This window comes from Pleuronectes platessa, chromosome 12, assembly GCF_947347685.1.
Source record: "Pleuronectes platessa chromosome 12, fPlePla1.1, whole genome shotgun sequence".
In the NCBI taxonomy this organism is placed as follows: domain Eukaryota; kingdom Metazoa; phylum Chordata; class Actinopteri; order Pleuronectiformes; family Pleuronectidae; genus Pleuronectes; species Pleuronectes platessa.
In genome coordinates, this window is record NC_070637.1 from 6554045 (window position 1) to 6625664 (window position 71620).

The 71620-nt window shown below is 40.9% G+C and overlaps 5 protein-coding genes across 5 annotated transcripts in view; 2 read left to right on the top strand and 3 right to left on the bottom strand.

Annotated features, from left to right (window-relative positions):
• Positions 1-235: 235 nt before the first annotated feature.
• Positions 236-16668, bottom strand: socs5b (suppressor of cytokine signaling 5b). The gene is made up of 2 exons (XM_053436338.1): positions 16313-16668; positions 236-9612 (listed from the first exon to the last, which is right to left on the bottom strand). Exon 2 carries the CDS (start codon positions 9591-9593, stop codon positions 7908-7910), a length of 1686 nt encoding a protein of 561 aa, XP_053292313.1. The 5' UTR covers positions 9594-9612; positions 16313-16668; the 3' UTR covers positions 236-7907.
• Positions 16669-25839: 9171 nt separating this feature from the next.
• Positions 25840-27664, top strand: LOC128453696 (GTP cyclohydrolase 1-like). Its single transcript, XM_053436731.1, has 6 exons — positions 25840-26116; positions 26375-26484; positions 26575-26630; positions 26783-26814; positions 26910-26994; positions 27535-27664. The coding sequence occupies exons 1-6, from the start codon at positions 25840-25842 to the stop codon at positions 27662-27664; spliced, it is 690 nt and encodes a 229-aa protein (XP_053292706.1).
• Positions 27665-29471: 1807 nt separating this feature from the next.
• On the bottom strand, positions 29472-45967 carry LOC128453595 (rho-related GTP-binding protein RhoQ). The gene is made up of 5 exons (XM_053436576.1): positions 45720-45967; positions 45237-45295; positions 36343-36507; positions 33882-33977; positions 29472-32155 (listed from the first exon to the last, which is right to left on the bottom strand). Exons 1-5 carry the CDS (start codon positions 45859-45861, stop codon positions 31994-31996), a joined length of 624 nt encoding a protein of 207 aa, XP_053292551.1. The 5' UTR covers positions 45862-45967; the 3' UTR covers positions 29472-31993.
• An 11597-nt stretch (positions 45968-57564) lies between these two features.
• Positions 57565-62642, top strand: tmem254 (transmembrane protein 254). The gene is made up of 4 exons (XM_053436195.1): positions 57565-57725; positions 60475-60578; positions 61155-61214; positions 61847-62642. Exons 1-4 carry the CDS (start codon positions 57639-57641, stop codon positions 61965-61967), a joined length of 372 nt encoding a protein of 123 aa, XP_053292170.1. The 5' UTR covers positions 57565-57638; the 3' UTR covers positions 61968-62642.
• A 1780-nt stretch (positions 62643-64422) lies between these two features.
• The window catches only part of LOC128453851 (L-threo-3-hydroxyaspartate ammonia-lyase), a 10899-nt gene continuing 3701 nt past the window's right edge, over positions 64423-71620 (bottom strand). The window contains exons 2-11 of the mRNA XM_053436946.1: positions 71452-71620; positions 69323-69439; positions 68237-68478; positions 67481-67646; positions 66847-66946; positions 66666-66741; positions 66307-66432; positions 65908-66075; positions 65759-65816; positions 64423-64562 (exon numbers count right to left, since the gene is read on the bottom strand). The exon at positions 71452-71620 is cut by the window's right edge and continues 159 nt beyond it. Of these exons, the coding sequence (XP_053292921.1) occupies positions 64464-64562; positions 65759-65816; positions 65908-66075; positions 66307-66432; positions 66666-66741; positions 66847-66946; positions 67481-67646; positions 68237-68478; positions 69323-69439; positions 71452-71620 (1321 nt within the window). The 3' untranslated portion in view covers positions 64423-64463. The remainder of the gene's footprint in view (positions 64563-65758; positions 65817-65907; positions 66076-66306; positions 66433-66665; positions 66742-66846; positions 66947-67480; positions 67647-68236; positions 68479-69322; positions 69440-71451) is intronic.

The following is a 71620-nucleotide window of genomic DNA, read 5'->3' on the forward strand; positions in this document are numbered from 1 at the left end:
ATGCACCAACCTGTTGAAAAAATACATACGTATAAAGATTGATTGATTGGCATATCAATTGAATAACTTTAAGTGAAACATTGGCCCTGGCATCTCTACTCAATGAAATTTGTATATTAGGGTGATCTTATCAACACATGAGGTCAGCAGCTTCAGTGTATTGGTTGAAGAGTAACACTTGTAGAAAGTGAACAGCAGCCCGATGAAGGAAAACAAAAACATCTGTGATACTATATCATGGGCCAGTGTGGATTACACTTAACAGTTTTATTTGGAATATTAAGACAATGAAGCATAAGCCAAGCACCAAGAGTGACAGCTACAAGTGTCGCACCATACGGCTCTTAAAAATGAACAGGTTATACTGGAAAACAACTGTTTTTTTTTCATTGAATGGTGAAGCAGATACACAGAACAGACAGTGAGATGTGAACATGATTATGCCATTTACACGCTCCAAATCTTAACTGACAGCAGAAGAATAGAAAAAGAAAGAAAAGGTTTTAAAAATAAAAGAAGAAAAAAAGCAAGGGAAAAGCAGAAGAAAATGGAACAGCGATATTCATCTGACTGCGGCTTGGTCAGCCCGTGGTAGTGGCTGCACCCCCTCGGTTTTCAAACAGGGCTCTTGTGAATGGTCAGAACGAATAAGGCAGTCTGGGAACACGCCGGCGCTGCAGACTGACAACCATTAGTTCCCATCATTGTCAAGTCCTGTTGCCTCGGCACCCACATCCACAAAGCAACCAATGTGCACATACAGCATTAAAGTGACAGAGGATTGCAACCATTGTTACACTACACTCCATTGCATATTAGGGAGAAGTAATAATGAAAAATAATTCTTTCATACATCTTTTCTGTTTGCATATAGCACTTGATCCAGCTTTCTAAAATATATATGGGAAGATGAAAAGAAATCTTTAAAATATCTTTTTTTGTCCTCAAAGAGCTGAAACCGTGAGTCGTACCAAGGTGGGTGGGTGGAGGTCCTACATCCAGGGGTGTTGCTGTTGCTCGCGACATTAACCAGCCTGTCCCTCATCCGGACCAGACCCAGTGGTTTCTTGCAACAAACGAGGACCTCTTAGTGCAGCTAAATAGTGTCATGCTAATGACAATGTAAGGTCAAAATAGTTCAATTCATGGCATTTAGTTTTTTTTTATAACAACACAGAATATACACAAACACCCATCTTTGTTGTCCCTTTATTGAGGGGGGGGGGTCACACAGAAAGGTGGTGCTGGCTAAATGTGGTCCATACACATCCCTGACTTAGGGTGGGGTAATGGGGTGTGTGTGTGTTTAGTGCAGGTGTTAGAAGAAGTGTCATGGTGTGTGACAGACAGCTGATGCACCACAGAAGAATAAAACGTCTTTTTCTTCAGGCTCCAATTACACAATTCTATCATTCATCATACATACAATGTTTTTTCTTCTTCTTCTACTAAAATCTATGGGTTATATGGCAAACATGTGCTACGCTTAACATCAGATTATTTCCCATGGGGAAAACTAGGTAGAGAGGGTCCTGGGACTCTCCTTTGTGACGCGCCTGCCTGAGAATAAGAGGGGTGAGGGTTGGGGGGTGAAGGGGACGGGTCAGAGAGGCGTTCATTGGAGTCACTGTCGTCACCCCTCACAGCCAACTCTACATTTCCCTCCATAAGAACCCTCTGCGTGGCTCAGTCCATTCACTTATATACTACCACGTAACACACACACAGTCTGCAGCGTGGTAGAGAACACACCTCCATCGATGCGGCTTTCAACAACTGACCATCCGTGAAAGATTTCAAGACCGCCGGCTATTTCCTAACACAAGTCTCGCCATCTTGAGCTAAATACTATCAGTGCCGGCTACAAGTATTTGGACAGTGGGACGCTTTGAGTCGTTTTGAAGTGCAGCGTACTGGTCATGAAACAATGACTATGAGGTTAAAGTGCTAACTCCCAGATTCTTCCCCTCATATTTCAGACGGTTCAAATCCATTTTGGGTGAGCAGAGTGGGAACACATGATTTTATGCAATTTCAAGATAAAGCAGGCTAGCAAGGTTCATTATCTTATAAACAAGACAGCCCAGGAAATGTATTGTCCATGACTGGCCAAGTCTTAACCTCAGTGCAACGGAGGAGGTTCCACTTGTTGACAACCTGACTGAAGTCAACAAGCCAGAATGAAAATGGCTTCAGTTACATGTCTCCCTGAACATCACCATTGTATAGCTATTTCAGACATGAATGAGCTGTATTTTTATGCACTTTTCTAGTCCTGATGACCTCTCAAAGCGCTTTAGAGTACAGGTTTTTGCCATTCACATTGAGACAGTGCATTCATGGGCAGCACTTTTTCTATGAGAAGGGCAGAGGTCAATTTGGGGTTGAGTATCTTGGGGCACAAATGAACAAAGCTACAGGAGTTTCTCCACTCAGACATCAGAGGGTGTTCAGAGGGTGGTTGGTGCAGCAGGCAGCCAAAAACTCTCTTTACATCTTCATCTTCTACGTGTATGGCACCTCTTTTTCAAACCGAGATATTGTATTATTTTTGTTTAGTTTTGTGTCTGTCGTGTAATAAAATTGTCAACACATTTACTCGCTCGCATCGAAATCTCCTGCTGTGTTCTCACATGGGCTTATCTGGACATTCTCCAAAGGGGCTGGCCAGAAAAACTCAAGAGTGAATCCGGAATCTCTCGACTTTGCATTTACACATTCAGACTCTCCGCAAAAATGTCCAGATTATCCGGAGTTCAGTGCATGTCTGAAAGCAGCTATAGCCTTTGGCCGTATTCATTTAAAGACCACACACAAAAACTGGCAAAATTTCTACCATGTTCACCCAATAGGATTACAGTTCAAGCTGCAAGTCATTAAGCCCAACTCATGTAGTAAAGAGCCAAAATAACAAAAAACGTGTCACTGTCCCAACACCTGCAGATTGCACTGCAGAACACAAATACACAATTAAAGTGCTATTTACTTCAACAGATCCCTCGTTGTCTCTGTGAGCATGTTGCCAAAACAGTCACCCAGCCCCATCTCTCCTCTTGCTCCTGAAGTTTAACTTGAGCCTAACATAGTCCCAAGCAGGGTTGGAGAAAGAGTAGAGGACAGGACAAACAGGCCTTCAGTTCTCTCTAAACCAAAGTCATCTCTATCCAGTGATGTTAGGGATATGGCCAGATGGAGAGTAGTAGGACAAAATAAAAAAATGGCATTAATCATACAACAGCCGTGAGGCAACAGAGTGGCGCTTATGGCACCCAATTTATATCCCAACTTGATAAAAGTTAGCATGTGATTAGTGTCTTCAGGTCAGGTGGGGTACAGTCAGAAGTTAAATGCTACTGCTTAGCCGCAGCATAAGAAAGTGGCAGAGAGCAAAATGGAAGATAGTGTGATGTATGGGTGTTTAAAACCGATGCAGAGGTCTTAAAGATAATTCAGATATCTTAACATTTTGCACTTTGTTGTGTTCAATATTGTATTTTAAAATGAGCGTTTTTACATCAACCTAGAATCAAAAACCAAAAATTACACAGTCAGTCCTTAATTAATTTTTGCAAGTGAAATCAAACTATTAATTGATTTTAATTTATTCAAATACTGAGATATAGCACTACAAGCTGTGGTCAGGTACATCCTGTTTTAGAGTTCTCTAGAACCTGACTGGAGTCCATCTGTGACAAAATTAAATGATTCCACATTGTTTAAAATGGCATTCGCTTCTGCACATAAGATACAATTGTGGCGACGCATAGATCGTAACAAGGAATTAAAACCAATTCTCTGCTTTGTGTGTTCACAGGAGCCCAGCAGCATTGGTAATTGTAAATTGGAAGAAGTGTGAGATTAGTCACTCAAACAGAGCACCAGGAGCACTCCGAGGTGGTAGAACCTGGTGGAAGGATGACCATCTCAGCAGTACCCCAGTAATATCAAAGACATATGACAGTCTGCACCGAGTTTGTCAAAGAGCATTTGGGTAGAACGATGATGGTTCAGCTTTGAATGATAAGGTTTCTGAAGCTTTCTGAACATTTGAGAGACGTGAAGCTGCAGCTCACCGTTTCTAATCTGATCTGACAGATAATGAGATTTTGGGATGAACTGCCCAGATCCAGGGGTGTAGAAATCTCATTTTAAATTTAATTCAGAGGCTGTGAGGATGCTCCAACAAAACCTAATGTAAAGTGGCCAATATTTGTAAAAACATTTTCATTTGTCATTATGGTTACTGAGTATATTGATGGGCAATTTTGTCCGTTTATAAACAAATTAACCATAAAAACACATTTGACTAATTTTGGGGCAGTGAAAAGGTTCCAGGCTTTATGGGAGGTAATGTTGATCAATTCACAAAGCAGTGTGGAAGGTAAAACTTCAGGTCAGTTATATGAGAAATATGAACTCCTTTAACTTCATATTCTATTGTATTGTATTTTATTGTATTCAAATGTACCGCCTGCTATGACGACTTAATTTCCCTTCGGGGATGAATAAAGTAATCTATCTTTCTATCATCTATCCATCTCATTAACCACCTGCAGCGAATATGTCTAGTCACTTATAAATATGTGAAAATGGATTTTTGAGTTTCAGGGTGTAGATGAGGTGGACATGGCTAGCTATTTGCAGAAATATGTTGATGCAAAGAGCAGTCTAAATCCTAATGCAAGCTTCTGTATCAAAGCTAAGCCGTAGCATATGCTTGGCTGTGTACCCAACACAGCGCCGACGCTGTACGCTGATGTAAACCTCCCCGGAAATTTACCGCAAGAGCTGTTATTGCTCCGCTGGGTAGCATCGTATTTCCAACGACTCAGCACCACTTTTGAATGGAGTTGAAGAAACGAATGTGGACAACCTTTCTTTTTCTTCATTCATTGCAACACGACTCACATTCACCAACGCACAACTATCAGTGCTCGGCCACGTATGTAGACTACGTGTGCACCTACGGCCTGAATTCGACGCAGAGGCATGAAATCCTCAATGAGAATGAAAATAACCTTTAATGTACAGTAAGTGTGTAATGATAAGCCATGACACATACAGACTGAAAAAAATCACTTGTTTGAGAACATTTACAGATGAACCTGTCCAGTGATCATCAGCTCGTCTGTTTCAAAAACAATGTTCTTGTTTTATGCATTACTTGCAGGGTTTCATTTACATGCTTTGTAGTTAAGTTTGATGTATTGTAGGGAATCTGCTGTCTTCTCTGCACCTGTCTCAATCTCCAACATGTCATGTGCATGTGATTTGTTAATATTAACCAGTGTTTCTCATTGAATAGATTGCAGCGGCCCCCCCATATTTAGTTTGACCCCCCTTATAGTAAAAGAGATCTCCTACTTGGTATGTGAAGCACTATTTGCAGTCTGCTCACTCACGCTGTGGCACTTCCATGTGGTTGTACTACCGCGTGTTCGCACTACGGTCCATAATGTTTTAACTGTTTATGCAGACACAGACCTCATAGTTTTAGCTACAGTTAAGGCATCAATGCAATTTTGTCACTCCCGCGAGAATTTCCGTTTCTCTTCGTTTCATGTATCTTTCACTTGGAATCTGTTAGTGGCCTTTATGCATGTTAACCCCCTGTAACAGCAAATATGAAATACATCTGTGGGAAACACTGAGGTGACTAATGTCAAACAAACACTACTGCTTATGGCTAGCGAGGTTGAGCACCGTCATTAGAAGCTGAATTATTCTTATTAACATGCTCACAGTATAGATTTTACCTTCTCGCCCTCTCATCGAGATTTGTTGCGCAAGTTGTAGCTAAGACCCTACACTTGTGAGGACAAGACAAACATGGATATCTATCACAGATAATTGCTACCGTAGGGCTGGCATTGGACCCTCTAACGACCTAATACTACTTACCACACAACCCATAATGTGGCGACTAATGCATGCATCTGTGGGTGAGATGTAACTAATGTAAAACTTATTTTTATAACCTGTCATGTCTAAACCAACATAGCACCACTGATCTTTTGTCTGATGCACAGATTTTAAAGAATATCAGAAGTGAGTGAGCCATGAGCTCCTGCACCTTGCGTGGTTCTTCTTTTCAGTGTCATTTGAGAGCATCCATCTCTCCAGGTTTGGACTGATTATGGAACGAGACAAATGGTTTTCTAAAAAAAAAAAGGCACGTAGGTTACACTTGTTTTCTACCAGCAGTGTTTTTTTCCCCCGAGAAGCACAAACTAAAATCATTGTGATTACATAACTAAAGCTCTCAAGTATATGCCGACCTCTCAAGAAGGATTTGTTGGGGTTGAGTCTTCTTAGTAATAAGTTGTGGAGGGGTCAACTCCCAAGAAATGCCCCCATGACCACTTTCCTGTTGGAGACACGTTGCGCTTCATAAAAACAGCTCCACATAATTAAAATAAATATTAATTCAGAAGGGAAGTGAAATAAGAAGCAATCTGATCATGGTAGTTTTGCTCTACTATCTCCATTAGCAGATTCTCAGAAGAAACTATAATTTTACATCATCTGTCCTCCACATTTATGATATTATATTATAAGGGGTTTCACATGGAGGAGCCCCTTCCGAGTCAAAGTCAAGTAGTTTGAGCAGATTAAAGTCAGTCATGTTTAAAGGGACACTGGCATTTTGAATTTGATTTGATTGTCCTCAGCTGCAACTTGTCTCATGCACCCCTAACTTCAACACCTGTTAGTATTCCTCACAATAGTGCATAGCTAGCTGCACCAAGGTTACAAGAGTATGCTGAAAATAAAAGAAAAATGACCAAATTGGACACAGGGTCAAACCCTGTGAAGCCAGATGCCACTAAAAAAGAGTTGATTGAACTAAAGAGGTGTAAAACTAAACCCTATAAAGCCATAGTGCAATTCCATAAAGACACCAGACTGCTCAAATGTTACACTAGGAGATAACTTTTATACAGGTTGAATCGATATAGGTGATGATGAATTGGGACTGGATGAACATGTGCAAAGAGTTGAAGAGCCTGCGGCCAGGGAAGAACTGATCGGCCACTATTGACGTCTGTAACAAGATTTGAGTATTTCCTCAATCTGCCATCTAGTTCCAAAGCAATTCTGCACAAGTATGGAAAAATGTTGATTTCACTAAATAGGACACAGACTGATTTGTTGTTTAAGAAGGAACTTGAGTTTCTAAGGACTTATCTATTATCCTTAGAAAGCACTTAATTTCCCTGATTTGCTGTCCTGAACTCTGTGGACCCCCTCAGAATCTGTTCCTTTCTCTGGCTTAGCTGATCCTAATGCGTGCAAAGAGATGGCAAAGAATGTGCCTTATTTAGCTTTATCCATGGGACAAGCTCTGACTGCAATTTACCAATAGCACCTCCAGATGCCCTCTGAACCCTAACACATCGTAAAACCATTCTGGGAAGGTGCTCCACTAGGTGCTTTAACAAGCTAAGGAAATAAAATAGGGGGGAAAAAATTGAAAAAGCACAAAGTGAACTGTACAACGTAGCCATGTAGGCCCAGATAGTAACTTGGGATGAACATGGGAGGCATGCAGGCAGGTCTACAGGGTGATGTTGTGGGATCAGGCAGACATTTAGCACAAGCGGAGAGAAAAGACAAAAAGCACTGATATTTGTGCTTTCCCTTCCTGTCAAAATAACCTGTTCAACGCAAAAACATGTGCTTGCCAGAGAGCATTATACTGAATATAATCATATGTATTTTCTGTGATGTAAGTAATAACTAAAACAAAGACTAGAATGAATCTGGTATAGCTTGTTACACTTAAAGTCGATCGCTCACCAGAAAGAGAACAGACATCAGTATAGCCTCTAATTGACTAATGAGGAATTTCTCAAGTTCTGTGATCCGGCTGCAGTGTGTGTGTGCAGGCGAAGGAGAAGCCCGACCTATTTGACCTTGAGTGGCGGTTCCCTCTCCAGCCAGCGTACTCGTACTTTTTGTTTATAGTGATACTCCTTGAGGAAGTCCTGTAGGGCAGGGGGCAGCGGCAAAGAGCCTATTCCATCGTATGTGGTCCAGCGGCAGATGGCAGCTCGTGCCAGGTGCTGCAGCCCAAAGGGGAAGGTTCGATGGAGAGGTGCTGTGAGCAGCGGTTCAAAAAACATGCAGGCGCTGGGGTCCTTGTAGTGCTCGAGCAGTCCTGTGACGGTGGAAGAGTGGAATACACAAGGATCATGAGCGTCAAAGCTGAAGTTGTGGTTCCATTGCTCGATGCGGGCATGCAGTGAGCGGTTGTAACGGCGGAAGCTAACGGAGAAGAGGTAGTCCTCTTGGGCGGAGTCACGCAGCAGGAAGGTGCCCTCTGGCCGTCCATCCAGCAGAGCCTCAGCCTCATAGCGGTCCATCACACCCCAGTAACAGGGCAGAGCTGTGATCTGCATTAGGTCAGGCACCAGACAGTGGATGTAGTCTATCTGGGTGTGAACCTTCCAGGGGCCAGGTTGCTGCCGGCTCAGGTGACCATCCCCAGAGGCATGCCTCTGCTTGGGCCTCCTGGCCTGTAGACAGAGGGTGGTTGAATCCTCCTCAGAGTCACAGTCCTGAGTTGACGCTGAAGCCCCCGGCACTGGCCCACATGCCCCTGATGATCCAGCACCCAAGGAGCTGCCAGTCCCTGAGGCCCGGCCATCCCCAGAGGCTTCTCCAATGCCAGGAGCCATCTTTGGTCCCAGTTTGTAGAGAGAGGAGCCCGGCACTGAGGCCTCCAGGGTGTGGATCTGTGCATTAGGTGGTGGGTCCACACCTTCCTCAATGCTAAGTCGGCGGCGCTCACGTAGGCGTTCCTCTTCATCCTCAGGAGAGGTCTGGGCCGGGTCAAAGGCATCAAGCAGGGCAGTGGAGGAATGCGGGCTGACCGGTGCTGTGTGTTGCTTGATCAAGTGCCACTTGTGAGCAAGGTCTGAGCCTGGTGGGAAGGGGCACGTTTCTAGCATGAGCTCTGTAAGGTGAATCTTACGTTTAGAGGTGACAGGGTTCTTTGATGAACGAGAGCGTCTACGAGCAGGTAGGGGTAAGCACAGTCCCACTGTATCGCTTAGCCGTTGACGCAAAGACCGGGAATTTAGACTGCGTCCTCCAGAGTCACTCATCTCCTGGAGGGAGCTGACTCCATAACGCCTTTCCCTACGGTTCCCACTCCCCCGTAAACGCCCAGAACGCCTATCTGCTTCCAGAGAGCTCTGGGTTTTGGTGGAACATGAGTGTTTTTTCTTGCCCCCCCATGGAGCATGACGGGAATAGGAGTCTCTCCTGGCATGGGGAACAGCCCCCGACCCACCTCGCACATCCTCTGCGTCCTTGTCGATACTAATCTCTACTATCTGAGGGATGTCCGACACACAGTTGTGATGGCGCCGCCCTGATGTTACCATTGGCACTGGTAGGAGGCTCCGTGTTGGGCTGGAGGCTCCTGATGCATGTGCATCACCTGAGCTGCCTCCTTGGCAAAGATCCACCACACAGTGGACAGCATCTGCCTCAACCCTGGTCTCACTGAGTCCTGAACTGTTGTTTTGGAACAGCGTCTGGCATTTGTTCTTCAGGTTGCTCCACATGTTGCCCACTTGCTTCATCAACAGGAGCCCCTGGGACCTGCAGGTGACAGGAGAAAAAAAACTGAATAAGTCACAGGTGGAGAAACCTTGCAACAACTTCTACATTAAACACTGAGGTTCAAGTTATATAAAGAATGTCCTATATTTAAATTCCCCAGACTACTGTGTATCTAGTAATTAGACATGGTGTGAGTATAACGGGGCCAAAGTGTCTGAGAGGTGGGTGAGCTTGAGTAGTTGGAACAGCAGAGTTAGGAGTTGCCAGGCAGACGTGCAGGGACACAAGGCCACAGCTATAAATGAACCCAGGATCTGCTCACAGCTGATCTGCTGGTATGTACTGTATTACAGAGCCAGTCTAGACCTGACCAAAAACTTTCCCTGGAAGAGCAGCAGACAGGGCACATGCACACACTCCCATATCCCATTCATTTATTAATCTACTAGAATTTGACATGGATTTGGAGGTAGTAGTACCAAACCTTGTTTGCATTTAACAGTGAGCAAAGTCACCACAGGTGTGTGACCTGTCAAATTGAAAATCTCGAAGGGTTCAGTAACGCAGCATTTACCTCCCTGTTTCAGGAAACCCAAATCCCTGCAGCTAACAGCCTGATGCATGAAAAACACAACAAAATGGAAAATATCCAAAACCAAACTCCTCAAACTGAGGTTCTAGTTTGTTCCTATAATCACTCGTGTGCATGGATTTTCACTGTTAGAATATAATTTACTCCTTTCTTCATAAATTTAGGAAATACTGAAATAAACTGTGACTGACAACATTATCTAACAATAACTTCATCCAGAAAAAAGCTGCAAGCAGTGATATGCACTTCTAATTTAGAAAGTTCTCGTTAAACATTTGAATTTGTAACTCTTTCAGTATTAGTTTTGTGTGCTATTCGCTCTGGGACTTGTCTCTCACTACTTCCCACTTCTAGTCTTCATTGATAATTTAAGTCAATATGCCTCTGGGCTAAAAGCAGCTGTCCAGCTAGCTAGCATCATGTTGACATGCATGCAGACTTTGTCTCTTGATATTGATAAAGACATTATAGATTGTCTCTGTTGTCTGTGACAGAAAAGGGTTCTGTGTTACACAGGAAACCAGACTTCAGCACATGATTGATTAAAGTCGATTTGCTGAGGGCAGCTCTAAAGGCATCACTAACAAACTCATGACGTCTCTCCAGATGTGGCCATGGTTATCAAACCACATACAGACTTTCTTTGTACTCAGAGAAGACAATGACTCTCCACTTGACAATCATTAGATAATTGTGATAAGTCAGCGATCAATTGCCTGCTATGAAAAAAAAAGTCAAAAAAACGACTACATACCATCATCAAATGTGAAATAACTGAATATGCAGTGATTCAACTCTTTCTGTATGAAATGTGCATGCACAAAATAATCCTGGCAACATGCATTATCTGGTCCACTACTTTTTTACTGTTAACTCAAAACTCCATAATTATTGGTTTAAACAGAGAATGGATACCAGGGCCTCATCAAGCAGGTTGGACTCGATTTAAAAATTATGTTCAGATTTGGGTCATGTGACATTGGCTAATCAGTTGGAAGTGAACACTTGACTCCTGTGTGTTAAAATAATCTACCTATATAGTTCGTATTAAACAATGCATTTTTGTGCAGCAAGTTAACTACCATCTGGTTCTGGCATAAAACACAGAATGTCCAGTCCGGGTGAGACTCAGTTACTTTGAATCATGTTGGGTTTATATAGAAAAATGCAGCCTGAGCTGGACTCTGACCCATCTCAATGCCACTGACTTGAGATTTGCAGATTCAGCAAAGCATGTTTGTAAAAGTTCTTGCCCTTATGGATTTCATTGAACCAACATCTGTTTGTGTCATAATAACAATTTTCTGAATTGGGAACATGGATTTGTACCCATTTTGACAAAGTTTTGTTTAACTGGTCGCAAGTCTGACATTGGTCCCCAAAGTTACATGGGCACATACACACACAGTGACTGAACTGTGATGCGGTTTGTGTGCTGCTGCAGATCAGAAGTCTTAATTCAGGTGTCATTGTTGTTTCTTGCCAAACAACATTTAGATTACACAACAATCGAATGTGGTTCTAACTAACTAATGTACTAACCCTTTTGAGAAAGACAAATTTAAATGGGGTTTTCTAACTCTATACTTAAGGAATATGTTTACGCAGTGAAATGTGAATCATTGTTAACAGTGGTAACTACCTCATCAAATTCTTTTCACTGATTCATCATTTCCCAGGGGATATTGAGCAACATTGACAACACCAGTCACAAACCTTATATTCATGTTTTTTCCACATCGGATTGAAATCCTTCTGATTGAAGATTTACTGTTAACTTTTTACAAGGGTTGTGATTTCATAAGCTGTAATATATAAACTAAGCTAAGCCAGCTAGTACTACTGTGAAATCATATATTTCCTTTATGGTACAATTTTTCTGTGAAAAGGGTCAGCAAAGAATTTCTAATGAGTTTGAGGGCATTTATTCTGATTGAGGTGTTAATATGGAGCTTTTAATTCTGCTTGATTTCCAAGTAAAAATACCTCCTGTGAACTGGTAAGACAAAGTGCTGCAGGTAAGAACAGCTGGCTCCAGTTGAGGTGCGATCAAATCTGCAACATGTCACCACAGCAAGAATCACCTTTAATGGCATTCCTGGTGTATGGAAAACCACTGGCACTTTGCACCGGTACTGATTATGATTCCTCACAATATGGCAAGTCTTCACACAGTGCGTAACTTCAGCTGTCCAACAGATGCACAAATAATGATGTGCCGGCTAATTAAATCTCGACTACGCTTACAATTACCTTAATACAGAACAATTAGTAAGTTATCTGAGCAATCAAAAGAAAATTTTCTGCCAGATATTTAAATAATGGATTCTTATCCTTGAGATTTCTTTTCAAACATTGCAAATCATTGCTTTTGTGGTGTATGATGCTGTGATGAACATGTTTTTTACCGTTTTCTCGGCTAAATGATTAATTGAGAAAATAACTGAAAGTCTAATAAATAATAAATGATCATTGGTTGTAGCCCCATTCTTAACAGTGATCATCGTTTCATAATAACATTGCATAATCACTTCAATCTATTAATTAGTCTGTCTAAAACTTTAAACTAACAATTTAATGATTTAGATTTATTTAGCAAAAAAATAACATCACTCGGTAGAGCGCATACATCTGCTAGGGCCAAATAATCACCTTATATTCTATGAAACTGCATCAAATTTCACACACTCAGAAATCCAACCCCTAAATATGTCAGATTTTTTATAAAAAAGGTCAAAAAATGTATCTCTAGGAAATCAGCTACATTAAAAAAAAAAAAAAACATTGCCAATGTTAAAGACAGTGATAGACAAAATGTATGGATCCGCACCAAAATGTAATGGGTTCTTCTCTGACCCATATCACATCCACCACAAAATGTTGTGGTAATCTTGCTTACAAACCGACAGTGGTGAAAACATGACCTGCTCTGCGAAGTTAAATATTCCTAAAATTTGATTATACCCCAACCCACTACACCTGATATTGATTAACAATAATTCTGACTTTCGGCAAGATATGAATGAGATTCAATAAATAATGTTTCTTTCTTTTTTTGTTACTGACAAATTTTATGTTAGTGTGACTTCAACATGTTGGCTCGATAGTCAGTAGCATTCTAAGAAATCATGACAATTCCTTATATAACTATCTAGGTGGAAAATAACTTAAGATTAGGTTTCATCCAAAAGAAAATGCCTCAAAACGTACTTGAACATTTGTCCAGCCAATCCCAGTTGCTTTAGAAATCAAAGCATGCCAACAATTACATATGGTTCATTCAAATTTTTGTTGGGACACAAATTCTTACTAACCACAGCCTTAATTCGACAGCATATATCTTAATTATGTAATTGTACCGACAGCATGAATGCACTGATCTTTGAGTACAACTACGTGTTCCCACGCTGCTGAACCGGATTTGTGAGGCTTGTATTATATCAGTACCATCTTGAGAGGCTGGATTTTCCATCCGGGTTGGTGGCTTCTCATAACTCAGCTTGCTATTCATTTGAAAAAATACAAACAATGAGAAGTTCCAGTGACCATTGGACAATCCTATAAATTAACTCTGTGACTCTCTGCACGATCATCAGCGTGACAAGCTAAAGGACAGAATGCTGGGAGTTTAACCATGAAAATGCTTTGAATCTGCAAGTATGTGTTCAACAATATTAGTTCACCAATCTATTCTGAATTCTCATTGACAAGACTCCATTATGTAAGACATTGAAGAAAAAATGTAGCTTCATCCTAAGCAGACGCGTATCAAGAGAGTTGCTACAACGGCGCTGTATGTAGTTTTATATGTTCAGTATGTGCTAAAACCTTGAAATCTTAGATATCAAACTTTAGATTTTCATGCAAAGATGAATTTTATTGAGTGACAAAATTATGAAATCTTTATAATTTGACCCAAATGAAATTAGTGAGCAGCAATTGAGGAAAAATAACATCACTTCTTTATCTTAAAGATAGGGTCGGTTTAAAGACTATGTGAGATGAGTCACACACTTAGTTCATCATGCAATTGTTTGTATTGTGCATTTCATTTATTGTGCTAGTTCCACCATTTGTCCCCACTTCATCAGATGTGGAGGAAACCATGTGAATCTTCAGGAGATAGCAGAAGATGTCATCAGTGATTTTAATCAGGGTTCCTCAAAGGTCTCTCGAGTTATGACAAAGATGTGATAAGCCATGCTCGCTTGAACCAGTCAATACGGCACTTCAGATGTTAATTAAGACTTGCCTTTAAAACAAGGACACGTATTTTTGTGTAATGTTGACCTCTGGGTTTTGAGGTACTTGTAATTGGTATTTATGGATCAAGGTGAAATGCTGTGGGAGGCCTATTCGCAAAAAAAAAAAAAAGTTTATCTACAGAGATTTCTCAATGATTGAGCAACTTCTCAAAGAGATAAGCTGGTTTTGGTTATGGTTTATGTTTTTTGACCATTCTTGCTAATTTACAATGGAAGTGGCTGTACAACAACAATTGACTCTACCCTTAACCAACTTTCCAATATTAATCCAAACTGGATTAAAACTGCCTGTTGTCGCTGTGACAGACAGACTCACACCCCCTAATACATCTGCCTTTCACCGCATATTACAGTTGTAATAACGATACTGCACATGTCTGGTCAGACAAAATCTAAATAACATCAAAAATCATAATTCAGGTCAGTGCATTATACTAGTGCAAAGATGATTAGATCCAATGTATGACCTACAACTTAAATATCAGACATTTTGCATCAATTCATTAATATATTCCAACAATCTATGAAGCTACTTTACAACCAAGAAATTGAATAGTATTTCTGCAGCATGATGCTAATGCTAAGGCATCTCGTGAAGCTGATTTCTGTCCAGTGTCAACTCTGCACGGGTGAATTACTTAAACCATTGTTGTCCCATATAATTCTCTAGGAAAATCACCACTGGTAACAATGGCCACACCAACAGTGCAATTCAGTCCACAACCATTTTAAGTCGCCCTGACACAGAACTAGGCTACTTCTACTCTCTGGCAGCCCAACACACCCATTCTCCAGGGATCACACACTGATCTAAGAGAGGGCTGGAGAGAAGACAAGATTATGGGAGGGCGCCTTCTCTGCTAAGATCAGACCAGAGTTAATAAGATGTACTTTGAAAACTCACATTTTTTAAGATATCTGGGGGGGGGGGGGGGGGGGGGGGGGTCTGCAAATGACAGATAACCCACCTTGATTGTTCCTAATAGATCTCAATTAATAGAACTAAATGTTGATGTGATATTCCACAAAAACAGAGGCAGAATGTAAATGCATATATTAAATTAAGTTCTGCAGCTCACTATTGCATTGTTATTAACATGGTACAAGTTTAGGAGTATCCTGCTCATATGTTGATCTGTTAGTTGTTTGAAAACAAAAGTTAACTAAGAAAACATTTAAAGCAGATACAAAAATAACTTGTGAATAAACAAAAAAAGCCACCACTTTTAGGTAAATGTCAACCCTACATCATCTAAATTGCCTTCGTTTCAATATGATAAAAATTGTATACAGATTAAAATAGACAGTCATATGTAATATTGGCATGTATGTCAAAACAATAATCGATATATAACGGTTCTATAGCTGGTCTATTGAAATGATTGGGAGGCATTTAGGTTCTGGAGGCCCCACTTTTCCCAGGTCCCAGCCAAGTTAGCTGACATGCTAACACGTTAACCATCCAAAGCCAGACCGAGTGCACCGCTAAATGTAGCCTCAGCCACGGACATAACATTAGCCAGGCTGATATTTCCCAATGTAGCTGACTAGCCTAACTCAGGTTTACAACATTTGTTCTTAAGAAAATTAGAAACAGCTTTCAAAACAGCTTCCTAAAAGACGGCTAATTCACAGCTCGGCGGTTTAAGAGCTGTCAAATGATGCTAACGGTTAGCATTCACTAGAATAGGAGTTTCTGGTGTTTTCGCTAGCTCCGGCTAACCAGCCAGCTAGCGGGGGTTAGCGTGTTAGCATGTGGAAAAAAAATCGACACAAAAAATGATAGAGATAAACCAAGTGCCTCTGTGCTGGTGAAACATGCAGCGTGGACCCATGTGCCGCGTCGGGCCGGTCGGGTCAGTTTCCAGAAGTCATATCTTACCCGGATGCCTTGTGGAAGCCTATTCAACAGCTCTCTTTGTCTGCAGAAAATGGCTATTAAGAGAAGTCAGGCACATATCCCCTCTGCGGACCACGGTGTCGGATGAAAGCACGAGAGGTTCGCGGATACTTGGAGGTACCATCCCGAATATTCCCACATTAACCAGTTGAACACCAGTCCAATGATAACTGAGCTCAGTTGTTCTTTGAGTGCCGCAGAAGCCCGTTCCTCGCCATGGTAGGGGTCTCCGCTCCTGCCGTGGTCGCAGCTGCCTCTAGCAGCCAATATGACGGAGGTCTCGGCAGACAGGGAGCCGGAGAGGAGGACGGTGTATAGCGTGCTTGAGCCCGACTGACAGCGGCTCGGTCCAATGGAGGAGCGGGAGAGGGCGGCCACTTCCGACGCAGCACGCGGATGGGGAATAGCCCGGCGCTGGCTCCTCCTGACGGGCGTCCTGCGTCTCCAATGAGCGGCCAGAGGAGGCAGGGGCTCTCCGCTGGCAGCGACTTGGAAACGTGGAGAGGCGAAGTGATGCTGATGGTGTCCCGGCCCGGGCCAAGTCAGGCAAGGCCGGGACGGACCAGACTACTGGATCACCGATGTCATCCAGGTAAGAGGCTGAGGCTCTGCCTGAGCACTGAGCGTCACCATATCCACCATGCAAGGAGGAATAGCTTCATTTAACAACTAAGATTGAAAGGTGTCACAGGTAAAGAATGTGTAATAATTACTACATTAATCACATTAGTCCCCCTTATATGCCTTCTTCTGTCATCATCATCATTATCATCTTCATCATCATCATCATCTTCCAATACTGGGTACCAACTGCTCTGATGACTTAAAAAGCTCAATCCAGGTTTGTATTCATTTTTATTTCCAAATGTGTTTGGGAATATCCACCACTAAAGTACAATATTCACTGATTTGACATTGGCAAAGGTGTTTTGTTTGTAAAGCACATTTCATACACATATTCCAGGGGCTGTACAGAAACATGAAAAACAACACTGGGACAAAATGTTAAAAATACAGATACAAATCTGGAAACACAGTTTAAAACTAATTTCAAGCAAAATAAAAGAGATAAAAAAAGATTAGAATAAAAGACATTAAACGAGGTAAAAGGAAAAAAAGGTTAAATGAATGCTGAATAAATAAGTCTGCATGAGAATAAGTTGAAGGAGAAAAATAATACAAATAACGTACATTGAAATTTGTAAAATAATAAAAATAAGAATTTAAATGTTTTTCATTTTTTAAATCCTGCTTTCAAACAAACCAACCAACAAACAAACAAATGGACACGTTGCAGAACCTGGGTTCAGCTCTTCACCACATTGCAGGCTAACCTGGACATACATACTCTCTCTGCCACATCAGCTGATCTTTAAATATAAAGGAATTTATTCATGAAAATGACAGGATGGTGAAAAACCCACAGTCCCCCTGAGTGACATAAAGTCAAACACTTGTTAAAGCCACCATCTCAAACCTCAAGTGCCGTGGAATTAGATGTGGCACTGTACGTCCCTCGCCAGCGAAAATGTGTCATAGCTTGTACCAAAGTCAATATTAGAACAATTAGAGCCTCTGAATAGCAGCATTCATAGTCACTCGCACCCACACATGAGGTCACCTCCTGGAGTCGGATCATTCATGTGCACATGACACGAGGTGTAATGGGAAGGGGAAGTGGTGTGAGTATTGCAGTAGTGAGCTGGGGCTGAGTTCAGGGGAAATCACCGGCAGCCTGAACACATTAGCGTTTACATCTCCGAGACGCTGATCTAATTTGTGCTCATGAAAGGAAATGAAAGGGGATTGCATTAGCGCCGATTCCTCTGCTAGCATGATTCACACGGTTTTAGTCAGCGACGACCTCTCCTTCCATGTCTATGCTGTGTCATCTGCAAGCAATCCACAGAACGATGACTCCCTGCCGTGTCCACGCTGAATGAGTGATATAGATGGATCACAAAGAGAAATGTCTGATGACAGTACCACATTCTCAATGAGAAACTGCAGAAAATACAGAGAGAAAAGAGCCCCAGCCTCGTCTTCACCCTAATGTTTTTTATTCTCCTTAGATTATTTCAAAAGGATAATTTTCTTTTACAAATACAACCATACTGTTCTTGAAGTGTACAGTAAACCTTAATTCCCTCCAGCAAGCTACAGGTCTGACATAAACTCACATAAATCTTCAGTGCTGACAGATAATGTTACAACATGGGCAGTCAATACAGAAATACATTTAGCTACAGATCAGCAGTGATATTGAATAGATGGAAGGATACAGAGGTTTGGACCGATGTTTATTGGTTAATGGTTTGTTTTTAATAGGAAGGTGTCTCAGAAAGTACATTTTGTACCATTCGCAGATTATATTTCATGTTGAAAGGATGATTTAACACTCTTTTAAAGTACTTGAGTGGTCTGGTGGTGTATTCTATGTCTAAAGAGGTGATGGAACATCAACCCTTTAGTAAGTTAATTTAGCTGACTTAGATAGTTAGCCATTCGAAAAATGAATTAATCCAACATCTCCCTTTAAAGTCCCTGAAAGTGAAGCTATAAAATAATTAAATAATCAAGTCACACATTGTGATTTGTGAAAAGGCAGGAAATCAATTGCCATCTGTATTTTTGTCATGGTATTTAAATGAAAAGGGAAGGTTAATATAAGATTTCTCTTCCTGCTCCCTTTTTCATTCATGGAATCTGCATAAGTGTGTTGTTTTGTTTTGTTAAATCATTTAGGATAACACAGAAATTACGAAATTAACTAAACTAAATCTAACTGGAAACTGCTGTTTATATTGAGTTTGCCACATTTTCATTGTTGCGACATGACATGTATATACAATATACACTCTTTTCATCATCATGTGGAGAAGCTTTTGTATTATAATTGCAACTGATTGTATTGCACTGCTTTGAGATTAGTATTACACAAACATAAATTCAATAAATTCAGGACAGAACTGATATGACTGATAATAACTCCTGTACATTATGTTCAGAGACGAGAGAAAGACATTGTTCAAAGTAAAAGCAATGTGGACGGGGTGACATGGAGTGAAATGAAAACCCACATGAACTACACAAAGCCATTTTGAATTAACTGCATGAATCTTAATGATGAGTTTCTCAGCGTTGTTCATTTGCAAACGGAGCATGGTTGCCATCTTGTGGTAACAGTTTGGAAACCCTAAAACCCTCAAATTCAGATTTAATAGATCCTTGGTGTATGACTTGAACATCAAAAATCGAAAGGATGATGAGATTTGGTATTCTCTCTTTTTATCTCTTATTATCTTCATAATTTTAGAATGGTGTCTGTCAGTTGAGACTCCGAGTTCAAAATGTAGGCTACTTATTTTGCTACAGCACTTCAAACACTGCTAAACTTTAAGGTTATTGTTAAGGATTCCACTTTTGTCTATTCTATGACCATATTATAAACTCATTGAAATTGAAACCTTATAGTATCCATAAGAGTTATAATAATTCAAATATTTGCAATAGTCTGTACTGCTGTATTTTATTGAATGCTAAAAACACAAAATCATAAATACATCTCTGAAATCATTTAATTTTAAACATTAAACATTTCTACAGAGAGTGATGTCAAAAAAATTAAGATGTTTTGATGTTTTAGAATCTACACTTTGAGTGATTGTCATCAGCGATGTGCAGTGACATTTTAAAAAGTTGGTCTTTGTTTATCCAGTACACCTGTGCTTTTTTAAAGTTTCTTAAAATTAACACATATTGTGAAAAATAATGAACTCCAAGGAAGTGTCTTTTGAAACATTTTAATATGATGGCACGTACAGGGAGAGAACATTTAGGACAGCTGGTGTTGAGAATTCAAACCGGAGCTGAAGAGGGGAGGGTTGTGTTAAGTCGAACAACAAGGAGCTTGATAAGTGGATACTTTTAGAAAAAGCAGGTCTTTTCTGGTGTCCTCCAGAAAACGAAGTGTCTCTAACTCAGCTTTGCTGTGCCTTGTGATCTCTTGTCTTTCCTGGACTTAAGTTTCTTCAGATGAGAAAACAAAGAAGTCATCTTCCTCATCTTCTTGGAAGTTGGAGGAAGCCGTTTCACTCTCTGCCTCCAGGCCAAGATCTTCAGCTGAAGAATAAGCTGGTGGATTTGCTTCCTTTCTCCCGACAATCGTGGTGGTAGCCAGCGCATTTTGAAGAATGGGTGAACATGTGAACTGATTCGTGGAGAAAGTATTTTAAATACAAAATTACTCCACACTAAAGTATTTTGTTACAAATTATATTCGATTTTTTTATCGACCCTATCAAATACAACCGAAAAAAATACTCAAAATCAATTGAAATAGGTGTGTCAAATACAAGTAATAGAAATACTGCCCATCGCTGAATATATGCAACAACAAAAAATTGAAATCAACTTCTATCACCAGCTTCCATCCAAATGAAGCAGCCAGACAGGAGGCTGAAGAACCACACAGCTACAGGCCTATGGAAGATCACGTTTGCCGGAGAGTAAAGCACAGACACTAAAAACAGGTCTGTATAGTATAGTATGGGAAATATGGGATTTCTGCAACAGCTTCTGACCAGTGAGCAACTTAAGATTTCCGCTGGGATCTAATGAAGATCTTGTGCCTTGTCAGATTCCTATGTTTATCTTTACATCCCTTAAGGGTATACAGTGTATTTGTATATTGTATATGTGAATAATAAAACACAACAATATATTTCATCAAGTTAATTTTTAAGCACCGCTAAATAAGCAATTGCATGCTTGACGTATTTAATGAGTTTGCTGCACCATTAGTCATAGCAGCATTGTGACAGTCAGCCCTTCAGCCCTATCGATGCTGCCTCCACACTCATGTCTAACAAAAAAGATTAAGGATCTCAAATAAAACAATTCAAAGCTCATCAATGATTTCCTTTGTGTAAGAGGGTAATTGATTATCACTTTCTTTTTCGCAGAAGAGTAACAACTCGGTATCAGCAGGGCGGTGTCACTGAAGAATTATAAAACTTCAGCGACTGCGCAAACTTGCATCTTATCTTACAAAGAGAAGATTTGAATGTACAACACAGCAGAAAGATAATGAAATGTTATGATACAGCCAATGTAATGTGGGGCATCAAACCCTTCACCAGATGTAGAGAACCCAGCATGTATATATATCACTGGTTAATGTAGCTATTATAGACATTATGTATATACCAGATTTGTTTGAATGAATGTCCTTTAAGTGAACCCAGATGTAGATCCCATTGCCTTTGAGGAACAAGAATGTCATCTGGGTGAAGTTTGATCTCGTGCTGAAGAGGATGTATAATCTAAATTTGATGCTCTGCTTTTCACTACTCAACACTGGAAACCCCAAGTAGCACCCAGTAACTTCAAACCTCAGCAGGTTAAGGCAGACACACAAGGCCATATATCTGAAGGACGAGGCAATTACATGTTCACAACTTTCATTCACTAAATATTTCATAATTTAGAAAGAGTTTAAGAGTCAACCAAGGTGATGTCCCAAACTGACATGCTTTTGTTGTTTTGGTTAATCAGTTAAGCACGGCTAAAAGGTTATTTGAGGCCTCATTAAAGTGTCTTTTTGTTTACTCACTTCAGTCTTTTATTCTCTCCGAAAAGTTAAGGAATCAAAATGCACAAGGGAAAAATTGGGGGGGTGGGATGGGATGTGAAATTTCTTCCTTACGTAAAAGAACGGTCATGACCCAAACCATGTAAGTTGTGGAAAATGGGTAAATGAAATCTTTCTAGTGCACAACACATGAGTAAAGTGTAACAAAGAGTTATCTGACGTGATGCTTGAATTGACTTCACGTGGATGACAGGGATTACTCTGATTTACTGGAAGCTCTTCGTTCAGCTGGCTTATCCACACCAAAGTACGTGTTTCACACCACATGTTTCAGTGTGATTCGTGTTCATGCTAAATGCTTGTTTGTGAAATTGTCCTGCATATTGTGCATCCTGAGCTGATGCTACAATTACATTATTCTCAGCTCCTAGAAAACTCTCCGGTATTGTTGAAACTTTTGAGGTCCTCCAAGATTAAGTCTAAATTTCATCTACAAGTGCAGTGCCCATTCTAAACCTGCGTGTTTGGAATGGACAAGATCTGTGCGAATGCTCCAGAGCTATTTAAGAAATATTCCTTTTGGTTAGTGAGTTCTCTTTATACTGACCTGCAATACACTGTCACTTTTTTGAGTGTGTGCTGGAGGTTGTGTGCAGAGCTTTTTATAAACAGTCTTTGTGCAGAGTGAAATTAGAAAACTTTGTGTTCATCCTACCTGGTGTATCTACGATGAGGATTTAATCAAAGTCAATGTTTTACCTTAAAATTAAACTGAATTTACGTACTAGTATTCACATGTGTGGTATATATACACATAATTTTAAAGAAATAACTTAACTAGTGTTATTTTTTCAAACATCGGGATCAACACAATCTCTAGAACCAGGTTTGACAACTTTTCAAAATTAAAGCTCTGTGATTCAGATCGATGTAAAGCATTACAAATATAAAATGAACGTTGTGCTTTTACTTTGATGACAACTTGCTGAAGAGGACGTGTTTTATCAATGTTGCCATGATAAGCACCAGAGAAACCTGTGAATGTCTGTATCTGTGTAAGTCCGATATGTTGAAATAAAAATTATTAGATCGTCAAAATGATCTGGCGGGTCAGATGTTATTGGCCACAGGCCGTCAGGGGTCAGACTCTGCTCTGGTTCATCCAAGGACATAAAAGAAGACATGTTTATCTTGGTCCACACGCTGAAGGCACAATCAATGGCCTGGTCATACTGGATGTGGACAGATAAATATTGTGTCACCTGTTATTATTTTTCAAGCATGACGCACAACATACAGACAAAATTTGCATTGGAATGGTGTTGACGTAGTTAACAATACTGTATTTCATTTGTCTGTAAATGAAAACAAAAGTCAGTTATGGTCCAGTATACTGTGAAATACCTTTAATAAGATGTGTTTATCAGTCAAATAGAAGTCTATAGCTGTGTCTCAATTCAAAGGCTGCATCCTTGGGAGACGTGGCCTTCTCTGCCCACAAAGATGGGCTTGCCTAGACCACCTGGCCGAACCAAAGTGAAACGGTCTCATCTACAGATGATTTTTGGGTTTGACATCGCCAGTTCATCCCACCCTAATTGCTGTTGCCTAGCAACATAGCTAAAGTTGGACAGAACAAGAACGTTTTCATGCCCCTTGGTTTTTTAACATGTGTAGTGATAGCTGTTCTGTCGATTGAAGCATGATATTGGACATCTTGTCACTCGCCAGTCTTTAGAAAGCGTTTTGTCACTGAAGCGCAATGAATCTTGGGATATGTTGGGAATGATCCAATTGAGATACAGCTAATGTTTTATTGGGAGCCTTGAACTCTAACTCTCCAACTCAGTTAGACTGAAAAAAAACTTGGTTTGTCTATATTGCTTAATGTTAATCTTACAAAACGTCCACATAAATGCACGGTGATTGGAAAATCCAGTCATTGTGTCAATGATTGTTCAGCTGTTTTTTGGTTATATCTAACAAACGCTCACCTCTTTGCGGACACACTGTTATTTAAGCCATGGTACATCTTTATGAGCAATATGCAAAGTAGTTCTTTATGACTGCTTTTAACTTATTGCAGATTGTCTTAACTCTAATTAACACTACTTAAGAGAGAGCTACCTCATACATATAGCTTAGCATCTTTTGAAGAAGTTAAACTTCAGTGTCAACATCTATAGCCTCAGAAAACCTGTGAGTCCTGTACATTTGATGTCAGTCTGGTATGTATCTCCAAATCTTGTCTGCATGGTCCATGATGACCTTAGCTCAGATCATGAGACCCTCGATTATCTCCACTGAGGTCACAGGATCAGCTGGCGCTTGGGATCAGCTGTGAGACAATTTGGAATTGATTTGCATGTTGATCAGATGCTCTGTTGGACACTTTAGGATTTTTCAAATAATTCCAGATCTCTGTCTGCCAGGATAGTTAGACGGAGTCACATGGAGAGGAGGTTAACCACAATACAAGAAACAAAGAAAGCTTTAGTGGAGAATTCATCCAACTGTCAAAGATGGGATAGTTATGAATCAGAGATAAACTTGAAGACACTTAGAAATACTCAATGAGGTTGTACTACTACAGGTGATAACGTTTTCTATGACCACCTGCGTCCACAGCATGGCCATCCGACCTGCCATCAGACATATTGCACCACATTTTGGGTATTTGTAATACGCAAAACCACTTTCTCCACTGACGCAGCTCAACTGGTGCTGATGCATCTATAAAAAAAGTGCCAATATACTTAAGTCTAGTCCAAGGGTCAGCAACCCGCGGCTCTGGAGCTGCATGCAGCTCTTCAGCCCCTCCGCAGTGGCTCCGTGTACAGTATTGTGCATTATATTTTTCATGAACGATGAACTGAACGAATCAGTTTTCATATCAGCGTTTTTAAATCATCAGCATCATACCAGACCGTCATGTGAAATACCAGGAACGAGGGAAAATCAATGTGTGAGTTCAGAGCTCGTTACCGGGAAAGCAGCCATCAGTGAAACAGATCCTGATCAGTACATGAAGTCACTTGGTTTATTAGCCTGCATTAAAACATCATGAAAAATGAAAGTCGCTCACAGTCAGGACTCAGTGTTAAAATGAGTGGAGCGACACAAACTCATGATCAGACACCATCAAATATAACTAGACACATGATCGTTAGTTTGTCACCTAAATCATCCCAATAAAAACGTGTACGGGAAATAGTTTATCATTTGGAACCGTGAACTTAGTTCAAACTTTTAAAGATTTAACCACGAACGTGAACTGCTTAATTTTAAGTGTGAACTGGCACAACACTGAGTTTAACTATATGTCAAACTTTATAAGCTGTGCTATCAAATATGTTTTAGTCATGAGTCAATCATAATTTTCCATCAGCTCAATTTCATATAGGCCCCATATGAATATGTGACTCTGCATATATTTGGTTTCAATTGTACATATTTCTATTTTTTAATGTTCCTTTTCTTTTATTGTATTTTTTACTTATTTGTTGTCTTCACTGAATGTGTACACTATTCCCTCTTTGCTGCTGTATCGAAGTAAATATCTCCAAAGTGGGACTGATAAAGATATGTTATATTCTCTTCTCTTCTAGTATGTAAACATACTATTTAACCTCTGACACACTATTCAGAATTTTCTTTACAAGATTAAGATTTATGTCACATCCCATGATGGGCACTGGCCACCCCTACGAAAAAGGTCTGACGCTGCTACTGTCAAGAGGAAACACGTGCCTGATAGTTTGACTGTAAAGGTTACGACTTTGCCTGAGGAGGTCTTCTCATCGGCTTTAAAAACCAGCGAGATCCCCCTCCCCTGTCCACTGATCCTACAACTCACAGCAGAGGCTAAACTAACCGCGTCCTTCAGCATCTTTCCTTTCAGCAACCAAGAGTCAGAATGGAGTTTCACTACGCCACGGAGATGAACGGAAATGTGCCCATGGTCCCTAGATTGACCAAGTGCGTTCAGTCTAAACAGGTTAATTTGTTCAAAGAGGAGAAGGACACGAAGGAATCTGAGGTTTTGACCAAGACGTCTTGCATAGAGAAAGCTTACTGTACGATACTGAGCGAGCTTGGAGAGAACACTGAGCGGGAGGGGCTTTTACGCACACCGTTACGCGCAGCCAAAGCCATGCAGTTCTTCACGAAAGGCTACAAGGAGACGATCCAAGGTGAGTACCCAAATGAAAACATTCATACATTTTGCATCTCAATGGAACAAATCATTTCAATTATATCTTATAGAAGCGAGTTTAAGATTGGGTATGCACAACTTTTCGCAAAGGCTCCACATTATTTATGCCCGTGACTAAAAGTAAGAAAGATTCAATAGCGAAAGATGATAGCCTGTTGTCTCAATGTTCAATACTGCAATATATTTTAAATTATTTCAAGACATTTTAGATATAACGAGTACTTCCATCAAACAGATATCTTGAACGACGCAATCTTTAATGAAGACCATGACGAGGTGGTCGTTGTCAGGGACATCGATTTCTTCTCTCTGTGTGAACATCACCTGGTGCCCTTCTTTGGAAAGGTAACAGAGCTTTTCAGGCTCCTGGGGGGAGGGAAATGTTTGGTTCTTTCTCTTATTGTTCTCATAGTGCGCTTTGTTTCATTTTGTCAGTGTCACATAGCATATCTCCCAAACAAGAAGGTGGTTGGTCTGAGCAAGCTCGCTAGGTGAGTGGTGATTAAACTCTCTATCTGTCTCTCTGTCACTCTCTCTCACACACACACACACACACACACACACACACACACACACACACACACACACACACACACATACACACAAACATAACCATTATTCACTTTGTTTTCTTCGTTTCCAGAGTTGTAGAGATCTTCAGCAGGAGGCTTCAAGGTAAAACACATCATGTCTGAATTTACTTTGGTTTTCATGATCCTTCCAGTCTCTTATTTCTGTGTTGCGTGAGCTGTGTTGTTTCCTCTCCACAGTTCAGGAGCGTCTAACCAAGCAGATTGCATCAGCTATACAGGAGGCCCTGGAGCCTGCAGGAGTGGCAGTTGTGATGGAAGCTGCGTGAGTTTGAACTCTTTCAGCCCTCTACACCCACTTGTCTTATTCTCGTCTATACGTTTTGCGAATGTGAAAATTGCAGTTCATCTAGATTTGTTCAAATAAACCCCTGTTTTGATCCTAACACACTCCACACTTGCATTCATTTGGAAAAAAAATCCTCCAAAACGTTCATCAGACATGTGAGGGGGTTTTACTGTATTATTCCAATTCATACTATATCATTCTATCTGATTGTGGAAGGTCAATTTGCAAAAAACTGTTATTCTGAGTAAATAGTCTACAGTTTATGTACCAAATGAGGATATATTATTTTTGGGATGACCCTTGACAGTAAAGAGCTAAAACTACCACATAATTGTGTGTCTTAGAACAATCCGTTTGATAATATATACAATACAAATTGTCATGTAGCCACTAAGAATATTCAATTAGAATCGTGACTTAAGCCTCTGTAAAAATGTTGAAACACAAAGACCTTCAGTATGCATCATTGGCTTTGGAATTTAACGCTAAGTTAAACTGTCTCTTTCATTTTTTCAGTCACATGTGCATGGTGATGAGAGGTGTGCAGAAGATGAACGCCAAGACTATTACAAGTGTCATGCTGGGAAGGTTCCAAACAGATTCAAGGAGCCGGGAGGAGTTTCTGTCCCTGACTCTGGGGAAATGAGGGATTCTGATCTCAGAGGGCAGGTCTTCAGGGGGATGAGTCCACTTTTATTTTGTTTTGCCATGCAACACCCTCGGATCTCCCTGTCTGCCAAATGATTCAGTGAAATGTTAGTTCATCCATCTTCATTTGGGGAGGGCTGTCTTACTTCAGCTCTGGTCTACAGTTGAAATATCAGATACAAGCAATTATATAAGTAATTATATAAGTAATTGAAATATGAATTCTATTAATTTGAATAGAAATCTTACATACAATTAAAAAATACAAAGATTGAAAATATGAATAAAGCTGCCAACAATAATTGTTTGTGATAAGATTTAGTGGAATATTTTATAAACAAATCTCCCTCGTACCCTACACGGGGTCTTTATGTATATATATATATATATATATATATATATATATATATATATATATACAGTATATACACAAACCCACACACACAAAGCCACACACACACCTGTCATCTGCCCACTTCAGTGCTAGAAAACGAGAAACTCTGTGGCTACACCTAGTGTTTGCACAGGGGGGCTACACCATAAATTGTGTGATCACTGACACGTCTCCACTTCCTCCCACAATCAAGACATTAATCCAAAATATCCAAACACTATGCAAAAGAAAACTACCATCTTGTGCTTTTGGAGCCAGAGCTTGTGCAGTGGCGATCAGGGGAAACCAGAAAAAATAGCACTTTGATAATTGACAGTTGATAGTAAGCAATCCTTGGTTGTGCTCACTGTTGCAGCCTTGAGCACATCATAGTTTCAGTTAGTTTTAAAAACCTACATTTACTGACCTCAGCTCAGTGACTGACAGGTACACAACCTGTTGTACCTTTCTGCACGGCAGCTAGCTGATTTTAGTTTTTTTTCTTTGGCTCCTCACTACAGAGTAACATGATCCAGTTGTGGTGGTCATGTGTTTACCTTTACTGGTCTTTGCAACACCCATAGACTGAATAGGCAACACCGTGAAGATGGAGGGAGGGGGAGGTGTCTGTAGGTGAAACATTTGTTTGGGTCTGAGATGCTGGTGCTAGTGCGACATCTAGTTGCAGTGAATATCATATTTATATATACAACTTTTAAAGTATTGTGTAGTTGGTGTTTCAGTCATATTTCCCAATGTTAGAATTATGATTTCATTGTAATGATTTAAGTCTGTTATTTCCCTTGATTCTTATTTATTATTTGAAAACATTTGTTTTATGCTGGAATCTGAAATAATTGACTTATTATTTGCTGATGTTACACTATGAACCGATGCTAGTGTGCTATATGGTGCTATGTTTGATCACAATGGATTGTATTTTCAAAACATTTTGAGATATTTATATATCTGTACAGTCAAAATTAATAAATCTGATAACTATTTCTGCCTATTATATTCTATATTGTCTTTTTCATTGAGCGTTTATGATTCAGAATGTATGGTTTTAAACCCATGGGCCTAAACATGCATACTTAAAATAGTAGTGTGGCATTAAAGTTCTCTCTAATATCCAAGTAAAAAGCAAAGGTTAGGTATATTTAAGAACAACAAATCAGCCAGCAAGTGGCGCTAATGCTCCACAACTCCCCTATACATTCTCAGCAGCAGTGATAAGAGTCATTTGAAAAAATGCCACCAACTTGAAAAGACTGAAAGTAAAAAAGAAACTTTCCAAGAGCCACTTGAAGGATGAAAAGCCTAAACAAACACAGAGGACGAGTGCACGCAGTCAAAAATACCTGTTGACCTGCTTATCAAGTCAAACCTGTGATGTCCGACCCATTCTCCAAGTTAAACCCTCCGAGCCGACTTATTAACACAGTAAACACATTTATTGAGGAAAGAGGAGCATCAACGGGAGAATGCATCGGTGGCACTTCGGTCCTGGATCCTGAGGGTGGACCTTCACACAACGTAAGCAAGCCAAACTGTCTGAGCGGGAGAGAGGGCCGTTCACCCCGCAATCCACTGTTCTGCTCAGAAAGACGGTTCCACATCGCAGGCTGGGACAGAGAAGAGGAGCACCATGTACATTAAATCTTTAATCAATCATCATGTCTGACTTTGAAAAGAGAATGAACAGAAGTCATTTAGCAAGAGTTGGCACCTTCAGTATATATGTTTTTAATGTAGAAAAAAAAAAGGCTTATAGCAAATGCACATACACAAGCAGAACTGATAGTTTGGAAGTGTGGCTTGCATGAAAAGTTACATCCTGACCTCAAGTGTGATAAACATGTAGGCCACAAACCTTTGTTGCATAAAACGGATTTTTTTAGCCTCCTCTCTAAATCTTGTAAAATTCCATAGATCGCCTCCATTTCTGTTTGAAAAGTTGTAGAGTGTGGCTTTAATACAAAGATCAATGAATTCTTATGGAATCTATATGTTGCTAAAACTGAATTGGGACCTTATAGTGTACAACAGACTGGGTTGCATCAGCTGTTCATGAATATATCTTTTTTCCATTGTTCGATAATTTTTGCAAAGTTCTTTGCAATTACTAGATAGTTTCAGTTGAAAGGCTAAATTATAAACTCTATAATATAATATGAAGGTTAAAGTGACCAATTTTTTTATTTAAATTAAGTGCTAATTCCCTATAAATGTAGTTGTTTAAAAGGCACATCAGATTAACACTCATATAGTGAGTTTTGATTTATATACATTCATCATATTCTCAAGCTAGGATAATTGAGCTATTCTGTGGTATATTGTGTTGTTTTTGTGCAGTTTAGTATATAATCTTCTCAATTTATGTCACTATTTCACATAAATCATTAATTAAGTACAGCAATATTTACACCTTGTACTCCAGAGTAAACATAGTGTAACTATTCAGGGACAACTATTCTGTCGCGGTGTTACTTGTTCCGATTTGGTGATGTGTAAATGCCCACAGGTAAATTGCATTCACAAACAGCTGATGCAAACGACTGAAACTTCCTCTTTTTCCCTTTCAAAACTAATTAGATCAGTGTGTTTTCTGAAAAGCTGACATGTGGCAGGTACACGGTTTTAACCCAGCGCCTTATCAGGATTTGATGGTGAGGTCGTGAGCTATACTGTACTTGTGCCTGTTGGACCAGTGTGCGATCGTCTGTGCTTCAATTAGTCTGGGGTTTTTTCTCGGAGAGGGACTTTGTGCATAAGCGGAGGAAGGTGCTTTGTTGTGCTGGGAGATTGAGAAGTGGCGTAGCTGTGCTTCATGTTGTGCATTTCATATACAGTACTGGGTCACTTAGCCACTTGGTTTTGATCAAAGTGTGTGCATTTGATTCTTTGGATGTTGGATATGAATAAGTTTCATTTCTAAAACAAGATCTCTCTTCTACTCCCTTCTGAAATTTCTTAAAGGCGAATAAGGGATAACATATTATTGCAAAATAACAAAAGATGAACAGAAGAGTGTGAGCTATCAGTTGACAACATAATATTTGCACATACTGGATGAACTCTACTTTAGAGATACAGAATCATAAACTTTGGATAATATATATTTTTTAAATGGATAATAAACCTTTTTCATTTTCTGATGAAGCACTCAGCCCCAGTCTTATGTTACAGTATGATTTGGCATGCCACACTATAAATTGATGGGCTTTCTTAAGGCAAAAAAACACAAGACTCTTAAACTTAAAAATTCAAGTTCTAGGTCCAAAATCTGTTGTTTGAATAAAACTCCACTATTGTCCCCTACACACTGCAAAATTTTGTGTGGTCTAAATTGCAGGTCTTTGAATGAAAAATAATTTGAAGCCCGACCTCGCAGGGCAGCGTGAAGGAAGATAAACATGTAAAGAATCAAGGCCCTTCTGTCCTGAAACTTTTCCTGGGCACCATCACAGTGTCAACTAGTTTTTTATAAGCTGCAGTTTTTCCTCTCTGATTTTATCTAATCAAATTCACAAATCAACAATCAAACTTTCAAAAACGAGAGCAATCATATGAACTCCATAAATGTAGCATTTTCACTAGAAACTGAAGAGCCATTTTGTAGCTTTTTTTGTATGACAGCATACAACAATTTTGTACACAAAAAAATGATTAAAAATGGTTATAAAAGAGGCATAAAGTCTTATAGAAGAGACTGACAAGGGCTTTGTGCTCCTTTGGTTGTTAAACTGCATCCCCAACCCGAGTGGTGGAAAGCAGGAGAGAGAATTAGGGCCCGTCCAGAGCACTGCAGCTTAAATGTAGCTATTGCTTTGTCCGTTTCAGTCGTCTCTTATGTCTCACTGTGCTCTCGGTGCATTTGACTCCATTCTGTCTTTTGCCTTCCGTCCAGGTTTGGTTTATGGTTAGCTGCTGTACGATCTCTGTGTTTAGGGATCACGTGATCAGACAACAGTTGATGCAGCGGGGTCCCAGTCTTCTCTTCAGAGTTCCCTTCTTTCTCTTGGGAGCCAGGATAGCGATGATAGCCTCATCAAACACCGTCTTCAGGCCCTTCTGGGTCAGGGCTGAACATTCCACATAGCAACATGCACCAATCTGATGACAAAGGACAGACCATCAGTAAGAAAACTATTTATCATTCAGTGGTCAACTAAAAACTATTTTAAGTTATTTAAGTCAGTTATGTGTCGGACAAAGACCTGGGAGCAGTTGTCAGGCAACTGTAGTCACTAGTCCCTACCAGGAAATAGTCTGACATATCAAGAAAAAAACTCCAGTACACTGCGATACACTTTTTGTTATATAGCTCTAATAAATATATGTTATTTGGGTTTCAATCATAGACTGTATATATAGATGCACTCACTTCCTCCCACTGTCAGGAAATAAAGCCAAAATACCCCTGATACCAAGAAGTTTGCACAGTAGAGATCACGTGATGTAGCCGCGGTAGTGAGGTCAGGTTGACACATGCGCTCGACCAATTAGGAGTCTGTCTCAACTGTCAATCATAATGTTTCTCCTGAACTCTATAATTAAGTCAAGCTTATTTATAGAGGGCATTTAAAAACAAAAGCAGTTGACCAAAGGGCTGTACAATAAAAGAAGACAAGGCAAAAAGATTAAAAGAACAAAGACTAGCACAAAAAATAAAAAAATATGTTGTGTCGAAAGAAAGGGAGCTCTTAATTTTAAACAGTAGACTGCGGCAGCTACAGAAAAAATACATCACTGTGATAGGTACTTTTTAGTTCGGTCCATGTCCCATCCACTAACATGGAGGAGGCAGGGTTTGTGACCTACTGCCGCCAGCCACCATTGGCGATCGATTTTAGGTTTGCCCCACCTGACAAGTGCAGATAATTAAATATGAAAAGTAGACACAGCTTAGATGGAAAGTGTAGTTAAATGACTAGATACAAATTTTGGGGAATATGCAGATTTACTTTCTTGCCAAATTTTAAGTAAATTTAAACTGCCCCCGACAACATGTCATCTTAGCTCAGCATAAATAGGGGGACTATATTCCGAGGCAAGACATATTCTGGCAGTGGTTTTCACATTTTTGGCACAAGTTACACAGATATAAATTTAGATGTAATGTGTTAGAGCTTTAGAAGTGCTTGTAGGTGGATTTTCTGTCCTTGGACAAAGCCAGACAAGATGTTTCCATGTTTCTGTTCTTTATGCAAAGCCAAGCTAACTGGCTGCTGGCTCCAGCTACAGATCTAACACACAGCAATCAAGAATAAGCATAATTTGATTACAAAAATGACAATACATGAGAGGCACAAACTTGGGCTTGTAGCACTTTCAGGACTTCTTATCTTGATATTTATTTTCATAGAAGTCAGTATCATCAGTGACGACAAAATAAGACGAAATAATACTTAAATTAATTTTAGGAATTTTCTGCTCATGTGGCCTTAGAAAACTCAAGACCCTCATGAGACACAAATTCCATCCAAATCCTATTATGTGATTCCAACACTTCATAGATATTTGCCTTTCAATTAATCTAGACTGTAATTTCTGAAGGGTTGACTCATATTCATGGTTTCTGTCTGACAGGAACCATTAATCACACACTGGACTCTGCTGGACATCCATGTTGACCCAGCATGTTTTCCTGGAAAATTCCAGGTAAAATAACCTACACCTACAATCCTACATTCCTGCAAAGACAATCCCTGCATCAAATCAACAACATATAACTGGACCTGACGCCTCAATTCTGCAACACTCACAGTGCAAACAGAAACTTCTCCTCTTTCTCCAGCGATGCATTACTTCACCTCCTCACTCAGACAAACATACAAACCTCCTTTGCCAGTTTCTGTCCCTGCTCAGTAGCTATGGGCTTCTCCTTCATGTTGTTCAGTTTGGCAATAGTCTTGGGGTCATCACGAAGGTCAATCTGAAAGAGATCAATCAATCAATCAAAACGTTATTCATAAAATGCCTTTCAAACAAATCAAGTGAAGTGCAAAGTCATGTAAAGCGATTGAAAAAATGTTAAAAAAAAAAAAGGATTAATAATTTCAGAGAGCAATGCAGTCATTTTACAAGTTTACAAAGTAAATGATGGTAAACAATTATAGAAATATTAATAAAACAAGAAAGAAAGAAATAAGAAGAAATAAGAGATTAAAAAAAATTATAAAATGAGATCAGGGATTAAAGTCAACATTGCTACAGTTTTGATATGAATTGTAATGATATACTGGTCGTTGAGATGTCTAGTTTGTCAACATAAAATCAGTTATTGCAAAACTTAAAAATAACCTTGAGTTGATATTTCACTGCATAACAGTGCTTCTCATTTTGATACAAAGCCACTTTGTTGGCCCACACTTCCTGCTCTTATGCAAAGCCATTTCCCCACACACAAGGTTCCTCACTCTTCTTTTTATTCCCTGCAACGCTGAGCAACAACCTTTCAGTAATAACCGGTTGTGATGAATGCATCCATCTGCACTGTGCTACCGGGAGGCGACCTGCAGCAAACAGTATCCTAATTGGTGTGATCTGTGTTAGCGAGGCTCACTCTTATGAAGTAAAGCAACATCCGCCCCGAACAGCGGCGGGTGAGTTATGATCAGAGCTGATAAAAGAGCAGTAAGCATCAGCTGACACAAGATAAATCAGACACCCACTACATCCTCCTCATCACCACTGGGCCTTGGCTGCACTGGCATTTGGTTGCCAGGGAACACAGACAAAAATCGCACACAAGGCAGCTCTGGTTTTTAAGAGGACGTGTTGCTTTTAAGGCTTCAGAAATCAGCTATCTCTCTAAGTTTAATGATGCATCTGCTAAAAATCATTAGGCCATTAGCATATTTGCATACTTTAATTGCTGGTTTGAATAAAATATGATTGAAGAATAACATTCAAGGAAGTCAGGCCTACAACAGTAAGCAGAGGGCAGTTTACTGCAAAATGAGCCAAATCAACCTGAGGCCTCCCGCAAGGATCGTACTGGCTGTTCGGGATGGACAATAAAACTATAAACATTATTATTGTGACATAAATCAATTTATTTCGGATCAATAGCAGCATAAAACCATTTGAATATATCTCCATAAGGGTCTGACCACTTTATCGGTCTTAATACATCTTAAAAATATTTGTTTGCATTTATGTTTTCTTGAATTTTTTTTTATTTTCAATAAAGATTAAATTAAAATTAAAAGTAAGTTAAACTATCTTATTTCAGTATCGGCTACAGAAAATCCCTTTCGGTTGGGCTCTGATATTGATATGTTACTCGTGCATAAGGAATTGTCTTGAATGACCATTTTAGTGATAATCATTTAATTCAATTCAATTCTTATTGTGACGACATACAGTATATATATATATATATATATATATATATATTACCATATGTCCAAACCCTGTTGGTTGTTAAACATCTTTTACTTTAGTAAATCAACTCTTCCTTGCCATGGCTAAGATTCAGGGCTATGAGGTAAATCTGATTTGTTCCAGTTTATTATTTGCACATGATAGAATGATTCATATTTTTTAAATATACTCATAAAAAGTGATCTTATGTAATTGGAACCCAGGAAATTGCTGCTCACCTCTACAGTTCCCCTCAGGTCTGGAGCATTTTATCCGCTTTCAGGTAATTGCCCTAAGTTTAAGGCCCATCTGCTCATTGGATTACGTCTCACAGCTCAGCTCAAACAAGCAGCAGCGGCAAGAAGCTGTTTTCCCGTAAAACTCGGATCAATCCGCTTTACACTTTGCCTGCTCATCCCAAAACAACACACTAGGTCCGCAACTAGCCGGTGAGCTTGGTGAAGCATTTAGCAGCAAAAGAGTCAGATGTTTCCCTCAGGAGTTGGTGGACTGTGACTAGAAGACAAAGAATATTGGACTTGTATCCTCCGGTCAATTGTCGATCAGCACTGAGCTCATTCGTAGGAAGGGCATCAAATAATTGTTTATTAATCATATTTAAGGTAAAAGTTTTCACACTATGGAGCTTAAAGTTTAGTTTGTCTGTTTAAGTTGCTAATAGATTTTCCGTCACATGAATGGAAGTGTTACCCACAAAACAAATGTGTTGCTCTTTGTGTTTACAGATTCGGTTTGGCCGATTCACATAGAAACGCAACATAAAGTTTCAAATCAGTATGTGAGAAATAACAAGTGTACAGATGTATCCAATGATGTTAGTTCTTCCTAGATGATCCAGGCATATAACCATAAAATCACACTCGAGCAGCAATTTGAAGAACAGTGTCGTTGACTGTGTGTCAGGGACTAACCTGGGTGCCAATGAGCAGGTAGGGGACACTGGGGGCATACTCCTGCAGCTCTGGCACCCACTCCTCTCGAACGTTCTGGAAACTGGCCGGGTTGACCACAGAGAAGCAGATGAGGAAGACATCGGTCATCGGGTAGGACAGCGGCCTCAGGCGGTCGTAGTCCTCCTGCAGGGAAACAGGACACTAATGGTTAACGCGGACAGCAGAGAGAGGATGGAGAGGGGGGGACAAAAGAGCCAATGAGAATACATGATTCATTTCCTTTTGTTAACATCTGAGAAATTATTATTCATGAATTATTAAAGTGTATTAAAGAAAATGAGCTCCCAACGCAGCCAGACTGTTTCTCCTCAGAGGAGCCACGAGAGCGAACTTTACACTGTGTGCACTTAGGTAGCTCTTTGGCTGTTTAATGCAAATTACGTGGACCACTGTAATATTACACATAAACAAACCGCACTTGGAAAAGGATTATGAAGAGGAAGAATGTGAAGATGACCTTCACCAGAGAGCTCTCCCATCCTAACGAAAAGTTCTGCATTCCTCTGAGGCGAGCTGACCCAAAAGACTTCGACGACACAGTGCCATCTCTGATATTTGTCTGGCGTAAATGGATAGTTCACAGATGCGAGACTGCCCTTTGTGCGTCAGATCAAGCGCTGCCTTGTCCGTGGCAAAGATAAACCCTTCTGACACAGTCTCTGACTCGCACACACATGAATATTCATGACCCATCTCACTTCTTCATCTGATGGTTACATGGTTTTCTGCTGCAGGCTTGAAGACATAGGAATCCATGAATCTCAAGTAATTGGACGTGACTCAGGCGGACTAACCCGGCCCAAGAGAATCAATCTCATTTTCATGTCCTGGAAATTTATCGTCCACATCCCTGAAAACAAAGCAAAGTGGATACAACGTCCCACTGTGCCAGGGATGCTTGTTATAGGACAGCTGAGAGCTGGCATGGGAGTGTTTCACTCTGATGCCTTCAGCCAAACACACACACACACATCACAGCCCAATACCATCACACTGCTATACCCCAAGAGACTGGGCCTTTTCACAGAAACGATTAAAGTAATATAGTCAGAAGATTCTCCAAACAACAGAGGATCAACCAAGCAAAGGTGTCACCTTCCTGCTGCCAGTGTACTGAATCGAAGACACACCGATTTTATGTGAGACTGAAGTAGCTGATGAAAACAGAGCAGAACTCCTCACGCCTGTGCTTGTGTCACAGATGACTCAACTACAACTCACTGGAGTGGGTCAAGTGGGTGATGTAGCTCAGAAATGTATGAGTTGCTCATCCTCTTTGTTCCAAATGAGTGAAGTAATTCACAGCGTCCACAGAGCTGCCTCAAGCAGGAAATGACTACAGCTGCCCTCAGGCATGTACTGCACGTCTCATCTCCAGACATTCTCCGAAGGGCCTGTGTGTGAGAACGCATGTGTCAGAGTGAGAGACAGACTTTGACCCGAGTTTCTTTAGCCAGCTCCCTTGTAAAAACTCAGAGGAGTGTCCCAGTGAGCCAATGTAAGAAAACCAATGCTAGTTTCATTTATATTATCTCAGGGAGTATAGGTAATTGAAGCCAATGCTGCAAATCCATATGCACGAAGGAAGTAACTCAATATTTAGGTATACTAATATTGCAGTGTAAAATTATATAGACTCAGGGTGCCCACAGTGTTACATACTGTAGCTGCCTCATCTGAATTAAGAGCACCTCTGATTATTACATAAAATACATCAATAGGATGATGACGCTTCAGTGAGATTACACAGTCGTGTTGCATCACAGAGCAAAGACGGCAGATTGTCTGTGTGATTGAGCTCCGCAGGTGGTATCGATCGATCACATTCTACATTTGCGTCACAGTAATGAATTGGAGCGGGGTTAGTGTATGGAAAGACTAAACATACAAACATATAGACACACAAACACATACACCGGTTTGCACAGCTATCCTTATTAGGACTTTTTATTGACCTCAATTTATTGTTGACAGACTAAACAAAACGGGATCTCTAACCTTAACCATCACCCGTTCATGCCTAACCCCTAACCTAACTCCCACTCACATCTTACCCATGATCTTAACCAGGAGCTCAAAAAGGATGTTTGGCTTCATTAGGATCAGTCTTTGGTCCCCGTGTGTGTGTACTGTTCAGGACAAGGTCAGTGTGACTGCTGGTTGAGGTCCTTAAGTGGTACCAACAACAAGTGTGTGAGTGGGTGTGCTCTTGTACAGATATCTTTGTGAGGAAAATTTTTTGTCTACAGCCTACAGAGTGAGGACATTTTGGCCGGTCCCGCCTTTAATGGACTGTTTAAGGGTTAAGACTTGGTTTTAGGGTTAGGGTTACAATTCAGTTAGGGTTAGGCATTTAGTTGGGATGGTGAAGTTAGGAGCTAGGGCATGCATTATGTCAAGGGTTTCCAAACTTTTTATCCCGAGGGCCACATATAGAAAAAAATACGAAGGTCTGGGCGACTCACGCCGCCACGCCCCCATGCCCTGGAGCGGACTGTTGACAGTGGGGGGGCGTGGCGGCGTTCTGAGGGACAGCTGCAATACAGTGGGCCATAGTCCATCACATTACATTTCATTTAGCTGACGCTTTTATCCAAAGCGACTTACAATAAGTGCATTCAAAGGTACAAGCCTATAACAACACGATTCAAGAAAATAAAATATCTTAAAAAATAGAGACAAAACTACAAAGTGCTATAATTAAGTGTCATTGAAGTGCTACTAAAATTTTTGTTTAAAAAAAATTTTTTTTACATATATATGTATATATTTTTTTTTTTTTTGAGGCAGGCCAATTTAAAATGGATTGCGGGCTGTAGTTTGGACACCCCTGCATTATGTCAATGAGTGTCCTCACTAAGACCGAAGTACAAACGTGTGTGTGTGTTTGTGTTCAATTGAAAATGTTGTGAGTTGCTCTTGTGTTAAGAAATCTGACTTAAATTTATACCCTGAATAATCGAAAATTCATCATAATGATGCACTAGCTAATTGCAGTGAAGATGTAATGTAGTGTAAAAGCTGTAGTTCACACTCATCCTGCTCAAACATCATTCTCTTCTCAGTATAACATCATACTGAGAAGAGAATGAGATACAACTGTACTTTAGTCCACCTCATTACATTTTGTGTAGAAGCGCATGTATCAGTACACACCATACAATATATGCATTTACAAACACAATGTGCTTTCCTATAAATATATATATATAGATTATCTGTCACATGGGATCAACTCCTCTGTGTATTAACATGTCTGTGTTCATGACCTTTGCTTGCACAAGTGAATCCTCTGATTCCCCAATGAGCCCCAGACATAAAGGAACACAGTGCAAGTCACTCAGCAGTTTACTGTAAACAGGTCTCTCGGCCTCTCACACTGTTTCCTCAGTGCACCCCTGACACATTACCATAGACAGTAAGCCCGTCAGCCACACAGAGTGGATTCATTGAGGCACAGTCAGAGTTTATCCTCCTACGTAGCTCCAGTCTTAAGTTTGATTAGCACCCCACAAATGTTTACACGCTGCTGTTTCAGTGCTTTGGAGGAAAGCTTGCACCAGAAGCATGGTCTGCTATTCCACAGTTTGTGTGCACACCACTGACACATTGCATAACAGTCTCTCCAAGGCAGTCAGGAGTGTAGAGTAAATATTATGACCTGTGAAGAAAGGACTGACTGAGACTAAATGAAATGAGAGATGTGTAGTGTTCGTTTGCTGAAATCCTAAACACTAACCCCTCTACATACGTTTACATCATGCAGGGTGAGACTCAGCGTCTTCATTTGGCCCCTGTGTGAGCTCCGCTGTGTGACTGTGTTGACTCAGTGACATACGAGAGCTATAATATCAGTGAGTCATTCCTAACTCCATCACCCCCTCCTTCTACCTCTTTCTCTCTCTTTCTCTCTCTCCTTTTCTTCCCCGATCTCATCCTCCGGGCTCTATAAACTGACAACAGAGTCAGCCGGCACTAACATGGCTGCCGGGTGGGAACGCAGGCTTAGAAATTGCCACTTCGATTCGCAAACGTCTGTCACTGATCTGAAACTTGAACTGCATTTAACCACGCGAGTGAAACCAATCTAAGTATGCTTGTTTCTACTTAACAGGCTCATTAATGGTAATTAATAATCATTAATCACAGCACCAGCATTATTACACTCAACTCATGTATATTCATGCCTTCATATCCAGGATCCATTCAAAAATCGAGCATTGCCTGTAATGGCAGTGGCATTAACATCACAGAAATTAAGAGCTTGATTCGGAATATTGCTGGCTAACCTCCAATGCTCCAATATGAATCTAGGTACTAGAGAAGATCTAGAGTAAAATTTTCAATGATTAATCAATTTTAGCATTTAAAAAAATATTAAAAGAAAAATTTTACAAATTTTACCTGCAAAGCTTAGATTACTCTTGATATGATGTTCCATCCAAACGGTTGTATAATCTCCTCTGTGGCTCTGAATGAGCTTAGTCATGTCCCTGATGATGTCATTAGGACTTATTACAGCCTCAGCTCAGAGACAACACGTTGGATGAGGCTGCAATGTATTGTATTTCATTTCCTCATGATAAGACTAAAAACAGCAATTAACTGATCCCACTAACAAGTGTAGTCTGTGTAGCTGAAGCCTGACTCATCATAATCCTCTTTGCCACAGAGCTCTGTGAAAACCCATCAGTGAGTCACAGTGTTGCACTGTGTGACTTTTGATTTATATTGTCATCGGCTTAATGTAAACATTTAAGAACCAATATACATGTAACGCATAACATTTTTGAGTGGACTCTTTATCATGGGGAGATGGGGTGTTGACCTCACTTAATACTTTAAAAATATAAACCATATGCCTTTGTCTCTCTGAAAGTGTGACAAACCTTTTTTTACACAATATGAAGACACACTCATGAACTCATTCCATAGTACTGAAATTCTTCCTACTACCATACAAACGAACTGAGAGCGACTCTTAAGTGTAAAGTTTCATGTTGAGAGTGTGAGCTGAGGCATGTCTATAGTGTTCCTGCTCCTCTGTGTATGAGCAGCTGAGTGGTGACAGGCTGCCAGCTGAGAAAACCCATTTCCAGTCTCCACCCTCCAACCCTCACCCCTAAATCCACCTACCCACCCCCTCATGCCAACTGGGACATCTGAGGGTCACTGGGCCTCTAAGGGTTGCTTAAAGACTCTGACTCTACCAAACACAGAGGAGAGAGGGAATCTGAGGGGCTGAGGAAATGAAGAACAGTCCTGCAACAGAGAGTGGGTTAATAGGGCAGCAGGACATGGACCCCTGAGGGTCTCAACTCCAAAGAGAGTCTGTCCCTAAAGCATTTTCCAGGGCTACTACAGCCCTGAGCATCCACTTCCTGTTTCCTCCTGCACCTCCTCAGGCAGCGGAGCTGGATTTTCCTGAGTGCAGCAGGAGCACCAGCAGGAGAATGAATGAATAAGTAAAGGCTTTCCCCTCTGTTCCCTCATCGAATTCAGCTAAACAGACTTTGCAGACCTTCCATATGGAATCATTTAATAGGCAGCGGCTGGCGGAGCAACGTGGCAGCGTGCAGACAATGGCGAGGGCGGGGGCGGGGGGGGCCGTAACAGAGGCAGACCAAGCGGAGTGACACCCGGCTAAATGCCGAGTCGTGATTATGTGACCTGACAAGTAACACCGGCGTGACGGCGTGGAGGGGCATCCGATGAGAGCATGGCGGCAGCGTGTATCTGTAACGCTGCTGATATGCTTGTGGAGCAGCAAAGCATTGTGGGAGCATACAGGGAGCTGGAAGCTAATTGAACATGTGTATGACAGACCAGAGGTGGAGATGGTGCAGGGAGATATTTAAATCAAAGTAAGAGAAAAAGACAGGAAACTGAAAGTAAGACGACTGAATTTATCCAGTTTCTGAGTAAACCCCCCTCTGTCTCTCACTCTCTTCCTGTTTTCCCCTAACTCTCTCTCTCTCTCTCTTCACTCTTTCCCCCCTCTCTCTTTGGGGCGCCAGGTCTTTGATCAGATGCTGCAGCTATAAACATTACCAGCTGGCCTTGTGCTCCACATAAAGAGGTCAGCCGAGTTGGAGGCGTAGGGTGGAGGGGCTGCATTTCCAAGAGCAGTAACTCTACCCTCAGCGGCCGGCAGCACCCGCAGCAGACATCTGGGGGAACTTCTCCATTTCAGAGACGCTCTGAATCAGCTAAAAACAAACCCTGCTCGGACACAGACACCCTATCAAACACACCAGAATAGACAATAAGGTTGTGTTTCTCTTTTTTTTACTACCGAGTAGTAACACTTCTACCATCTGTTTTTCTGCAGGACAAAATACATCGCAGCCACAGGTAGTTGCTCGGCTGGGAAAGGGGGGAAGGATGACAGTGATTTGCTATTCATGGACTTTGTGCTTTCAGCCTTCATAAATGAACAGACGAGACAAACGGCTGAATATTCCCCAGTTGACCTTTCAGTGCTCAGCTTTCTTTTCCGAGCAGCTGCTCACATTTCAGATTGTGACTCATTCTGACTTCATACAGTTAAACCTGGTTCTGAAGTGTGAACTATTCAACATGTAGGTCGCTGCAAAGGCAGGTTAAAGGTCTTGAGGCAGAGAATGGGTGCAGTGTAGATGAAGTAAGTCCAAACTTAGAAGGTGTTAAAGTCATAACTACATTCAGTGTTTCTCATGGCAAACCAATGTTGCATCATGTGATATAAAATATGTGCTGAATCCATTTCCTTCCTCATAACAGTTTTGTAAAACTGATTTTTTTTGAATATTTTGAGTTGTGCAATGTTTACATCCTGCTATTTGCTAGCTTGTAGTCGTATGCTCTTTTTTTGCAGGTTACTGCAAGAAACTGTCAATCAGCGAAATAGAATCTAGCACGGTTATCTGTGGGCTTGTGTATCCTTAGAAAAGCAAACTCTTTGGGGTCCCATTCTTAGAAATTCTGCTCTACAAGTGAACAAACACTGCTCGTGGTGCCTTTAATGTTCATGTTTAAATACAGGAAAATCTCTTCTCTCAGAAGACACCTGATATGGACAATCAGGACTACTGCTCCTCTTAAAGTTATGTTTATGATTAAAGTTTACATCTTATATAGGGCTTCTTATACCTGATGTTGATTTTCAACTCATAATCAATCAAAAAAATGAAAAAATAAGAAATAGACAAACGATGTATTTAAATTGTTTGATTTGTGCAGCTCAAAGTCCTAAACCAAAAGGAGGCCGGGTAAAGGAGATTCTGTCTACCATCACATATGATTGATGATCTGAAAACCTGAAAGTAGGCATTATTGTTTCCCAGTTGTTACCGACATTTACATTTTGTGATGTGAAATTTGAAGCAGACTAAAACAGATGAATAATTAAGACTTTAAAAAGTGAATCATGGAATCTTTAAGTCTAAAGTAAATCAAAATGTTCAAGTCATTCAGCAGCCAAACACTTGTGACCTTCTCTCAACAATTAAAATTAGAAAGTTGATCCTAACACTGTTACACAAGTTCCCACAAATGCGCTGCACTTGTGTTTTGCTTTGCTCTGACCTTCAGTCCAGTTCACCCCAAACCAGCTGAGCTTCCCGTCATCATGTGAAGCCTCCATCTATTCGTCTTTTTCTCGTCATTCTGATTGAAACCTACAGTTCTACTTCCTGTTATTCTGCTAATAGTACATCAGAGGGTGCAGTACCACGGTTTATTCTAATACAGGGGATTTGTAAGTCATCGGCACATGAAATAATTGTGTGCTTTAACTTCCAATGCTTTATTTACTTCCATTAGTGCGGAAAAGCTATAACTTAATTAATTTCTTAATTCCTGTAAAGGCCTCGCTCTATTCCATTTGGATAATTTGTGAGTATTTGATGACCTAAACTCTTGATTTTCACTTTAGCAGATTACCACTGTCTTTTGTACCATTCATGGCTACTCACTGGATTTGAACTGTTAAAATATCAAGACAAACTGGGGAAAACTTTTGATTGATGAAGTCTTTCTGACCAGTCCAAGCTCTTTACATTGGCCATTCATACAGTTTATATAAGTGCACTTGCTCTATCATACACTGTCAGTAGCAATTTGGGGTAAAGTATCTTTTCCAAGGACATATGCACTTGTCTGTGTGTGTTGTGTGTCAGCGTGTATGTGTGTACGCACGTTGGTGCTTGAATTGATATTTTTGTGAGATTAGTAGAGTGAGAACCTTTTGGGTGGTCCTTACTTTCTGACCCACCTTTAATGGGCTGTTTCGGGGGTTTAGACTTGCTTTTAGGGTTAGGGTTAGAATTAAGTTTAGGTTAGGGTAACTGTTATGGTTAGGGGCTCGGGGCGAGTGCCCTCACTAAGATAGATGTACAAACAAGGGTGTGTGTGTGTACATGCATGCACTGGATCTTCTGCTGATTGGAAACACTATTGTGTGTGTGTAGCACAGTGCATATGCAGTTTTAACTCTTGCCCTCTGAATGGCACATTGTAAAGTAAAAGCCCAGGCATTAGCAGGCCCTGTTAACAAACCTGTGACATCACTACTGGACATAGGAGCCCTGTTCTCCACATAATAGAACTATTGAAACCCCTCCACTACCATAACTGCCCATGGCACACCAGAATGTGGCAGCAAAGCCACGAGAGAAAACCATCACCTGTTGCAGCTTAGTGTCTAGCCTGAATGTGAAGCCTGTGGGCGTGTTGGGTAGTTACTGGTCCCAGGAGCACATGGGGAGGCCGGGTTAGAGATAGAGTGGTAGTAGGAGTCTGTGTGTGTGTGCATGTGTGTGTCGTGTCCTTGACATGCTTGGCACTCGGCCAGAGAAGAAAATAAACTGTACCTGACCGGCTGTGTCATAGAGTCCCAGCAAGTACTGTTTTCCACCGACGTTGACGCTCACTGCAGGAGAGAAATGACAAAGAGAAGTTGAGAGGAGGAAGGAGGGAGGGGGTGAGGATGGGGTGGGGGTGAACAGGGGAGGAAGAGAGAGAGAGAGAGAGAGAGAGAGAGGGAGAGAGAGAGAGAGAGAGAGAGAGAGAGAGAGTAGGGGTGATCAGGGTCCCCCAACCTCTCCTCCCTCTCTCTGCTGTGGAGAAGGCAAACAAGTGGTTTTGATTATAGCAACAGATGCAAGCCAATGCAGTGGGAGAAATTCACTCAGGCGTTTTCTTTTAGAATCCTCTGCCCTCTGGTTAGAACGAATCCAGAGGAAAGAATTAGACAACAGCAGCTCAGCACATCATGTTATTATCATCATTGTTATTATCATTATTATTATTATTATTATTAGAGAAATAGAATAATAGAAGAAGTGGATTCATACCTGCATAATGATCAAACACTGTGGGGACATACTCCTCGGGAAAGGCGTCATTGGCATAGCTCATCAGCAGACACGTTTTGCCCACCGCACCGTCTCCCACCACGACGCATTTCAACATGATAGTGCCGGTTCCGTTTGCCATGATGATCCCGACCTTACCACCACCATCATCATCCCCGGCACCCGACGCCCTGTTGTCCCGACCTCCTCTTCCTCTTCCTCCTCCTCCTTCTGCTGCTGCCGCTGCTCCTGGTGCTGCTGCTGGGCGGTGATCCCGGCGCGGCGTGCGGGCATCACCAGCGTCTGAGGCGGACTGCGCGGCGCTCGGAGTCGCGCTGGAACCGCATCCTTCTCCCCTCCTCCTCCCCGCGGAACACCCAGAATTTCTCCCCGCAGGAGTTCCCCCTGTTCACAGCTGGCGAGGCGAGCAAGGGGGGCCCTCTGTCATAGGAGCTGTCGATACGGTTTCCAAGAAACAAGGTACAAGTGCCGCTGGCCGCGCGTCGTGTCCGCTCCTCGGTGTGCCCCCCACGCCTGTGCGCTCGCTCTCCCTGGCGCACCGTGCTGCTGCTGCTGCTGCTGGACAAGGTGGGTGCGCTTGGTGAAGAGGCGGAGCTTGGGTTTGAAACCAAGGGGCTCTGGATAAAGTACACCCCGCCTGGTGGGGATGTTTGGGACCAAGGACTGAAAGGAATTACATCATTAATATGAGAGACATAATAGAAACACATAGGAAGTGTATGTCCCTCTATTAACTCATAGTAAGACACAATAGGATAGAGGAAAACACAATAAAATAATGCTTTTACCAGCGAATATGGCAAAGCAAAAACCTGGTATACTGATATAATCATCTGATCTGAAGTTACAATAAATCCTCACAGGAACATCCTTCCTAAATTATTAGGGGGTCATTTTAAAGTCATGTCCTAGTAGGAGTAGTAGTAGGTCTACTGCAGTCTCACTTGAAGACTATCGACACAAAAGGCCTTGTGACGGTGTATTGATTTAACTTTGGCTAGATGTGCATCTGTCTTGTACAGTCTAGCCCTTCAGAATAGCCCCCACCTGTTTGTTAAGTGTTGTAACTTAAGTCCTACTCCGATTCTAAAATTAGGGAACTCTGCTTTGCACATGACTTTGTGGTCGAGGAGATGAACAGATGATCCATTCTTACTGTGCAAGTGTTCATGTGTGCGTGTGTGTGTGTGCGTGTGCGTGTGTGTGTTTGTGTGTACAGGATGGATGGGATATGTGAGATGGGAGCTGGTGGGGAGCTGCAGATGGAGACGCCACAGGAGGAGGGAGGTATGTGTTTATGAAAGAAGGAGGAGGGAGGGGTGCAGGGTGTTGACCTCTGCAGAGCTCTGCAGGCCAGGTGTGGGCTGTCTCCTTGAATTAGCCCACTCGTAGCCACCTTAATAAAGCACGTCCTTCTGCAAACAGAGGGGGAGCGAGCATGCACATGCCACACGTGGCTCTCATTTTTCTCTCTGTCTTAATGGCTCTGCTCTCGAGGCCAAATGTTCCTAAAGTGCGAGTTAAAAACTCCGGAAAGCTCCAGGGGATCCCAAAGCCAGCCAACCAGTAATTCATGTAATAAGGACATGGGGGTAAATCTCACTGAGCATGACTCAGCTTCATTATACATATCTGCTTACAAGCCCTCTTTATAAAGTAGGAACATGCAAATCTTCAAGCAATTCCAACCATTTTTTATATCCACCTTTCTAACAAGACTTGGTGATTGAAATACTGTTCAAAGTTATAAGCAATTTCATGTGTTCATAGATTACTCATAATTATTCACCAACCATCTATCTTAATAATGGCAAAACAAAGAAAAACTGTCAAAATATGTCTTAGAAGACAGGACATCATAGGTAAATTCCTGTTATTGTTTTGTTGTCTTTTCCCTGTCTCAGTGTTTCCTAGTTAAAGCAACTCCCCAAGATTCAAATAAGGGGGGCGGATTTTATGTTACGAATATTACAAAAAATATTGTCTCATTGTCCGGGGTCCAATCTCCCTAGCTGGCTGTGGACTCTTGTTCTCTATCATCCAACCAAAAAGCGTATCTCATTGAAAGGAAATTGTTAGCACTGTCACCTCTTAGCAAGAAGGTCCCCGGTTCAAATCCCAGCTTTGGCGGGGTCTTTCTGTATGGAGCTAGCATGTTCTCCCTGTGTTTGAGTGGGTCTTCTCCAGGTACTCCAGCTTCCTCCCACATTTCAAAGTCATGGAGATTAGGGTTATGTCAATTGGAGAGTGAATAGTTGTTTGTCTCTGTATGTTGGCTTTGACTGACACCGACAACCTGTCAGGGACTTCCCCGCCTCTCACCCAATGTCAGCAGGGATTGGTTCCGGCTCCCCCTTGTGACCATCGAAGGATAAATTGATGATACATATTTCTCTAAATCATGCTAATTTAGGTCTTCAGTCTAATTTATATCTCCATTTAGGATGTCCAATAAAAAAGCAGTTTCTTAATGATCTTTTTATATTTCATGCTTTTGGGTTAAATCTAAAAGTTTTATTTTGTGGTCCTTGATAATAAGTTTCAGATGTCACCTTGCCATCCACACATTTTTTTCTATCTCGTGAACATTCCTGTTATATTCTTGTGAGAAGTTGCACTCTGCTTGTGAAGGGCAGATTTTACATTCACGCAGTGTATCTGGTTTGTTAGGCTGCTACACTGTAGGTTAGCTCTGGCAGGTACCAGAAGATGTTGCGGCCCAGGAGTTCATTAATGAGCCACTGACCTTATTTCCCATGTGGTTGACATTTAATATCACCCATCTATTTCTGTATGGAGCTGAGTTTAAAGGAGGAGCTTTCATAAAATGTAATGGTTTGCAGCATTGTGCACTTTCACGTGTAACCAAGAAATTTAAACACTAGACATCCATGTTCCATTAATGTATATTCTCAACCAAGACTATGATGTTTGTTTGAATATTAAATTGGGTTTAGGTGCATTTTATTCACATTGAATGAATGCGAATGAAAGTACACATATTCAAGAGTATAGCATTACATCAGTGTTTTTGCTGGAGGAATGTAGTCTGGCCTGCAAGTGCTTCTATTTTTGGAAAAGCAAATAAATGCAAGAGCCTCTCGCTCACATGTCTCCTTTCCAGTTTCCAGATGCTCTCTTCCTGATCGTGTCATATGCACGTATGATCACAAATGTACACATATGTACACACACTCATACACACACTTCCTCCCTGCCACTGACCAACATCAATCACCGTCTTGCAAACAGAGAGAACGAGGCTGTGGACGGGAGAGAGTGTCGCGGTGCAATCACAAAGCTCTCAGATGAGCTCCTAAATTAGAACGTCTGGCTAACGTGGACTCCCGGGGAGGGTTTGGTGAAATTACAGGCCATATTTTTAGTGAAGGTCTGGGCTTCATCCCTGTGTCTGCCAACAGCTGAGGACCATCACTCACACGCCTGTCTGCCCCCGGTTTGTTCAACACCGGGGCTGTTAACACTTGTGCGTGTCTGAGCGGGTTTGGTGAGCAGGAGTAAAAGGAAACCATTCCTCATCAGCAGTGGATTTGAAAGCTGTACGTGTATGTAACTAGGAAGGATTCTTATTACCATTCTTTGCTTAATGGACAGTCTGGAGGATAAAAGGAGTGTGTAGTAGATGTTGTCTGCAGCAGAATGTGGGTCATGTCAGACTCTATGGTCATGCCAAAACGTCAGTGGACACCTTCGGCCACTGACACACACGACCTTCATCACATGAGCCGCTCAGTTGAATACAAGCTCACAACAGCATGTCTGGAAGAAGGCTAATCGGGGACGAGGAAGGCCCCTTAGTATAATTGAGAAACCCTGATACACATGATAAAAACATGATGCTTCTTACTTTATTTTGATCCACTGTAACTGAGCATTGTTTTAGAGGTTTTTCTGTGCATCACTGCTGAATGTAACAAGGTAACAATGGGGAAACATGCAGTAAGCTGACTCATTTACGGCAATCAGAGAGAGCTGATTAGCACCATACATATTTCTCTCATGCACAAACAGTTTAGCGGGTAAGGTCCCATTCACACTGACATCTCAAGGTCTTATGGATACTCATGTTTTCATGGTTACTCTCATGCACAGGCATTCTCCCTTGTGATCACGTCACCCTGGGCCTAGTTTCTTCATAAAGGTAAACAGACTTCATCAGTACTTTTCACTTTTGTGTTCATATGAAACAATATGGCAACCATTACATCTGGTACGTTTCTAAGAAAAGTTGATCCAAACCATCCACAAACATTATTCCAAGAGTTGTTGACGATTTGCAGAGGGATTGGGAAACAGATCAGAGTTATGCCCCCTCAGACTCTGAGGCATCTGTTTTTATTTTGATTGTGTGAACGTGTGTGTGTGTGTGTGTGTGTGTGTGTGTGTCTTATATTGTTTACGATTTTTTTATGTTTATTAGTACCAAGCCTATTCCTTCCCCAAAGCTTCCACTGGGTGGCTTCTCAATGCCTTGACTTCAAAATGTCAGGTCAATCTATCCAATAATTTATCTTAAGTTAATGAATAAATATAACGCAAAACTAATGACGTTTTTCTTAGCATGCTAATTTTTACATCTGCCAAACGTCTATTTTAGATTTGTAATTGAATGCATGTTGGGATAGCATTTATCTCAAATTACTACTGTTTTAACCTGCAGCCTCAGAGCTACTAGCCTTTCTATGGAATGTACAGTAACTACTCGTTTGGTTTTCACAGCAGATGCAATGTTATTTAGCATGAGTGTGTACAAGTCCAATGTTCACCCTGTGTTAAGTTTTGTTTTTGGTCTCTGTACGTCTGTATTTGGCTCTTTAGTTGCTTAACGCTCCACTGTGTTGACACATATTTGCTAAACTTGTTTTCTCTGTAAACAGCCAGCTGCTGTGGGTGAGAACTGAGCTGATGAGAACAGTGAGGTGTGCTGTAGATATTGCCAAACCCAAATCTATGAGCTAAAAGATGCAAAAAGCTCTTTAGACCAAGGTTTGCTGTAGAGTCCTGTGAAAACTCATGTGGTCCATTGATAGTTTAACTCATCTATAAAGATTTTTGTACATTCATGTACTAATAATTGATTGAGCATCACTCCATCTTGTCATCAATCTTTAAAAACTCTGATGCAACCGTTCATAAGTTGTTTAAGTTGTTCATACATAAGTCATTTATTGCTGTTTGTAACAGGTTTGTAGAGAACATTTTAAATACACTAAGGATGTTCTCTGTCATGTCTCAATGGGAAAACTTTTCCAGATCTGGGGATAGCCAGTTCAAGTTTGTAGCTTTAGTCCAAAACTGCAATCGACATGAGTCTTTAGAAAGTTCTTGATCAGTTTTCCCCACAGCGGTCTGCATCTAGTTGATAGAGCACCTTGTTGTGGGACACCTGCCCCGACACACATCAGGCAGCGACAGTCTGAGATACATCCTCGGCTGAGCTATCTTTAGTGCGTCAGAGAGCTGAAGAGTCACGTTCCCTCCTATTGTGTGTGTGTTTTCTGGGGGACAGGAACCTACGCCAGACACTGACAAAAGGACAACACCCTTCCTCCCATGCTGAGGATGGAGGCAGGAGGCCAAAACAGAGTAAACAACGTGTGCACGTTTCTCTGTTGTGGGAAACAGCATGAAGCCGCAGGCCCAACATCCTGTGAACAGTCTTGGGTTTTTTCCATTGCATGTTTGATAAAGGAATATGTGTTGGAGTCATGAGGTCAGGGCAAAGCTGTGGGCTGATACACACCGGGGCTTTGGCAGATCGTGAAAAGACGGTGTTGTTCATCCTGAAAGAAAACTTTAACCCTCTGTATCTTATGGTGGACAAACTCAGACTAAGAGTGGGAGAGTGAAAAGGAAAAATAAATGAGAGGGGCTTTTTCCATTAAGAGCCAAATTACAGAATAACTCCAGCTCTAGAACGAAACTTGAGTAATTCATGAAAGCTCAAAATTTTATTTCCCTATTTGTCCCAATATTGTTTGTTAAACGAACTACAACATATATTTTCATGAAAATAATGTGACAATCTTAATGGGGGGTCACTCGGAATGATGACTCTTCAAGTTAAACGGTGAGTTTCAGATCATTGTTGAGTTTTTTAATCTGTCCCCGTTTCTTCCTTCTCTCAACTCACAGGCACCATCTCCTGGTTGTAGTGTGTCATGTACTTTTTGATCCTCAGTAAATCCAACACATCTGGACACCAGAGGAATTCACATAATGGATTTGGCTCAGTTGACATCAGCAAAAAACAGTCAAACCTTACTGGCTGTTAAGTGACTCAGAATATTGGTTAAATTAAAAAATAAAAACGTGCTATGCTTTATTACTAATGATTTATTTGTATAAAAGTGCAGAAAATCGTATAAACGTTATAAATAGCGAAAAGATGGATAAATACATTAACAGTGATCAGTGTGGACTAAATACAAAAGCATGTTGGGTTGTAGAGTTTTGAAAACATGCGTCCAATATTTCTGCTGAGTTTGTGATACATACAAATGGCAGAATACAGAAATGACTTGAATCAAAATAATACATATGATTTCTGAGTGTCCATTATCAAAAAATCATCAGCAGAAAGCCGTTTTTTCCACGGGGGCGCGGTTCTCCAGTTCTTTTCCTCCCAACCAGTCCTCGTCCAACACTCCCAGGATCTCCTGCAGGGACAGATGAGGCAGGGGGGGCAGCCCCAGATGTCTGGGCTCCCCACAGCCTTCCTGAGCGAGCCCGCTCCACGAATCATCCAGCTTTGAGTACTGGCCATCCTGTGGTGGGCTGTTCTCCAGACTGACATCCCAGTATCCAGAGTCAGGGGTGTCTGGGCTGGAGGAGTGGGAGATGGAGGAGCTCATGTACGCCTGCTGCTCTGCTGATCCTGGGTGCATGAAGGCTGCTGCCTGGCTGGAGCTCGAAGCATAGTTTCTCAGCTCCAGGGGAGAGTGGCACCACAGTGGGGTTGAAGGGGGGGTTTGGCTACCTGGCCGGGACCAGTAGCCCCTGCCCATGTGGGGGGTTGAGCTGCTGCTCAGCAATCTGCCTTGCTGGAACCCGTGCGTGGAGCCATAATGCCCATGCTCCTCAATGGTAGAGTACGCTGGAGGACAATGTCCATAGTAGCAGGCATCCTCCATCTCCTCCTTCACCTGGGTTGTGTAGGCTGGTGGGGGGCCCTGAGGTGGCAGAGGGATGGGGCCAACCTGCGGCCCCCTGTTGGCGACAACATGAGGCAGAGGGAGAGCATCGTGACCGGGGGGGTCAGTCTGCCACAGCGCTTTCTTGGCCCCTTTGCACTTCAGGGTGCGAGCTCGTCTGTTCTGAAACCACACCTGGACAGGAAGGAAAGAAACAAGGGGCTTAGATTCAAAGCAGGACAGATAAAGTAAAAACACACTGTCCTCTGTTAATGATTTGCTGGGCAGAGCACATCTAGTAGTGGTCAGCTGCCAGAGCTTGTTGTACAGTCTATCTGTGCTGTCAAACAAGATGCTGATAAAAGCCGCTTGTGTCATCTCTATGTTAAAGAAATGAAGTGATAGAGTGATAGCGGTATCTACAATTCTGTGCCGGATGAATTTGAAAACAGAGGCTTTGCATGATAAGAAACCACAGTGCAATGTGTAAAGCACACATCAGGGAACAACACTACTATCCCATTTCTTAAATAAAGACTATAACAACTTATCTGAACTCACAGTTTCCCTTACTCCAAACAACTCAATTTAATTTATTTCATCTTCATATCTATTCCACCGATAAGGCTTTCTGTTATACAAGGTGTTCTGTGGTGACTGCTTACCTGGATGCGTGACTCCGGCAGGCCTGTGGTCTGGGAGAGGCTCTCCCTGAGGCTGATGCCGGGGTACGGGTCGGTTTCGAAGGTGGCACGCAGCAGCTCCACGTGCTCCTTGGAGAAGCTGGTCCTCTTCCTGCGGCTAGCGCTGCGAGAGGAGCCGCCACTGGAGCCTGCAGGTCTGGCATCATCTGAGGGCAGAGAGGAGAGCAGGTTCCACGTCAGAAAAATAATAATCTAATACTTTTATGAACTCATCTTTTTCTTATAAACTTGTTATTGTATAGGAAGCATTGCCTGGTCTCACAAGGCTTCTCATTATGGATAAATCACGATCCTCCCCACTGCAGAATGTTGAATTTGTACAATGCAGCGATACACATGATTAACTGCCTTCCATCTGTTGTTTGCATGGTTCTCTTGCTGTAAAATCTGAAGTTGTTTGTGTTGTGAAGCCTCTAATTTTAAGTTTATGAGCTAAGAAGAAGCGAGGATGGAGTTAGTCTCCAGCCCTGTAACCTAAACAAGCTTTCAAGGACTAAAGATTTATTTTTTGCCGAATAAACTATAATTTCTGCTGTGTTTTTTTTATTTTCTCATCATACCAAACCTAGTTCTAATATTTGCAAGGCCCACCTTGTGAGTAAGGGCCAGCATGTTTGCACAAAGAATCTGAAATTCTGCCACTGTGTGAAAGTCCCCTGATGCAGGAAACACATCCATCTGGTGCAGCTCAAATAAACACTGAACTATTTCATCTATGATTATAAAACATAAAAATGTGACATTAAAAAATACATGTTGATCAGGAAAACATATTTAAAGCAAATTGTTTCTAGTAGTAAAATCCCTTGTGAACAGATAACATCTCTTACCGTTGTTGGAGTCCTTCCACATGGCAGGAGTTGAAGGAATGAAGCTCTGGACAGTGTGTTCCTTCACTGAGAGTCTGTGGAGTGTGTCTCCTGGCTGGTTCAGGGTACCTTTTATATTGATCACCTGAGGCCCCAGAAGGCCAGGGTGGTGAAGCCAGGACAGAGGGATGTGGGGTGTGGGTGATGGGTCATTTGACAGGAAACCTCTGTCCAGAGCGGGGCCCTTCCAGCCCCGTTGTCACCTAATCACTATCAAAGTAGCAGCAAGGTCAATAGCAAATGTAACATAACGTAGAGGATTTGGGGAAAAAACAAAGAGGGCCTTTCTGGAGTCGTCGATACCACTTTACTATAAGACGACAAACATGTGACTGGCTGTGTTATTGTTCAGCTGAGTATGTTGCATCAAATAGTAATCACACAAGACAAGGCCCAAACACAGACTTTTATTTATGTAAGTTGTTTTTTATTTATTTTCACAATTATTTATATATGTATTATATGAATGTTTATATATTTATACATACATACATATAATATATATATATACATATAATATGTATATAAATAATATCTATGTTTAATGGAATTATTTAAAATCTTGTTTTTACTGGGTACGGGGGTTCTTCTTGTGAGTATATGTGTATTTTGGGGAGATTGTTTTGATGTAAAACCCTTTGTGTTACATTACATTTTTATGAAAAATTATATATAAAGTCTGATTAATTATTTTACTCAGGAGGTTCTGTGTTTGGTTAGGGTTAGGGTTAGCCTAACCCTAACCCTAACCCAAGTAGTTTGCCATTGATGTTTATTATCTTAAACTTATTCTTTTATTTTTAATTCTGTATTTTTCTAATAATAATCACTTATTCATTACTATTTGTATTATTATTATTATTACAGTAGCCATTTAAATGGCAACAATTTTCTCAAATATAAACTGGCAAATGAAAACGAATGACTAGAGACTTCTATCTTTTAATATTTCAAAGCTTTAATTTAAATTTGGTTCCTGGTGGTCACCTGATCAGTCAAAAACAAACACGGGCGGCTTTGCAAACTGTTGAACATTGATTAACCAACAAAAGCCTCAGAGAAATATCTAACTCACACACTTCAGGTAGAACCCCAAACAGCTGAGCTGAAGCCTATCAGCGGCTCCTGTTTTCTTTTCATGTGCAGATTTGCTCCCCACAATCACCAGGAGAAAAACTAAGCTGGCTCATCATTCAGTGATTAATTGGACAGCTACTCCGTCCCACACACCGGCCTCAAAGTGAGTGTCGAGCTTGTCACATGGTTTGACATGTCCGGGCCATGGCCGAGCTGTTTGCAAACGCTTTGACCTTTGACCTAAATATGACAAATTTTTCTTTCTGAGGTGCTGCCAGAAGACAATATATGAATAGCTAAATGAAAAGTCGTCTTTTATCTGTATTTACACATGCAACATATAATATCCACAATGTAGTGTTGATCAGTAATAATAATCTCTGAGCTCCAGTTTTATGTAAAATGCATTGGGAATGTAAATGCAAACATAGAGAGGCATAGAAGTCAAACAGCCAGCACAGGGCGAAGTGCGGCAACAGATTTACAGTGTTATTATGTGCTTTACAACACAGTGCAGCTTGAAGTCTAGCAGAGTTATCTGAGGCTCCAACCATTACTTTTTATCTTTATCTGGACAACCAGCACAATCAATGTGTGTGGAGACGGCTCCTGAAGGTCCAGCAACTCTCCCTGTGCTTTATCCGAATCCTCACACATCATGGGAATTATTGTGCCAACAGGAATTTTTCACATAGTAAAGTTGTTAATTTATCCTGGATATTCATATAAAAAAAAAACGTACACAGAATATTTCACTATCTAAAATTAGTCTGATAATAAGATAAAATAGGAAGACTCTTATCAATGCACCGTTTCAGCAGATCAAATAGTTGCCTTGGCCAAGTTTACATACAATGATCGAGTGATAAAAGCCAATACTGCTGCAGCCCACAGCCTTTCAGCTCATGCAAAATCCCAGTGAAGAGCTTATTTTATTTTTGTCCTGACTCTGTAGAGATGTGTAAATTAGATAAACAAAATGCCATGTGATCAGCTTATCTCTTCATGTTAATTCAAGAGTATAATCCTCTGAACAGGAAAACAGTGATGCTGTCTGTCTGTGATTGTCAGAGACTCACATTGTGCACCAACAAAATAACTTAGATGCCACAGTTTTTTTTATTGTTTTTTTTTTATCATATTTGGTATTTTTGACCGCTAAAATATGCCTTCACTTGAAATAGACATATTTTCAGTTATACAAAATTACAAGACGAAAGGTAGTCATGTTGTTGTCAAACTAATTCTATGAAATGAAAATAAATCAAATTACTTCTGTTGCAAAATAGTAAAGAAATTACTTTTTTTTTTTATTAGGGACAATATTCAGCAGTTTCCAATAAAAGGATTTGTGGTGATAATAACTTTTTTTAATTAAAACTCAAACAATCGGTGATAGATGGTCCTTTCCACATCCTGTTCTCAGTTATGCACCTCCACACCTCCCAAAAGAAGCCTGTCTCCTGCAGTAGTTGGGAAGAGTTAAAACACACTGTATGGGCACACGAGTGTCCATGCCACATAATGACTTTAGTTAGCCCGTGCTCAAACTGGGGAACTAATAGGACAATTGTTCCTTGCTTTACACGTGTGGCTATACTTAAATAAGTTGTGTAGTGAAACAGCTCCGGATGTGTTTCAGAAAAGAAACGCACACATACACTTGTTTGAGCATTTGGAAGCGGCCCATTTTATGTAACTCACCTAGTTTCCCTACTAGCCTCACATTTATTTGTAATTACATGTCCGTATTTGATTTTTTTTTGTCATGCACCCATTCGTTTTCTTTTTCCTCCGTCACATAGGAGCCTCCACGGTCACAGCAAAGGGCCACAAGAGGGCAGCACTGGAGCCAGATTATGTTGCTGTCGTCTAACGTTTAATGAATTCCATGCATCTTAAATATCAAGTGAAAACGAGTGAACCCCATGAAATGACCGCTAGAGGATTTTTCATAACATGATTTTCCACTTATGTAAGAGTCCATGAATAAACAGACAGGACACACCCTGCTGTCAGACTCCTCACCGCGATTTCCACCCGGTCGCATTAGGGAGCGGGACCAGAGCAGAGCAGCCACTGACAGCAGCAGACATGGCGACAAGTGATGGAGGCGATTATTTTAAAAGAACCAGCCTGTTCTGGATCGTCTCGGTGACACTCGGGATGTCCTATTTCACCGTAAGTCAACTCGAGCGATCACAACAGAAGAAATGCGGGATTTAGGCAGATTGAGTGGTTATCATTTCTCTTTCAGACGCCAACGTGTCGTGTTGCGCTAAATGTCCTCCGGGTCGAGCTATTATTCTCTTGTTACATCATATGTTCGTACTATCCTGATTTCTGGGGACATTCCGCGACATGTTTTTCTTTACTTCCACTCAACACTTGCTAATGGTTTGTTTGCATCGGCAGGGTCTCCGTGGTTCATGTTGAATCTTATCTGGAGCCATTCAGGTCAACTCACTTGTACAAAGTCCACTGGACAACTTGGCTGTCCACTGTAGTGCACTGTTGCTCAGCCAACACTAGCTAATGAGTGTCATATAAAAGACAACAGCAGTTTATCAGTGATAAATATTGACTTAAGCTGGATATCAGTTTCCTCTCCAAATATCCTCGGGGACCGTAAAGCTAAGACTTAGTCAGTACATGACATGGTTGTGGCTAATGTAAGTAAAGTTTATTACAAATTAATACACAGCCAAAACTATATCCCAGACACTAGACGTAACAAGGTGAAAGAAAGGTAGGTTTGAAAAGAAGACAACAGAGACTGCAGAACATATTTTCATAGGAAGAGAGTTCTCAGACGAGTGCGAGGGAAAAAACCTGTAGGCACTGATCTGAAGACCTGAGTGACCTTTTGGTGATTGGAGCAGGTCAGAGATGTATTCACAGAATCGTACGCTTCAATACAGAACATTCACCCACAACAGCTCTAAGATCTTTGAAATAAAAGGCAGCTGAGATATCGGCCTGTAGTTTAGGGGAAGGGAAGGATCAAGATTAGTGTAATACTAATGTATTTGTGGCTGGTCAATAAAAAAACGAATGAAAATGTATCTGTAAAATCTCTTTAGAGTCTTCCTGAATGTGTTGTATTAAAACCTGTAAAAGGATGAAAGGTGAATTTTCCAAATAAATGGTTATTACCCGAGTACAGGCTGGTTAAACGTTCACCACCACTTGTCACATGTCCATTTGTTCAGGCAAACACCAAACACTGATCCAGCCTGGTTAAATGTATTACCTGTTGTAATAAGGGAAAACCATCATAGTTCAGTGTTCCGTTTGACAGTTTATAACCTGCAGTTTATAACCTGCAGCCTCTGGGCTTCCAACAAAAGCCCTTTGTCTCATCCACCATCTATAGTCCATGGACACATACCTGACATGAACCTGTTGGACAGAGCAGGACAATAGCAGCATGACACAATACAACATGTTTGTTGGACTTCCCTGTGATTCATGGTTTGTTGTATGTAACCACGTTATTCTGTGCTGAAGAATATTAGGTGTGTTTTGTATATTGTACAGTCTTTTATTTAGGGGTATTTTTCATACTCACTCACCTCAGACCTCCTGGTTCTTAAAAACATGCATGTGTAAACATCTATTAAATGAGTGGTACCTTTCTCACAAAGGAAATTTCAATGATATAAAATAATATTTTGGAAAAACTACAGTCAAAATGTCTTGGTCAGGTTTTCAACTCTACAGCTATTCATTGTGATCTGTGGCACCAAATAACTTCTAGATGTGAAGGATCTTTCTATTATTACCCAGAATCAATATCTGGCTGCAGAAAAATGTAAAGCTAGTTTTAATGGTACATATTTAAATAAAAATTCCTCATCTGGGTCTAAAACTATTTACTTTTATGAATTTGACTACTGTAAAAACTTTCAGCATTACTAATGCATGTTGCAAATTATTGTTGCATTCTCGGAAACTCAGTACATTTCAACCTAACCCTGAAAGGAATTCGCAGCTGGTGAGACTGAGAACACACAGGCAAAGAAAAATGTATGAACCAAAGCTCCGAGGGACAAACTTAGAAAAATGTACAAAACCAAACTATTGAAGTAGAGCTTTAGGACTCTGCAAGGTCAATTTACCGCATGAAAATTATTGAAGAAAATCATTCACATGAGTTGAAAAAAGTTAGGAATTCTGACCGGGTCGGCCTGAAAGGACATTTATATGAATCTGAAAGGCATTGGCACAGAAAATTGATCATGACAAATTTAATTTACCAATAAATCAGTTTGATTTCCACATAAAACTATTGATTTCAGTGGTTTTCAGTTTGAACTCACATGATACAACTTAAATACTAGGTCTCGCCAAAAAACTCACCATGATGCAGAACTAACCCTCCTCCATAACTGTAAGAGATTAATTAACATCACATTTCTCACAACAGGGCTGCCCTTTGCTGCACATACAGTGGTCGCACTTATGATCCAAAGCAGCTGTAAAGCTCAAGAATGTCACTAGGTTTCTTTCCAAACGGAGACAACCACTTATTCTCTTAAGAGACAGATGATATTTATCATCAGCTAACCTTGGACTTTCCAAAATTAAATTTAAATGGTCCACAACCACTGGGGCACCGCAGAGTCAGCTGTTTGCCATGAAATGCAGGTCATATTATTGCTCAGTTATCACCACAAAGAGTCCTGATGAAACTGGTGCATGAAGACAGTCCTTTCAAATCTCTTCAGGAGACAAGTCTGATGTAGAGAAGTGAAGATCTCGTGTCAGAGCGTTAAACAGGAAGATGTGCCCTTAGAAATGACTCACTCTTAGATTTGTAAAGGTTTTTCTCTCAAAATGCACAGCACACTGTTTGTTTGACATGTTATTCATAGTTAATGTTGTTAACATGGTTTGATGCTGATGCACCCTGTCATGTGTTTTGCAGTGCACCGTGTTTGTACCAGAACAAATCCCATTTGAGAGCCTTGGTGTCTTCGGCAGCTTCTGCAAACACCTTGTGGATAATTATGCAAACATAATGTACAAAGGGTGAGTGATGAAACTTTATACATTATATAGAACATACAGTCAATTCTATACAGTGAATAATCCCGGTTACACCTTTCCTTCTCTGAAGAGCGGGATATGGTCGACGCTAATTCTGTTGCTCTCATTAGCGCCGCAGAAATGTAAAGATATTTCTCATTAAAATAAAAACAATGAGCAGCATCGATGACTGTCACATGATGCAAACTAAACTCACCGAGGCTGAAGAACACAGTTTCATCGACTCGAACCTTAATGCTCTTCACCGTTAACAGATCGTTACCACTGGTTGTGGGCTCATTGACTCTTCCTCCTGCAGTGTGTTAAAGACGACAATCACATGATGATGTGTCACTGTGATCGAAGTCATGTGATGCACAGCAGTGTTTAATGAGGATGGTTGAAGAGGAAGTCGTTGAGTCTTTTGTGGTGTGAAACATGTGAAGTGGTTGATCTTTTAGTTTTGTCATGTGACTCCTGTTAATTCAATGCTGGTGCTGCTCAACTGGGCTGCAGGGTAATTTAAAAACATGGTGAAAAAAGTGTCTGTGGAGTTGAACTCATGTTTGTCTGTTACAGGTGGTTGGCCGCCTGGGCTGTCCATGCCTTCGAGGCCTTCACTGCTCTCAGGATGTGCACGTAAGAATGACAATAACTTTTTTGTCCACTAGATGGCAGTGTGATTTAAAGGTTTTTAATAAGCTGGCTCCCCCTCAAACTTCTATGATTAAACTGGGCCTCTGTTTAAAAACAGAGGCCCAGTTTTAAAGCCTAAAAACCCAAACACACTCTTTACACCAGTCAGTACAAACAAACAGCAGCTGCCTCTCATGGTTTTTAACTAGGATAACACCATTTTGTGTCAATTCATTATTCTGGACTGGAGGATACTTTATATTATTTGTATCATAGGAGTGTAAAAATATGAGATCATTATTTACAGCTAGGCTTTTGATTGAGTAATATTTATAGACATTTTTATTACATCTACGTTTTTATTTGTTTTTTACATTATTCAATTTGACCGATTAATATATAACTATATTTGTTATCTCAGTTTACTGACTTTTTTTCTTACATTTATTTAACTTTTTGTTATTTTATCTTTTCAAATCTATTCATTGGTATTTCATTATCCATATTTGTATGTTTGATGTTATTCTTGGCTCACCAATCAATCGTGAAGAGCACGTTGAACTGCACCAACCTGTATGACAGGTGCTAAGCAAATAAAGCCTCATTGAAACCATTTCTTCTCCACATCCCTGCAGCAACAAAGGTATCCACGACACAGCCACTCGCTGCATGTGGTTCATTCAGACCTTCCTGTTTGGCTTCGCCTCCCTCGGCCTGCTCCTCAAGTACGACCCTGAGCGTCCCAAACAGAACTGAAAGCAGCAGCAGCAGCAGGAGCCGACAGGATAACACTACATATGCTGAATTTAACAATCCGGTTACTTCCTTGTGCCTCTTCTCCTTCCTCCCTGTCCTTTCTCTGCGAAATGAAATCTTGCAGAGGGGGACAACAATCGGAGGAAGACCCCTGAGGCTTTTTTAGTGTTAACACTAGTTTTGAAGTGGAGATATATAACTTTGATGAATATGCTGCGAATAGTTCTCACTTTCTTGTGATAGCATCATGGACTGGCCTTTCACTCAATAGATTTTCTTACCATCGTACCATACAAATAATATTTTAAAGAGTTTTTACTGATCAAGTTATTACCAGAGCCTATTTAATCATCAAAGATTTTCTTGATGAGTCTCCCTTAGATGGATATTCAGAGATTTTATATTCAGTGCAATACAAGATGAATCTTTAAATACATTTTCTTTGTACACTCATGTTGTTTACAGCCTGGATGGATGGTGGCACTAGGGCTATTTTCTCAGCTGCTGTTATGAACATCATGTCGGACAGGTTTGCTGCAGATGGTTAGTGCCACCAGCCTCTGAACAGAAACAAGAGCTGCTGCTTGAAAATGTACATTCCTTATACCATGGTGCTTTGTTTTTAATGACGTTCTTAATATTAACATGGGAAAATAAAAATGAACTGACAGACTACTTGAAATGGTTTTTTTCTGAGTTTTTTCACTGTGTTTAACAAATTTGACTAAAGAATTAACCCTAACAAAATACTGGGATTCCAAAGCCGTGCTTGCAGAAGTCAGGGCAAAGCTTAAACACAAGGTATCAACCTCACTTCTTGTTAAGCTGTTCAGTTTGTTAACATGATGGTGGTGTGAGAGGGGAAAAGTCAGGAAGCACCGAAGCTCCTTTCCTCATCATTTAGAGAATTCAAACAGTTCTTATTATGGCAGCCGCTGAAATTCCTCCAAGGCATTTCACTCAGTTAAGAACCTTCCTGATCCAAATGGACTATTCGAAGGCAACATATGAAATGCAGCTGTTAGTTAAATGTTCCCCTGATAAAGACACATGACCCTGAGGAGCAGGAAGTCTTTCCGGTGGTTGCAGGAGCTGGCTAATTCTAACACAATTAAAGCTACTGTGTCCTCACTTTGATGCAGCGTATTAAGCAACTAAAGACTAAGCTAGTTATCTGGCTAACCCATAGCCTGTCTATAAAGATGAACAACATCAATGCTCCCCTGAAGTGAATCCAAAGTGTCTCAATCGCCACCTGGTGGTTGACTGCAGCATAGATCATAAATCCTGCATTCTCCATGTTAGTTGATGGGCGATAGACCAAACTAAAAAATAAAAATACACAAAGGAAGTTTTCCCAAAGATGTTTTTTAAAATAATTTTCTGCTAGTACTAATTACACCGATGCATTTTCAAGTTTATTGTTCCAGAAAGTTAGATTTTAATTGATTATTTGATGATATAAAAACAGGATGAAACATCATGATTGATCATTTGTATCTGGGATATTTTGACTACATTTCTCGACAGTGGGAGGAAGTGGAGAAATGTTGTCCATCTTTATATACAGTTTTATGGTTTTATCATCCGAGCACAACACTGTAGGTGTGTGAACCATATTTCATGGCATTTCAGCTAATTGCCTGTGAAATGTTTCAGTAAGAATGAATGTGAAGTGATTATTCCCTCTTCATCTCTACAATAGCCCCTGTTAAATGACACAATAATATTTAGATCCGTGGTTCCACTTCCAGCAGATGACGATGTTTGTGTCCCACACACACGTACACAGTGTGGCCGAGGCCGTAGCCTGGGGTCACGATGTCCTCTGCTTATGAACTTAAGAGCATTAGCCCTTCTTAAACAGCCCAGTCTAGAGCTATCTCCAGCCATTAATCAGGGATTGATAGTATAGAAATGGCGTATACTCTCACATCCTGTGTCTCACAGTAGATTCTCTGTACTGAAGCCAAACACTTATTTGAACCATTAAAAAAAAACTTTAACGTCCAGGTTTTCCCTTTGCTCCCCCCCATCACCAAAGAATCACAGCGGGTTGTGGAGTTTGTCTAGTTTTATTTATCATTAACATGTTTACTTGGATTGACACTATATACCACGTCAAGACAATATAAATAAATATGTACAACAGTTTAAAAAGAGTATGAGTTTGGAAAATAGATTATTTTTTATGCTACTCTTTTAGGGAGTGTTATGTGCCTGCATCATCAGTGCATGATTTATACTCATGATTAACGTTGAGAGCTTTATTCTAGTCACACGGTGCAGAAACACAAAGCAGCAGCAGAAATATTAAAAGAGGGATGGATAATATTTACTGTAATCTCAAGGCTTCTTGTATTAGGTTTGCTGATCAGCCATTTTCTTATTGTTTTATTTAACACAGTTCAATAAAGACGGTAGTGTTTGTTACGGGATGTGTTTGATCTTTTGTCATGTCCTTTTCTATCCTGAATATAGTTTGTGATGTTGTGATCACCGGTCCAGCCAGCATATAGAAGGGTAACGCTCAGTCAGCATCTTACGCAGCTGAGCGCTCTGTGTCTTATCCCTGGTCTCCACCACACACTCCACCTGTGAACACACACACACAGACACACACAGACACGCACAGTTAGCCCTCTGATGTCACTCACACCCACCAGAAGTAGGGCAGTGAGTGTGTTGCCAGGTAATTACACAGCACTTCTCACCTTTTGACACCACTGGTGAATAAAGCCAATGTGCAAGTGTGGACGGCAGAGGTAACAACGCAGAGCCACAAGATAATGAGACAATTCTATTGGTTTCCAATGCAGTTTTATGATTCCATGAAGGTAAATCAAGGCCATTCTAGTATCCAAAGAGAAAACTGTGGGTTCATGAATTCATGAATCTAGTTTATTTGCATCAGAATGCATCTGTATCCACTTTTGTTTCAAGGGAGATAAGATTCTAGAGCGAGACTGAACTTTACAACTAAGTTTAATTCTTTAAAGGGAACGATTCGTTCCGACGAAATTACTTAAATGTTTAGTTCATGAACACATCACCCTTCATAAAACTCATGTCACCTTTATTCATGTTTAATAAATAATGTTTACTGATTCCCAAGGGAACAATTCTTGGATCCTGATGAAAATGAGTGTGTCACATATGGGGGAACTTGGTTGAATGTAAGGAGACTATTGGGCCTTGCTGGAGGAATGAGCTCTACTGAGTGACATTGTAATTCATAAATTGATTTAAGATAATTCTTTATTAGTCCCACAACAGGGATATTTGTTGTGTTACAGCAGCAGACAGGAGGGTAAAAACAAAGAGAACATGCAATATAAAGATATGAAAATATAGTAATATCAAATTTGAAAATGATTGCACATTGAAACATATGGTGACTGCTCAGTTAGAAATATTGAAATCTCTGCTGCTTTTCTCTGCAGATTCGGCTCCAACCAGCCAAAGACAAATTTCCCTATCTGGCAACATAATCCATGAAGTAATTAGAAAATGATTTAAAATTAATGTTGATTCTAAACAAACCTTAAGTTTTAAGGGGGCCTTATTAAAAGTTGTTGGGAATATTTCTTGTTATGTAAGCAAGGTTCTTGCAAATACATATTATACGAGAGCAGCTTTTTTAAAATACAACGTTATATACATTTATATGCATTTTTGTGGATGTAGACTCAGTTTTTCAAAGCACATAGTTCCATGGTAATGAAGGAAATGTAGGTGAGGGAACTGGAGTGGAGGAGGAAGAATAATGAGGGCAGAGATTAGTCGCCTACCTTTGCATTGAAGAGATCGGACTTGTCACCGTGTCTGCGATGGCAGACGTCCAACAACCTGAGGGAGCATCAAGGGACATCAAACATACAGGTTGGAATTATGCAGCAGCAGAACCAAAGATCTGTGAATGGACGGGTGTTGACTCTACCTGACTTCTGCTCTGGACAGGACATCCAGAAGCTTGGCCATGTCTCCCGGCCACTCGCCCAGCTGCACTGAGAACTTGCTGACCCGCTCGTCCAGCACCAGGGCTCGGTCCACACACTGCCTCACCAGCTCCAGCTCCATGTTGGCACTGCTCACCACCACAGCCACCCTGCAGCACAAACACAGAGGAGGGGGAGTCGTCCTTTAACTGCAGCATTGCTGAAATCACTGTTGTGATGAAATTACACTTTCACGGGGAAGAAGGAAAATGTCTTTGCTCTCATAGTGAGGGATTCTTAAAATGATACACAGGGAACTGTCTCATGAACAAAAGAAAACTTCTCTTAGTATTATATCATTATATAAATATTATACACTAATATGAACTAGTCTGCCGTACCTTTTTCCTTTGAGTTCTGGCAGTTGTCCGGCCAAGATGGCAGCCAGTCCCATGGCTCCCTCTGTGTCCACAGTGGAGCGTTCAAACTCCTGGAACCGCAGCATCGCCACCAAAGAGTCCTCCTCACTGTGAGTCAGAGGGCGAAGGAAGAAGAAAAGGTCGGCCTTGATAAATACTACATCTCATTAAAATATTTCAGTCCAGAGTCAATTTATGACACGATATCTCCAAAAATACTGCTGTAAATACTTCAACAGGCAAAAGGTTGTGATGGATCATAACAGAGAATCATAAATCACATTGTAAATCTCCTCTACACAAAATCTGTCAAAGGTAAACATGTTGTGATGAAGCGTTACCTGACAGTGATGACTTTATTTACCAGTTTCTTTGCCATGTGGAAAGTGTTATCACCGAGCGAACGCTCCACGAGATCTGTGGACACACAGAAGGAGGGAAACTAAGAGGCTTCCAACCGGAACACTGTACAGATAATGATCACTGCTCACATGATACAACACATCTTTGTTCTGGTCTCACCTCCGTAGAGCTTCTTGTTGGGATAGCTGTGCATGTCCTTGACTGGACTGTCTGTTTTCAGAGATTGTAACAGCAGAGGGAAACCTTCTGGTTCAATTCCCTGTGGAGGGAGGATACAGCTGGTTTTACACTAGAGCTATATACATGACAGATATATAAGATATATATATATATACATATACACATATTATATACATACGAATGTTTAACAGATATAAAGCGTTTACCATGCTCTCCTTCATTTAATGGTAATACCATGTTAAGATGTCTTGTTCTATAGTACACACAAGATTCAGCAGGGCCTGATGTGACACTCACTAGATTTGCTCTGAACTGACTGGAACTCTATCTCAGGCCTCTGTTGGCTAGACTTTAATTTGTAGAAAGTGGAACATGGAATAATGCATTTATCCATCAAAGCATTATCAAAAAGTAATTGGATCATCAGAGAGATGTAGGTGCGAGTAGAAATCTCATCTTTGCAATAAGAAATTATGTTTAATAATGAGACGTGGCTTAATTTAATACACAGAACCGATGTGAGACAGAGGCAACAACTAGGTCTAATGAAACAGTGATATGTTTATAAATTCTGCTTTCCGTAAATCTCTAAAATCAAACTGTATCCACTTACTATGACAAGAATTTGTGAGTTGAGATGTTTGATGGCGGCGGCGGTGCCGGCCAGCAGACCGTACTGTCCAGCTGCAGGAATAATCACTGCGTCCAGTTTGGGCACTTGTTCATAGATTTCCATGCCCACAGTTCCCAGTCCTGCCAGGTACGCTGCACTTTCATCTCTGCACGTCAGAAAGAGGGAGAACGAGTTGGACAAAATTCAGAGCTGATGATCGGCACAACAAAGGATTCCTACATTTTACTTTCTCATAAATACAGTCTCCATTTCTCTCCGCTGTGATCAGACATCTGACGTTACTTCCACCATAACTCCCACTCGACATTTTCACATTTGATTACAGGAAAAGCACAAGAGTGATTACAGGGACACGGTGTTAACCCACTTACGAGGCTGGGAAAGTCAACATGTCTGCCATGAAAGAAGATGATCTGAAATATTTCACATCAAGGTTGGCGATGCAGGTGAAAAGTATTAGAAAAGCAATAGTGAAATTACAAGTAATGTTCCAGTTTATTCTGGTTGTGCTCAATTATGCACCGGCCTATAATTTCACCATCAGCAAACTGTGCCACTGTCATGCACCAACCCTTAACAACATGTCAGCAAGTTGTAAATAAACTTGTGATCTGATCCTATTCAAAACGAAGAGATATAAATGTGAGACTATGAATTTCAAACCATTATCAATGTTGCTGTTAGTGCAGCAGTTGTTACAGAAACTTCAGGCAGGTTCATATTAGTGGGACTGACTCTTCCATGTAGAGGTATCCGTTCTCTTTGGCCAGATGGCAGGCGTGGTTCTGGGAGTCGTGGCCAGTGCTGCCGTAGGAGATGACCATGGCGCCGTAGTCCCTGTAGAGGCGGAGGCGAGGGGAGGAGCAGCACGACGGCATGATGACGAACACCGGGATCTTCAGCTCCACGGCATGGTGAGCCACGGCCATGGAGAAGTTACAGTCAGTGGCCACGATCACACCCTTCCTCTGCTGCTCCTGCACGGACATCAACACAGACTGGATTGAGTCTTACAAGTATATATGCGTGGCTAAATATGAATAACTCCATATTAAAAGTATATATCAAGGTTCTCCAGATATTCACAGATCTCCTCCACAGTACCACAATATGATTGAGCCTCGAAGAATTTCTTTAACTTTATTACCATGGTTCATTTTTCACTTCAAATGAGCCAAATGAGACTTTCCAACACCATCAATAACTGCGTTTAAATAACGAATCACAAGTGAATTCATAACAGCAACATAACTCTAGGTATTTCAAGTTGTGTGAGCGTTCGTCTTGAGGCAATATTGTCATCGAGTTTCTCAAAACTTCTCCCGTAATCCCTGAAGCTTCATGTCACAGAGAGGATCTCCACATGGCTTTACTGAAGAGGACACACAAGCTCATTTTCTTCTTCTGTGCTCAGTCCATCACCACTTGACCTCGACAGCAACTGAAACTAACCATCTGTTATATCCCATATATTATTAAATAAATAAAATAACTATCTCAACATATTTTGCAATCTGTGCAGTTCAATGAATTCAAACATCTCATTTAAACAACTTGTCTCATTTGTCTCAGAGAAATTAGACTTGCTTCCTCGTGCACATAGAGAACTGTACAGTGTACGTGCAAATGGACACATTCCCACGCCCCTGTGCATTAAAGCTCCACTTTTGTCACAGGTCAGCAGTGGTATGTCTGCACGAACACACAGAGAGTAGATCACACCAGCTGTGACCTCACCGACCTGACTGACCTGAGAGAGGGGGATCATCCTCTGACACACACACAGACACACACACACACACACACACACACAGATCTTACCTGAGAGAGGGAGCTGAGCAGGTAGAGCGCTCCTCTCTCCTTCACAGAGCCGGTGTAGTGCAGATGCTCCTTCTTCAGGTAGATCTCCATCCCGTACTGTTTGGACAGCCTGGAGTACTGAACACACAAAGAAGCAGTATTCTTAGAGCAGCGTTAGATCTAAGGGTTGAATTCTACTGCACCGTGGGTTCATCCCAGAGAGCTTTTACCGATGTGGGCCACGTCAGGCAATGATGCATCACTTTTGACCTTCTTGTGGCAAGTGTGGACATAATGGATTCAAGTCTTAAGTGGCCTACTTGTAAAATAACAAATGAGGCCCAATCTCCTGTAACATATGTGAGCCTTTCTGGCTTAAAGTGGCAAATTTGGGCCACATTTTGGCACCTTTGGATGACCTGACATGTGGACCAGATCTGGCAAACAGGAGCGGAGCACCCAAATCTCATTCCACGCAGTGTGTGGGCAAGATGTGGGGCGTTTGGGATGTGGGCCAAATCGGTGCAAAAACAACTAATCCTGTTATCTACCCTATTCATTACCTCCACCAAGAAGATCGTGTTTCCACCTGTGTCAGTTGGTTAACCTTGGTGCAAGAACGGGAATATGGATCAAGAAAGTCCCCATTAAAGTCTGGTCTAGATAAAGGGACAGATGCAGGGATTTTTTTTGATCCATTCTTTAACCTTGTGAGATAGTGTTTTTTTGTGTGTGTTTGTTTTGCATGGTCACCTGCTAATAATTCCTGGATCTTGATGAATTATGACATGTTAAGGGTGTTGATATAAATAAATGTGTCTGGTGCGGCTTGATTGGACTCTTGGGACTTGGTGTAGGAATGTTTTCTATATGCAATTCTAGTTTCATATATCAACTTACATTTTCTGTGGAAATTTACTTATTATATTATATTACTAATTATTATCCATGTAAACTCAAATACAAAATAAAAAGATGTAAATTGAGAATCTTGCTATAGAGCTGTGTTCTCACTATGTCATTTTAGAGAAGAACATGAGTAAAAAGCAAACATGCAATTTAATTATTAACATCACTGTCATTAAAAATATACAAAAGTGAATAAATGTGGAATGAGTAAATAAATACAGTATATAGAGATTTAAACTAAATACAAAATTATCAATATATGTTAAGACTCTCTCTCTCACACACACACACACACAAACACACAGACACACACACTCACAACGAGTCTGAGGCTGGGTTGTCTTCAAGGTCAAACAAACTATTAAACAGCCACACAACCCGACACAATGTGATTCAGATGAGCAAACCTGGTTAAATAATATTAAACCCGAAGGCTGTTATTCTGTGAGCTCACAAGGCCATTCTCGAAGCTGCTCACAGCTGTGACACAGTACAAACAGAGTGGATGAATGTAATCCAGCTACAGTGCCACCAGGTTATTTTACACAAAGTGTCTAGTGTTAGCTGTTCTCATAGCTGCTGTAGCTAGAATTCATATTTTTGTCAAGAGCTAGTCTTCAAAATGTTTAAAACGGACTCTTACAGTCAACGTGTGTCATTTATCCTGAGGAAATATGATACTCTTGACAAAAACACAGCTCATATTAAAAAATGTATCAAAATAAATGTGGCCCAAGTCTGACTGAAACTGAAACAAAGTTCTAGATTAAATAACTTCCACGATTTGTTCGATCAGACTTTTTCAGGATGTGAGAAAAAGCTCTCCATCACCTGACTGTCTGTCTCTTTCAGCCGGGTTGGACTGAACTGGACCAAAGGTTTTTCCAATAAGTTGTGTTTGTTATCACAGCAGACAGCAGCTCCACAAAGAGCCCCACACTCAATCACTTTGAAGGCTGCTCCTTCCACCTCTTGCTCTGGTTATTCAGCTGTGAGACCATGAGCAGACAGATGTGTGTCTTGTCAATCATGTCGTCGGTGGACGCCTAGTTTTTGTCCATTTTCCATGTGACAAATAGATTCTTTATTTTCATTCGAACTAAATCAAATTCAAATTACGTTTACAATAAATCAATGTATGTATATCTAATAGACAACTCCTAAAAGAGTTCAGTGGTCCCCCACTTCTTTCTTTTCCACCATATGACTGTACATTTTCTGGACATGCTATGACAGCGTACCGTGCAGGGCGTCTTCTGGATCCCTGACTGGATCTTGAACGCGGCCGCACTGATGTCCTCGAAGCGGAGGTAATGGACGGGAGGTCTGGGGACGACGCGGAACTCGCTGACTCTTCTGGTTTTTGGTGGCTCCTGGAGTTTGATCTCAGGAGCCGCCACCTCCTTGGTG

Bases quoted from the DNA above. Each gene is read 5' to 3' on its own strand.
- socs5b (XM_053436338.1), bottom strand. From the start codon at position 9,593: ATGAAGCAAGTGGGCAACATGTGGAGCAACCTGAAGAACAAATGCCAG.
- LOC128453696 (XM_053436731.1), top strand. From the start codon at position 25,840: ATGGAGTTTCACTACGCCACGGAGATGAACGGAAATGTGCCCATGGTC. The intron at 26,631-26,782 runs GTGAGTGGTGAT...CTTCGTTTCCAG, and splicing joins GGTCTGAGCAAGCTCGCTAG to AGTTGTAGAGATCTTCAGCA. The intron at 26,815-26,909 runs GTAAAACACATC...TCCTCTCCACAG, and splicing joins CTTCAGCAGGAGGCTTCAAG to TTCAGGAGCGTCTAACCAAG.
- LOC128453595 (XM_053436576.1), bottom strand. From the start codon at position 45,861: ATGGCAAACGGAACCGGCACTATCATGTTGAAATGCGTCGTGGTGGGA. The intron at 36,508-45,236 runs GTACAGTTTATT...GTTTCCCTGCAG, and splicing joins TCTATGACACAGCCGGTCAG to GAGGACTACGACCGCCTGAG. The intron at 32,156-33,881 runs GTTTGTATGTTT...CTTTGTCATCAG, and splicing joins GACAGAAACTGGCAAAGGAG to ATTGGTGCATGTTGCTATGT.
- tmem254 (XM_053436195.1), top strand. From the start codon at position 57,639: ATGGCGACAAGTGATGGAGGCGATTATTTTAAAAGAACCAGCCTGTTC. The intron at 60,579-61,154 runs GTGAGTGATGAA...TGTCTGTTACAG, and splicing joins GCAAACATAATGTACAAAGG to GTGGTTGGCCGCCTGGGCTG. The intron at 61,215-61,846 runs GTAAGAATGACA...ACATCCCTGCAG, and splicing joins ACTGCTCTCAGGATGTGCAC to CAACAAAGGTATCCACGACA.